Genomic DNA, 72,089 nt, shown 5'->3' with positions numbered 1-72,089 from the left:
TGAGGACAGTGGGAGTGATAAGGTAAGGAAAATATCTTTTGAGGAATGCATTGGCAATCCTCCTATGGTCACTACTAGGGCGATCAGTAGTGGCGTTGTTACCATACCACACATTATGGGCATTACACATCCTGTGAGCATAGTGAACCATGATATTTCGATGACATCTTCAATACAATTAGAGGAGTCTACCACTGAAATTGAAGTATTGCCTAACATTGATGAGCAAGTACCTCAACCACCTCAAACACAAGTGCCTTTAAGGCGATCCACAAGGGAGCGGAGAACCATGAATTCTCGTGATTATGTTTATCTCCAATAGCATGACTTTGACATAGGGTTGGAAAGTGATCCTACATCTTTCCAAGAAGTCAAACAATGTTCTAATCCAGAAAGGTGGATTAACGCCATGCAAGAAGAGTTGAAGTCTATAGCAGATAATGACGTTTGGGAACTTGTCGAATTGTCTAAAGGAAAGAAGCTCATTGGTTGTAAATGGATATTTAAAATCAAGCGAGATTCAAGGGGCAATGTCGAAAAGTATAAGGTTTATTTTGTTGCCAAGGGATTCACTTAGAAAGAAAATATTGATTACAAGGAGACTTTCTCGTGTCAACGAAAGACTCCCTTAGGGTAGTCATTGCACTTGTAGCTCATTATGATTTAGAGCTATATCAAATGGATGTAAAGACTTCATTCCTCAATGGAGACATAGAGGAGTCTATATATATGGTGCAACCAGAGAACTTTGAGTCTAAAGACTCAAAGCACCTAGTATGTAGATTATAGAAGTCTATTTAGGGTTTAAAGAAGATGTCCCGTCAGTGGTATCGGAAATTTGATCAAGTGGTTACCTCATTTGGATTTAAAGAGAACCCCATTGATCAATCCATATATGTCAAGTTCAGTAGGAGCAAGTTTGTTTTACTTATTGTGTATGTGGACGATATAATGCTTGCGAGCAATAATAATGGTATGTTGCATAAAACTAAGTCATTTCTATCTGGTAATTTTGAAATGAAAGATCTTAGTGAAGCATCCTTTATTTTAGGCATACAGATCTATCGTGATCGTTCAAGAAACATTATTGGGCTTTCACAACAGGTCTATATTGAAAAGGTCCTTATAAGGTATAGTATGTAGAACTATACACCTGGTGACACACCTATGTCAAAAGGTGACAAGTTTAGCCTGTAGTAGTGTCCACGACTTGAACTTGAAATAAAGGAGATGTAACAATTCTCATATTCATCCAGTAGTGGGAAATCTCATGTATGCACAAGTATGTACTCGACCAGATATAACATTTATAGTGGGGATGTTAGACAGATATGTCAGTAACCTAGGACCATCGCAATGGAAAGCGGTAAAGAGAGTGATGAAGTATTTGCAAAGAACTAAAGGATATATGCTCAGTATCGGAGATCAGATCATTTGGAGTTGATTGGATATTCAGACTCTGATTTTTCTAGATGCTTGGATAGCAGGAGATCTACTTCCGGCTATATCTCATGCTTGCTGGAGGGGCTATATCTTGGAAGAGCGTCAAACAGACGCTAGTCGCCACTTCTATTATGGAGGCAGAATTGGTAGCATACTACGAAGCATCCGATTAGGGGATTTGACTATGGAACTTCATCACAACATTATAAATCATCGATGACATTGACAGACCATTGAGGATCTACTGTGATAATAAAGTCACATAACTTTATGCCAAGAATAATCGTAGCTCATCGAACTCCAAGCACATCGACATCAAGTTTCTAGCGGTTAAAAAAAGAGTTCAGAGTAGTCAGATTATGGTAGAGCACATCAGCACAGATTCCATATTGGTCAATCCACTCACCAAAGGCTTAGTAACTAAGGTGTTTCATGCGCATGTTGTGGATATAGGAGTCCTTCTTATGGAAGAAGAACTCATCTAGTAGGCTTTGTATTTATCTTATTTCTCTATATTTGATAATAAATACAAATATTTTGTTTTGATTATTGTACATATTTAAAGTTCAAAACATTAATGAAAATTTATATGTTTATTTGACACTCTGATTGTCATATCATCATTTACTACTACTGTTTAGCATTTGATATTTGTAAATATGATACAGATTCCTTTTGGAATCATAAAGTTGATCATGATTTGCTATTGCAGTTTAGCATAAAATATTTCGCAAATATGATTTGACCTCTTTTGAGGTCATCTTAAGACCAGTTGAAAATTGACATGTACTGATCACATTTCATGTAATTTTCACTCTACACATCTACATCTTGATCTATGTTATTAATGACATTGATATTATGATTATTGTTGGAGTTTGTTAAAATCATATACAGTATTTGTGACCTCTTTAGTCCTATACCAATGAAGTTAATGAACCAGATTGTTTACAGGGGTATTCTATACCCATAAATTTTGATATCAATTAAAGTTTTAATTGTATTTTATATAAAACTCACAAATAGCCAAAGTGGGAGATTGCTGTTTATTATCTCTAATTGGTGGGTTTAATTATAAATTGTGCATATGAGTACAAACTGAACCCATTAAAGTGATCTAACTTAGGTTTATTGGGTTTCGATTGTTAGATGTAAACCTTATATGTATAGAATCTATAGTCTCACATATATTATTATCTATATGTTGATAATAGCTATTCAGTATATATATAGATTTATAGTCTCATATCTATTATTATCTATAAGCTGATAATAGATGTTCACTATATATAAGGTTGATCCCCAAGGGTTTAATGTAGAATCTTGACAGAGCTTTTGGTTTTCTATTGACCTAAAGTTTTTTTGACGCTGTCATCCCTAAGCCCTTTGGAAGACCTTCCTTTTCTTTTCGCTGTATCTTCCTCCATAAGGATTATTTTTTCAATGAAACGAAGATTCATGCTTACATGTTCTTATTTTTCCTATTCAAATTCTTATTTTAATTGTCTAGAATTCATATAGCTTAGGTTTGACAATAACTATCATAAAAATATCAACTAGACATTCAAATTCAAAAGGATGACTAAAGAGGGTATCCCTAGTGAAAATCTTGTGAACCCAATTAGGGCCAATAGGTTTTAGATCCCAAAGAAAGAATGCGTAACATATTATCGGGTTCTGGGGTATGTCAATTAATTTGGAAATGACAAGCTCAAATCCTAAATAATTGGCACATCGAGATAATTTCATGCACTGGAATATCGGGTTCTGGGGTTTTTTAAAAGTGTATTGGTGATTAAATAAATTAATGTATAGAAATAATTCAGTATGTATTTAACATGAATAATGGGGCGGGTCAAAATTAGGACTATTGGATTAAGGTTGAACTTTTTAACTTATTCTGAGAATTTTATCAGGCTTGGAAAATGTGATAATTTTTGGAGGAATCTAATTCTTGTAGTTAAATATAGGTGAAATACACCTCTCAAAATTTAAAAGTTTTTAAAGGTTTGTAAAATTTCTTGTAAATTTTAAAAATTGGTACAATTGTGTTGTTTAGGAGTAGAGTGAACTAGTATTGGATTTCTCCTCAGGATAATGGGGCAATTGTTAGGATTTTCGGGTCGCAAAAATTACTTTTTGCATTGCGGAACCCCCGAAACCCCGCCATCGTATCCGTGCGAGAAATAAAATTTCGTAAAACCTTTCGCGTACGAGTTTTCTAAGCCTAGATCTACTTTAGATCTACAAGATAAGAATTTACCCTTGATGCGAAGCCCTTCTCTTAATCCCACTCGTCCAAGGTTCGCCGGATCTCGAGAGTATCAAAGTAGATACTCCTCTATGTGTATCCACACAAGCAAGAGATGGAGAAACCAAACAAAAAGATGTGCTAGCACCTTTGAATGGTTCGGCCAAGGTGGAGGAGAGGGAGAGAAGAGAGAGCTTGAGGAAGAAGATGAGAGTTACTCTAAGCACACAAACACATTCAACATCCTTGAATGTGGCCGGCCACTAAAGGAGGAGTTTTTATACTCCATGGGATATCAAGAGTCACAACTCTTGATCTCCCTCATGAGGTGGCACACACATAAGAAACCATGATGATATGGAGCATCATCATTGGTCCACTCTTTGCCAACTCACCAATGACGTGGCAAATGGTCAAGTCAAACTTGACCCTTCATCTTCCTCTCAAGTCAAGTCAAACTTGACCACTTCTCTCCCATGGTTGATCAAATCTAACCATTGGTTTAAGTCAATTTTAATTTAATGAATCTCTATTCATTGAATTAAATTGATTCAATGAGTCTAAGTCCAAATTAAACTCATCTAACACATGAACCAAATTGAGTCCAACTTAGCCTAATTTGGATTACTCTTAATCCAATTTGGTTCATCACATGAACCTAATCCTTTAGGTTCATCAAATGAACCTAATCTCTATCTAATTGCCCTTTGTGTGTGACCCTATAGATTCTTATAACGTTGGCAATGCTCCTAAACTCATTTAGAAGCATAAGTAATGAGCGGTATCTAGCAACACATCATTACTACCCACGTTATAAGAATGTTGAGATCCAACATCACCTTGTGACTACTAATTGTGACTTTTCACAATATATGACAAGTGTCCTTCTATACTTGACATCTAGATTGATCAATGTGAGGCATAGACCGTGTCATCCTCTAATCAATCTAAATCTTGAATCCCAAGTAGACTCACTCAATCAAATGAGCTCAACATCTCATATTGACTCATTTGGGCATGGCCATGCACTTAGTGGTCTCACTCTATCAAGAATATTGATGTCTCTCCCGTCATATAGGAGGGATAGATCCCATCTACATCACTCACATCCCTCCGTATAATTTGTTACATACCCAGTAATCGCCTTTATAGTCCACCCAGTTACGGGTGACGTTTGACGAAGCCAAAGTATGTAACTCCTTATGTAGGGAACCATGGTGACTTCAGGTCCAAGGATTAATAGTCATACTAATAGCCACATGAGAAAGTATATGACACTCATATAACGACCCATCATACTTTCTCATGACGGGTCATTCAGTATACATTCTCCAATGCATACCCATGTGTCAACTTGATATCTCCATATCCATGACTTGTGAGATCAAGTCATCGAGTTGACCTACATGCTAGTCTCGTCGCATTAACATTGTCCCTGAATGTTAATACTTGACTAGGAATGATTAAGAGTAGTGTTCCCTATATCATCTCACTATCGATTCAACCAATCGATTGATATAGGTAAGAACTTTCTACTCAAGGACGCTATTATACTTAGTTATTTGGCACCAATACAAGTAAGTATAATAACCAAAACAAATGTCTTTATTTATATACAAGAATATGATACAACGAGTCCATACAACAATCATCAAATGATTGGCTCTAGGGCTCTAACTAACAATCTCCCACTAGCATTAGTGTCAATCAGTGTAGGCTCTAAGGCCTAATGACCTAGTGTGACCATCATTCTTTCTCTGTGCCAAAGCCTTGGTCAAGGGATCTGCGATGTTAGCCTCTGTGGGTACTCTTCAAATCTTCACATCTCCTCTCTCGATAATCTCTCGAATGAGATGGAAGCGCCGTAGTATGTGTTTGGTCCACTGGTGTGAGCGAGGTTCCTTAGCCTGTGCTATTGCTCCATTGTTGTCACAATAGAGCTCTATGGGGTCAGCGATGCTAGGAACCACCCCAAGTTCAGTGATGAACTTGCGGATCCAAACTACCTCCTTTGCTGCTTCTGATGCAGCAATATACTCGGCCTCTGTTGTAGAATCAGCAACTGTGTCCTGCTTCGAACTCTTCCAGCTCACAGCACCACCATTTATGCAAAACACGAATCCCGACTGGGATCGATAATCATCCTGATCAATTTGGAAGCTACCATCACTGTAACCCTTTACAGCTAGCTCGTCATCGCCTCCATATATCAAGAAATATTCTTTAGTCCTTCTCAAGTACTTAAGAATATTCTTGACCGCTATCCAGTGACTTTCACCTGGATTTGACTGGTATCTGCTCGTCATGCTCAAAGCATACGAGACATCAGGACGAGTACATAGCATGGCGTACATGATAGATCCTATGGCTGAAGCATAAGGGATCTGATCCATGCGGTCTCTCTCCTCTCTAGAAGAGGGACTTTGAGTCTTCAAAAGACTCACACCATGTGACATCGACAGAAAACCCTTCTTGGAGTTCTGCATGGCAAACCGAAGTAATACATTGTCAATGTATGTACTCTGACTTAGGCCAAGCAATCTCGTAGATCTATCTCTATAGATTTGTATGCCTAGAATGCGGGATGTTTCACCTAAGTCCTTCATTGAGAAACAAGTCCCTAGCCAAGTCTTGACAGACTACAGTAAAAGGATGTCTTTCCCAATGAGTAGTATGTCATCCACATACAATATAAGGAAGACAACTGTGTTCCCTACAACTTTCTTGTAGACACAAGGTTTATCTTCATTCTTGATGAAACCAAACTGTTTGATCGTATTATCGAATCAAAGATTCCAGCTCCGAGAAGCTTGCTTTAGTCCATAAATGGACCTATGCAGCTTGCATACTCTGCCAGTATGCTGTGGATCTACAAAACTCTCAGGTTGTGTCATGTACACATCCTCGAGCATGTTTCCATTCAAAAACGCAGTTTTGACATCCATATGTCAGATCTCATAATCGTGGTACGATGCAATAGCAAGCATGATCCGAATGGATTTAAACATCGCTACTGGAGAAAAAGTTTCATCATAGTCAATACCATGAATTTGCTTGAAAACTTTAGCTACCAAGCGACCCTTATAAATAAGTTCATCCATGTCAGTCTTTCTCTTAAAGACTCACTTACACCCAATGGGTTTGACCCCTTCAGGTGGATCAACCAAAGTCCATACTTGGTTAGTGTACATGGATTCCATCTCGGATCTCATGGCCTCTAGCCATTTCTCGGAATCTGGTCTCATCACAGCTTCCTGATAGGAGGCAGGCTCATCCTCAATGAGCACAACGTCATCACGGTCAGACAAGAGAAATGAATATCTCTCAGGCTGACGACGCACCCTATCAGCCCTGTGAAGAGGTAGGTCTACTTGAACTGGTTGTTGTTCCTCAACTCCTTATGGAACAACATCATCCACAATACTTTGAACGTACTCCATCATCCACAATACTTTCAACTTCCATCAAGGCTTCAGTGCTATGGTCCACATCTTGAACTTCTTCAAGATCGAACGTACTCCCACTAGTCTTTCTAGAAACAAAATCCCTTTCTAGAAATACCCCAGTCTTAGCCACAACTATCTTGTGTTGACTGGGAATGTAGAAGTAATATCCCTTTGTTTCCTTGGGATATCCAATAAAATAGCACTTATCGGATTTGGGTCCCAATTTGTCCGAGACTTGACGTCGAACGTAAGCCTCACAACACCAAATCCTCATAAAAGATACCTGGGCATCTCTCCTAGTCCATATCTTATATGGTGTCTTTATTACAACCTTAGATGGAACTCGATTGAGAATGAAGGTTACTGTGTCTAGAGCATAGCTCTAAAGATACATAGGAAGATCTGTGTGACTCATCATAGACCGTACCATATCTAATAAGGTTCGATTCCTCCTTTCGGATACACCATTCCACTGTGGTGTTCTAGGAGGCCACACCGAAGAGATAAACATGCGACTCAGGTTGATATGTGTATTTGAGTTGTGCAGGTTCGCAAGATACACATACGACTCAGGTTGATGGCTTCAGGTCCGGTGAAGGATAAAGCATCCGAGGGACGTGGACAAGGCAGCGAGGACAAGGGCCGAGGGAAGCAATTTCGAGGCATACGCGAAGGATGGCATTGGGGACGAGCCGCAGGCTTGAATGCATCCGAGGAACGAGAGCCAAAGAAAGTATGCTTGAAGGTTCTGTTAAAGCTACAAAGGAAGCGTCAAAAGAGTCGTAAGGGTGAGGGTACGAGTGCACGAGAGATTGTACTCGGAGTAAAAGCATAAATTTTAGGGGTTCACTGTAGCAGTACTGTAGCAGTACTGTAGCAGTCGACTGCATGTTTTAGCAGTCGACTGGTGCAGTCGACTGCGCAGTCGACTGGGCGCGAACAGAATGGTTCTGTTCGTTCGGTCGGTGTAGATCAGTCGACTGCAAGTTTTAGCAATCGACTGCTAGTTTTAGCAGTCGACTGGTAAATGACCGTTGGTGCTGGAAAGTAGCCGTTGGCTACCTCCAACGGTAACACCAGTCGACTGCATGTTTTAGCAGTCGACTGATGCCGAGATGAGTTGATATGATGATCAACTCTCTCCTCTTATTTATAGGAAGCTTTGGGGCTTGAAGGAGGTTACTCATGCTTATTGAATAACTCCTTGTCATTGCCCAAAAGCTTCCAAGCCTACTCTCTTCCTCCTAAACCTAAGTTCATCATTGTAAAGAGGAAGAGATCCTTTATGAGAGGTTTGCTCCACCGAGAAGGAGAAAGCTCTAGCCGGAGATTGCCGGGGACTGATCCACCGAAGGATCAAGGGCTCGTCCACCTCAAGGACATGCCGTGGAGTAGGAGCAAGCAATCTCCGAACCACGTAAAAGAATCGTGTTAGCGTTTGTGTTCTTACTCATTGCTTTCTTGTTTTAGTTTCATTTCCGCTTGCACAAGCTAACCGTGTAGAGAAGAAATCAAAGTTGGGGGTGACCTAGCTATCCAACCCCCCTTCTAGCCGGCCATCGATCCTCCAACAAGTGGTATCAGAGCAAGGACGCCCTTCAACGGACTAATCGCCAAGAAGAGCACTTCATCAAAATGGCCGGCTCAAACATTCATCCACCCAAATTCGAAGGGGACTTCTCTTGGTGGAAGAAGAGGATGGAGGTATTTTTCGAAACCGATTTTGACATAATGCTAATCATGGAAAATGGTTTCAAAGTGCCTAGGGATCAAGACAATAAGATACTTGAGAAAACAAGGTGGAGCAAGAAGCAAAGGGAAGAACATTTAGCAAATTCAAAAGCCATCCATCATCTACTAAATGTTCTTCCCCAACAAGAAGTAACAAGGGTGGGAACCTACTCAAGCGCCAAGGAGTTATGGGAAAAGCTAGTGGAGCTTCATGAAGGCATATCGGAGGCAAAATTGGCAAGAAGAGATCTTCTCCGAACTCAACTCAACAATGTAAAGCTTGAGAAGGGAGATAAGGTATCTACACTTCATGCTAAAATTAAAGAAATTTTAAGTGGACTAACAAGTGTAGGTGAGAAACTCTCCAACCGAGACATCATAATGAAAGCCATCAATGCCTTCCCAAGAAACTCGACATGGAGCTCTATTGTAGATTCATTCTACATTTCAAAGGATCTAGAGAAGAGCTCTCTAGATAAATTATTCTCAACAATGGAGCTTCACGAAACAAGGGTTGAAGGATTAGAAGGAGAAGCAAATAGATCAAGAGGAGTAGCCCTTGTGGCAAACAAGAGAAAGGGTAAGAAGAAGAAGTCTTCATCCCCACCATCCTCCGACTTCGAAGAATCAAGTGCCTCAATGGATAGTGATCAAGAGGCATATATGGTAAGGAAGATGAGAAAAGCATTTAAATCTTTTTCTTTTAACAAATCACATGCTAGGAGAAGTTCAAGGGGCAAGAGTAGAAGAAGAAAGATCATATGCTACAATTGTCAAGGAGAGGGACATATGAGAGATGATTGCCCTCTCTTGAAGAAGAAGGAAGGGAAGAAGAAGGAGGAGAAGAAGACAAAAGAAAAGGGGAAGAAGGCTCAAAACCTAAAAGCAACATGGGATGATCCTTCATAATCATCGGAGGAAGAAGAGCACCATGTAGTAAATTTTGCTTTAATGGGAATTGATGATGTAGCCTCTACCTCATCCGAGCAAGAAGAAGGAAGGAGCTCAAGTGAAGATGAAGAGGGGAGCTCAAGTGAAGGGGGAGGTTAAACTTCGGATTCGGACTTCTCGGTAAGTGAGGTACATAATCTTCCTCCCCATATTTTAATTAAAATTATTTCAAGCACAAATGATGATTTGTTCAATGCAAAAAGGAGAAATAAATCCTTGAAACATGAGATTATGTGTCTTGAAGAAAAATTAGAATCCATGTCTTCTAAGGACAATGATATGCATGCTTCTTCTTCTTCAAGTTCAAATGTATCATGTTTAGAAGAAGAAAATAAGGAATTAAGGGAAAAGGTAGAATACCTTACCAATGCCCTTAGGAAATTTGAAATTGGCTCTAAAACCCTAAATATGATCATTGGGAGCCAAAGGGTAAGTTTTAAGAAAAATGGGATAGGATACAATGAACCAAATAATGACAAGACCTATCATTGTCTACTTGCAAGGGGGCAATCAAAAACCAAGACCATAGAACGAAAATGGATCCCCAAGGAATATTTGGTTAACCCAATTAGAAAGAATTTCTATTGGGTGCCAAAATCAATCCTCAAGGGTTAGAGGATTTTGGGTTTAGTCAACCAATGAAATCATAGTTCAAATCCTTGAAAAATGGTTGACTTGAGACCTTAAGGGGGAGCACTTAGCCTTGATAGAAATTCATGATCAATAGGAGGTTACCTTTATCTCACAATGACTTGAATTATATTCTAACCATAAATGTGAGATACTAGGATGATACAAATAATTCACTTATGCTTATTGCATTTTGATGAGTTATGAAATGTATCAATTTTTAGTGATCATAAGCCAACTATGGGGAAAGCAAATGTTTAATTAATGGACATCTTGCCCATAGATCATAGTTGGACATTTCAAATGTTTTGAAAACAATTCTATGTTTTATTTACTGTGGTTTAGCTATTTTGAAACATATGATTGCAAAACAAGGTTTCAAATGGATACAAACTTGATTGATTTTTAAAGTGTTTGAGTTTTTATCAAAACTTCAAAAATATGATGAATTTTCATGGAAACATATTTTTCCTTGTTAAATAACATTATAAGAAATATGTGTTCAAAATTTCATGATTTTTCGAATTTTCTAGAATTTTTTATGCATTTCTGAAGTTGGCTTCAGAATGCTGAAATTTGGTTTTGGTATGTGCCAGTCGACTGCGACAGTTAGCAGTCGACTGGTAGCTGTTTCCCAGCACATTCAAGAGCTGGTTTTGGGTATTTTTAAGTCCACATTGATACCATAATATGTATACATGTTTGGTACAATTTTTGATGGTGTCAAGGGGGAGAAATGCAAAGGTTTAAGCTAAAAACCTAACTATGTGCAAAACTTGAAAATTATGGTTGAGAACATATGTTAAGGGGGAGCTTGGGTATTATGCTTTGCTTCTAATTTTCATGTTGATATTTATGCCTAACTTAAACATATTGCCACACATCAAAAAGGGGGAGATTGTTGGTGCAATCGACCTAGATTTTGATCGGTACGATCATAGTTTTGATGTGTGTGTCAAAGAGTTTAAGTTAGGTTCATCCTTGTATTTGATATGTGTATTTGAGTTGTGCAGGTTCGCAAGATACACATACGACTCAGGTTGATGGCTTCAGGTCCGGTGAAGGATAAAGCATCCGAGGGACGTGGACAAGGCAGCGAGGACAAGGGCCGAGGGAAGCAATTTCGAGGCATACGCGAAGGATGGCATTGGGGACGAGCCGCAGGCTTGAATGCATCCGAGGAACGAGAGCCAAAGAAAGTATGCTTGAAGGTTCTGTTAAAGCTACAAAGGAAGCGTCAAAAGAGTTGTAAGGGTGAGGGTACGAGTGCACGAGAGATTGTACTCGGATTAAAAGCATAAATTTTAGGGTTTACTGTAGCAGTACTGTAGCAGTACTGTAGCAGTCGACTGCATGTTTTAGCAGTCGACTGGTGCAGTAGACTGGCAGTGAACATAAGCGTTCTGCTCAGCAAATAGCTACCAGTCGACTGCTAGTTTTAGCAGTCGACTGGTAAATGACCGTTGGTGCTGGAAAGTAGCCGTTGGCTACCTCCAACGGTAACACCATCGACTGCATGTTTTGCAGTCGATTGGTGCCGAGATGAGTTGATATGATGATCAACTCTCTCTTATTTATAGGGAAGCTGTGGGGCTTGAAGGAGGTTACTCATGCTTATTGAATAACTCCTTGTCATTGCCCAAAAGCTTCCAAGCCTACTCTCTTCCTCCTAAACCTAAGTTCATCATTGTAAAGAGGAAGAGATCCTTTGTGAGAGGTTTGCTCCACCGAGAAGGAGAAAGCTCTAGCCGGAGATTGCCGGGGACTGATCCACCGAAGGATCAAGGGCTCGTCCACCTCAAGGACACGCCGTGGAGTAGGAGCAAGCAATCTCCGAACCACGTAAAAGAATCATGTTAGCGTTTGTGTTCTTACTCATTGCTTTCTTGTTTTAGTTTCATTTCCGCTTGCGCAAACTAACCGTGTAGAGAAGAAATCGAAGTTGGGAGTGACCTAGCTATCCAACTCCCCTTCTAGCCGGCCACCGATCCTCCAACTTCTCCATCTCGATCTGATCGAAGTATCTTAATACTCTTACCAAGCTGGTTTTGTACTTCATTCTTGAATTCTTTGAACTTTTCAAAGGATTCTGACTTATGTGTCATCAGGTACACATAACCATATCTACTGAAGGCATCAGTAAATGTAATGAAGTACCTATAACCACCTCTAGCAGTGACATTGAAAGGGCCACATACATCACTATGTATAAGACCTGATAAGTCAGTCGCTCTCTCACTGTGTCCACTAAAGGGAGTCTTGGTCATCTTGCCTAGAAGGCATGACTCGCATGTCTCATATGATTCAAAATCAAATGAGTCCAGCAAACCATCCTTATGGAGCTGGGATAAGCGTTTGTCATTTATATGACCTAAGCGACAGTGCCAAATATAGGTTTGGTTCATGTCATTTGACTTGAACCTTTTGGTACTTATGTTATAGATAGGGTTTTCAAGGTCTAGAATGTAGAGTCCGTTCATCAGAGGTGCACTACAATAGAACATATCATTTAAATAAACTGAATAACATTTGTTCTTTATTATAAATGAAAAGTCTTTCTTGTCTAATCAAGAAACTGATATAATGTTCTTAGTCAAAGCAGGCACATAACAACAATCATCCAATTCTAGTACAAGCCCAGAGGACAGAGATAGAGAATAAGTTCCTACAGCAACAGCAGCAACCCGTGCTCCATTGCCTATGCGTAGGTCCACCTCGCCCTTCGTTAATGCCCTGCTATTTCTCAGCGCATGCACATTAGTACAAATGTGAGAAGCACATCCGATATCTAATACCCATGATGAAGAAATAGATAGATTGACTTCTATAACATATATACCTGAAGTGGAAGTCTCACTTCTCTTCTTCTTAAGATCTTCCAGGTAGATTTTGCAGTTCCTCTTCCAATGTCCGGTCTGACCACAGTGGAAGCAGGTAGCATCCTTGGCAACCCCTCCTTTGGGTTTCAGTGTCTTGCCTTTGCCCTTGGCTTGGGACTTTCCCTTACCTTTAGGCTTGCCCTTGCCTTTGCCCTTTTGCACCATCAAAATGGAGTTGGGCTAAACCTTCTTAAGCTTGAGCTCAGCAGTTCTTAACATGCTAAGCAGCTCAGGCAGTGGCTTGTCAATTTCGTTCATGTTATAATTTAGAACGAATTGACTATAGCTATCTGGCAAGGATTGCAAGATTAGGTCAGTGGTCAGCTCTTGGCCAAGCGAGAATCCCAACCTCTGTAGGTTTTCTATATACCCAATCATTTTGAGTACATATTGGCCTACGGGAGTCCCATCTTGCATCTTGCACTGAAACAGTGCCTTAGAGATCTCGAATCTCTCGTGCCTCGCTTGTCCTTGATATAGTTGACAAAGATGCTCAACCATATCATAAGCGTCCATCAACTCATGTTGCTTCTGAAGCTCAGAGTTCATGGTCGCGAGCATGAGACAGGACACATCTAATGCGTCATCTTGATGCTTCTTGTAAGCATCACGATCAGCTCGTGTGGCAGTGGCAGGAGGTGCCTCGGGAATGGGCTGCTCCAGGACGTACAGTTTTCTTTCTTGAGTGAGAACTATTCTCATATTTCTGTACCAGTCCAGGAAATTAGCTCCGTTGAGCTTGTCCTTCTCAAGGACGGAACGCAGGGAGAAAGAGTTCGTATTTGAGTCATGGTTATCTACAACAGAAAATGCAGAAAAATAAATATCATATTCTATTAATCATCTAATTAGGCCTTTAATTAAATGATGCTCCCACTGAATTTTATAATTCATGTGGGACAAGATCCACATCATACTATGCCCTGAGTTAGCTTTGGCTAAAACGCCCAACACTTAGTATGATCGGTAGGTAACTAATTTACCAATTACATCTCTATGCAACTCTTGTTTATAGGATCAAAATCCGCATTTATATTAAAACTCGAGTTAGCTTTGGCTAATACGCCCAAGAGTTAATATAAACGTGATTTTGTCCTATCTACCAACAATTGAAAAATGCCTATAGTTAAACTCGATCCAATTGAGTTAACTAGTTACTCAATCTAATTGAGTTGTACTCACTCATGCGTTGATAGGCGGGACCAAGATTGTCCCTCCGCACCCTACCAAGATAGTATGCGTTGCTCTGCTTTGGCAGATTCAACAACAACATGCGATCGAGGTAGTGATGGGTATCACGGCATGGTAGGCATTTCGAGTTGACGCGATTGAGATCTAATCTAATTGACGATGCGTATCATATACTCGATTTAGATCTAATCTAATCGTGGAGGTGCATCATGTGCGCGACGTAGATCTAATCTAATCGTTAAGGCACGAATTAATTACTAATCTAACATGCATCACATATACACACAAAAGCAATTAATTAAACCTTTTGTGATTAATCATGGCCCTACTACGATCTTCTCAAGCTAATGAGAAGATCGGATGGTCAACCTAAGGTCAACAACTTCTCAAGCTCCTTCCTTTGATCACCTCGTATTGCTCGCACCCTCTTCGTAACTCCGTTTCGAGTGGACCTTCCACCGCCTCAATTTTGTACATTATAAAAGGTGAAACTCGAGTTACATTCGAGTCTAAACTATTTACAATAGGAATAAATAAATAGAAGGGCACGACGCGCAGGTCGCGAATCAAGTACAACACGCACATCACAGAAAATGGCGCGCAAACCATAATATGAATTAGAACACAATTTCCAATCAAATTGGGGTCTTTGGGCCATGACCATCATAAAATGATACATAATTCTAAATTATGTAATTTCTATAAATTTCTGTAAATTTTCTACAATTTTTTTTCAATTTTTATGAGTAAAAATTCCCAGCGGTCCCATTTAGCGTTTTTCGGGCGCAATCGCGGAACAAAGCCCCTTGCGGGGTTAGGGGAAGCACCCCTACCCGCGATATAACCATCGCGAGTGTTCCTAAGCGATCCTACAGCGCCTTAGCCTGCTGTCCCAAAATAATTTGGGACAAAACCTTGCCGTTTCGGAAAAATTTTCTCGGTAGTCGAAGCCTACAAGTGTCTAAACTCTTGTGCTTTGCTTCTACGAGAAAAATACCCATAAAAATCTATAAAAACACAAACTTACAGAAATTCACAGATCTGTAATTTTCATACAAATACAAATTAAAACTCGTACGCGCTTCACACGTGGCTCTGATACCACTGTTGGGATTTTCGGGCCGCAAAAACCGCTTTTTGCGTTGCGGAAACCCCGAAACCCCGCCACCGGATCCGTGCGAAGAAATAAAATTTCATAAAACCTTTCACGTATGAGTTTTCTAAGCCTAGATCTACTTTAGATCTACAAGATAAGAATTTACCCTTGATGCGAAGCCCTTCGCTTAATCCTGCTCGTCCAAGGTTCGCTAGATTTCAAGAGTATCAAAGTAGATACTCCTCTATGTGTATCCACACAAGAAAGAGATGGAGAAACCAAACAAAAAGGTGTGCTAGCACTTTTGAATGGTTCGGCCAAGGTGGAGGAGAGGGAGAGAAGAGAGAGCTTGAGGAAGAAGATGAGAGTTACTCTAAGCACACAAACATATTCAACACCCTTGAATGTGGTCGGCCACTAAAGGAGGAGTTTTTATACTCCATGGGATATCAAGAGTCACAACTCTTGATCTCCCTCATGAGGTGGCACACACATAAGCAACCATGATGATATGGAGCATCATCATTGGTCCACTCTTTGCCAACTCACCAATGACGTGGCAAATGGTCAAGTCAAACTTGACCCTTTATCTTCCTCTCAAGTCAAGTCAAACTTGACCACTTCTCTCCCATGGTTGATCAAATCTAACCATTGGTTCAAGTCAATTTTAATTTAATGAATCTTTATTCATTGAATTAAATTGATTCAATGAATTTAAGTCCAAATTAGACTCATCTAACACATGAACCAAATTGAGTCTAACTCAATTAGCCTAATTTGGATTACTCTTAATCCAATTTGGTTCATCACATGAACCTAATCCTTTAGGTTCATCAAATGAACCTAATCTCCATCTAATTGCCCTTTGTGTGTGACCCTATATGTTCTTATAACGTTGGCAATGCTCCTAAACCCATTTAGAAGCATAAGTAATGAGCGGTATCTAGCAACACATCATTACTACCCAAGTTATAAGAATGTTGAGATCCAACGTCACCTTGTGACTACTAATTGAGACTCTTCACAATATATGACAAGTGTCCTTCTATACTTGACATCTAGATTGATCAATGTGAGACATGGACTGTGTCATCCTCTAATCAATCTAAATCTTGAATCCCAAGTAGACTCACTCAATCAAATGAGCTCAACATCTCATATTAACTCATTTGGGCATGGCCATGCACTTAGTGGTCTCACTCTATCAAGAATATCGATGTCTCTCCCGTCATATAGGAGGGATAGATCTCATCTACATCACTCACATCCCTCCGCATAATTTGTTACATACCTAGTAATCGCCTTAATAGTCCACCCAGTTACGAGTGACGTTTGACGAAGCCAAAGTATGTAACTCCTTATATAGGGAACCATGGTGACTTCAGGTCCAAGGACTAATAGTCATACTAATAGCCACATGAGAAAGTATATGACACTCATATAATGATCCATGATACTTTCTCATGATGGGTCATTCAGTATACATTCTCCAATGCATACTCATGTGTCAACTTGATATCTCCATATCCATGACTTGTGAGATCAAGTCATCGAGTTGACCTACATGCTAGCCTCGTCGCATTAACATTGTCCCTAAATGTTAATACTTGACTAGGAATGATTAAGAGTAGTGTTCCCTATATCATCTCACTATCGATTCAACCAATCGATTGATATAGGTAAGAAATTTCTGCTCAAGGACGCTATTATACTTAGTTATTTGACACCAATACAACTAAGTATAATAACCAAAACAAATGTCTTTATTTATATATAAGAATATGATACAACGAGTCCATACAATAATCATCAAATGATTAACTTTAGGACTCTAACTAACAGTAACGACCGGATACATTCTTAGTTTTTTAAACATATAAGGATCGAGCCTTAGATTCAATGAATTAACGGATGAATTTATCATAATAAACAGTTGACCTAAAAATATTGAGTTGATGGGTCATCAACTGTTAATGGTTTCCGATTCATCCTGATGACTAGTGGAAACTTTTATGAAATCGGACCGATCATCTAAAATTAGTCAACGGCAAATAGATATTTGGTGTCAACTAAAAAAAAATTTTTAAAAAAATAATATGAGATTCAATAAGAGGGAATAAGAAAACCTTATTCTCCTATAGTGGAAATTAAAAAAAAATCTTCACTCTAAAAGGAGTTTAGGTACGGGGAGTCTAATTTAGGTTTAGGTCTCATTTATTTTATTAGTTTCCTTATAAATAGATTATCAAAAATAAATAAAAAATATTAGTGTCATCGTGTGTTAAGTGATTAGGTTCAACTTTAAATTTTGATATTTGTGTGAAGAGTTTCCGTTAAACCTTATATTTGTATTTTATATATATGCCAAATTATGCAGGGAACTTGGCAGGACAATCGTGGAGCTCGCAAAACTTGTGAATGTTATTAATGGTTTGGTGTGATCAAGGCAACATACTTGATGGTTTGGATATGTTCAATAGAGTTTGAAAAAGGTTGCATGAGAAATCCAAGGAATTGTATAATGAGAAACATTCAAGTGATGTTGGAGTAGTTCATTGTGGTAAAATATGAATATGTTCGTCTCCCGTGTTCCTGTCAATCCATCCCAATGTCAATACGGAGGAGGTAAATCACGGACGGTTACTAGCTTTTGGAATAGTGACTAGCACATAAGGGAGGTATTTACCTCGGCTTTGCCGAGATTCGAACCCCAGACCTCATTGTGACAACACCTCATGCGCTAGCCACTAGACCCATCCGAGGGGACGATGTTGGAGTAGCTCATGGAGCATGACTTGACAGTTGACACGACAAAATTGATTGGCTTTGTGGCTTGAAGTCTACTAGAGATCTGAGAAGAATTTGTAAAAAATAAGAGAAGGGAAGAACTAATCATATTATTGAATCCAAATTAAATTAAGAAATAAAGAATATAAGGCCTTATATAGTTAATTACAAGAAAAAATCTAAACCATAAACTGAAAAGGTAAAAAACTATATCTAAATCCTAAACTGAAAAGGTAAAAGACCAAATTGCCCTCAAGGCTATAACAAATAATTCTAATAGATTATATAATCTAACATCCCCCTCAAACTCACGATGCTACACCCAGAAGCATTGAGAGTTTGTCAGATAAAAATCGGAAGCGCAAAGCGGAATGAGCCTTGGTAAACATATCAGCAATCTGCAGCTTTGAAGGAACAAAAGGCAATGTGATGGTGCCAATCTGAAGATGGTGACGAGTAATGTGACAATCAATTTCAATATGTTTCGTTCACTCATGAAAAATTAAATTGCGCGTAATTTGAATAGCGCTCTGATTATCACAATATAACGGAGTAGGTTGATGAAGAGAGATACCCATATCCGCAAGCAACCAACGTAACCAAACTATCTCACAAGTAGTTGACGTCATGACACGATACTCAGCTTCTGTGGAAGATCTAGAAATAACATCTTGCTTTTTACTCTTCCAAGAAATGAGGGAATCACCAAGAAAAACGCAGAAGCCAGTGGTAGATTTGCGATCCGTAGGATCACCAGTCCAATCCGCATCAGAGTATGCACGCAGCTCAAGAGATGACGTAGAAGGAAACAAAGGCTTTGAAATTGAGTGCCCCGAAGATATCTGAGAATACGAAGAACAGCAGCCCAATGAACTGTAGTTGGTGCAGCAACAAATTGACTAACCACATGAACAACATACGCAATATCTGGACGAGTCACGGTGAGATAAACTAAGCTTCCAATAATAGTTCTGTACAAACTAGGATCCGACAAAGGTGAGCCATCAGATGGAGAATATCGAGCATTAGTCTCAATAGGAGTATCAACAACTCTATTATCAGTAAGACGAGCACGCTCAAACATGTCAGATATATACTTTGACTGAGATAAAAGATAACCTTTTGGGGAATAAGCAACCTCAATGCCCAGAAAGTAGCGTAGTATACCCAAGTCTTTCATAGCAAAACAATGAGCCAACTTAGACTTCAAGGAAGCAATTCCATCTGAATCATCACCAGTAATAATCATGTCATCAACATATAATGATAAAAGAATACGACCTGCACTCGTACATCTGATAAACAATGTTGAATCATGATTACTAGGATGAAAACCAAACGAAGTAATCACTGTAGAGAACTTTTCAAACCAAGAACGAGGTGCTTGTTTGAGACCATAAAGCGCTTTACAAAGCCTGCAAACTTCACCAGGTTTGTGTGAAATACCAAGAGGAGGTGTCATATAAGCTTCTTCATGAAGATCACCATTTAGAAATGCATTCTTGACATCCATCTAAGATATTCTTCATCGACAAACAGAAGCAACAGCAATCAGAGTACGAACAGTTGTCATTTTTGCAACGGGAGCAAATGTTTCTTCATAATCCATGCCATACTCCTGAGAATATCCTTTAGCAACAAGACAAGCTTTGTATCATTCGATAGATCCATCAGATTTAGTTTTGATCTTATATACCCAACGAGAACCAATAGTATGTTTTCCTGGTGGCAATGGAACCATATCCCATGTATGACTCTGATGCAAAGCAATTAGTTCCTCAGCCATAGCACTCTGCCAAAGTGGATTACAAACAACTTCTCTATAGGACTCAAGCTCAGAAAGACAATGAATAGATGCAACAAATGAAGCAAAAGAATGAGAATAACAAGAGTAAGCAAAATCCGGTAGTTTAGTAGACTTACGAACATAAGTGGATTGACGACGGTGGAGAGAAGGATCATCCGCAACCTCAGGAGATAATTGGGTAGTGGCAGAAGGAGGAACATGTGGAGCGGATATCTCGAGAACCAAAGTACCAGATTCAGTTGAACTACTAGTAGGATTTGTGGGTGAATCTTCCTCAGTATCAGTATTGAAAGGATCAATGTAAAGCAGATCTGACTTTGTCATATTATGCGAACTAGCCGGAATAGAAAAGAATGGAATATGCTCAAGAAACACAACATGACGAGAGACATACAATTTTTGACTACCGAGATCAAAGCAACGATATCCTTTTTGACTAACACCGTAATCCAGAAAGACACAAAGAGCAGACCGAGAGGCTAACTTATTACGCTCTGCATGTGGACGAAGGACAAAGCAAGTACAACAAAAAACACGCAAAGAAGAATAGACAGGAGCATACCCATACAATTTTTCAAAAGGTGACAAACCTGAATTGTGTGATGTTGGAATTCTATTAATGACATGAGTAGCAGTAAGGATTGCTTCCCCCCAAAAGGCACTAGGAACATTGGCAGACAATAAAAATGAACGGGTTGTTTCAACAAGATGTCTATGTTTTCGTTCAACCACGTCATTTTGTTCAGAAGTATCTGTATACAAGGTTTGATGAATAGTACCATTAGAAGCAAGTAAATGTGAAAATTGATTCGAAGTGTATTCACCCCCCAATCACAACGAAAACACTTTATGATACTAGAATGTTGAATTTTCACAAGAGCTCTAAAGTTGTTGAAAATTGTAAGATAATCAGACCTGTGTTTCATAAGATAGACCCAAGAGTAACGAGTGCAATCATCAATAAATGAAACATAATACCTTGACCCCCCCCCCCCTTTTGTAGGAATAGGAGAGGGTCCCCACACATCAGAATGGATAAGATCAAATGAAGCAGAAGAAAAAGAAAAACTTTTAGAAAATGGTAAGGCAGAAAATTTGGCCAGTTTACAACTACTACAATCAGAAATATCAGAACTTTTTAAAGGTCCTAATGCTCCTGTAGAGACTAAAAACTGCAAACGAGGCGCTGAAACATGACCTAAGCGAGAGTGCTACAAATAAAAATCAGAAGATTAATGATTTAGATGAAAAGACGATAAATCCACACTCGAAGCTACAACTTCTGGTAATTTGAGTTGATCTAAAATATAGAGTCCTCCTTGCCTATGACATGTCCCAATTAGCCTCTAAAATTGCGGGTTCTGTACATAACAATTGGATGAAGAAAAAGAGACTAGATATCCAGACTCACATAATTGACTAACAGAAACAAGATTTAAAGTAAGATTCGGAATATAATAAACATTAGTAAGAGATAAAGAAGATGTAACAATTGAACCAACACCTACTAATGACATAGGAGTACCATCAGCAGTCACAATAGATATAGATGAAGTGGGAGAAAAAGAAACAAAAGATGACAAATTGGATGACATATGATGAGAGACACCAGAATCCAAAATCCATAAGGATGAAGATATACCTGAAATACCAGACGACGACAAACCTATATGAGAGGAAGCTGATTTGGCAAAGGGCTGTGAAGCAAGGAACTGTTGAAACTGCTCAAATAAATATGAATCAGATTTCCATGAAGCATCTGCACAACCAGACATGATGACAGAGCAAATAATTCTCAGAATAACCAAACTGTAAGGATATACATTTGTATGATCTGCAAAAACTGATATCAAGACGACCCATGGTCACACAAAGAATCTGAGACAGAAAAGGATGTCAAATGTAGAAATCGGTAACATAGGACGTCGGCGCAATCGATAGAAAATAGATGTCGACGCCGAAATCAACAGCAGCAGGACAGAAAATAGATGTTGGCGCAGAAATCAATAGCAGCAATAGGAGACGGCAACGGCAACATGAAGCAATAACAGGGGGCGGCAGAAAAAATTAGATCAAAAAAAAATCGCTCTGATACCATGTAAAAAATAAGAGAAGGGAAAAACTAACCATATTATTGAATCCAAATTAAATTGAGAAATAAAGAGTACAAGACCTTATATAGTTAATTACAAGAAAAAAATCTAAACCATAAACTGAAAATGTAAAAGACTATAACTAAATTCTAAATTGAAAAGGTAAAAGATTAAATTATCCTAAGACTATAACAAATAATTTTAATAGATTATATAATCTAAATTATATAATCTAACAGAATTGTTTAAAACATCTAAGGGGTTGTAGGAGTATGAAAGAGAAACATTGATGGTAGCTAGAAGAAGAATATAAACAACGTGATCATTGAAGCGTGAAGTATGACATGTGGAGCAAGTGACCGGATCGATGCATCTGACGAATGAGCAATCTAGCAAGAGACAACTTGGTGGCAAAGTCAACCTGTGGAAGGTAAGTTCGTGCTTGAGTTGTTGGGCGTGTATCCTTGAGAGAGGATAGATCTATCATAGTTTAGGTTCTAGACAACTAGAGGTGATTCTAATAGATAGGTGATCAGTTGGGTCGGCTAAGGAGTCGACCCAAGCTGATGAGACAACAAATAAAATATTTATATTCCTGGCTAAGTTGACTAGTCAATTGATTGAACTATGGTTAGATGACTAATAGTAATTTCCAATGGTTGTGCTATTGCATTGCAACGATCTGATGACAGAGGCTTCAATGGATGAGTCAACTCAGATAGCCATTGACAGATTATAGATGAAAGTGATTAGAAATTTAGTCGACTTAAGGTGGATCATGTCAATTGGTCAATGACATAATAACAAAACAATAAGTGAAGTTGAAAGTGTTTGAATATTATAAAAAGAGAACCAAGCAAGACATTATTTGAAGGTCAGCGAAACATTGGTTATTCAGATATTTTGAGCTTTTTTTTGTTACATTCTTCAGCCTTTCTTGAGCTCTCATTGTAAAGTTCATCATGTAATAGAGATTTCTCCACCTTTCACGATTATCTATGGAAGAGAAAGATTGTGAACTTCCTGGAGTGACTCACGAATGAATCATAAGCCGTGAAGTAAGAACGAGAATTATGAACCACATTACATCATTTTGTTAGCAATTGATATGTGCAATTTGTGTATTGTTTTTATTTCCCTTGCTAGTGCTATTTGTGTGACCTTACTGAATGTTCAACAAGAATAGAAAATTTTATATTTGTAAGAACAATCACTATTCATCTCCCTCTTGCTCCCAATGATCTATACGCACTTGTCCTAATAAGTTATCCTTTCTTTCATCAATTTCTTCCCAAATTTCTATGTAATTTGAGGATTTGATTTTAGCGTTGCACAATTATTTTCACACTTAAATTTCTCATTCAATGTTGCTACCACTTCATTCAAAATCCCATCTAACTTTCCTTCCGTCCAATCACCTACAATATCCTTACACATCCACCTATCAACCAGTCACCCCTTTGTCTTTATTCCTTTCTGTTCCTTTTCCTACCTCTTCATCTTCCATCTTCTATCATTCGTTGTTCTAGTCAGTGTTACCGACTCATGATCTATGAAGCTTATCCACTTATTGTATTTGTCATTGTCCCTTTAATTGTAGAGAGCCCCCACATTGACTCTCCCGTCCTGTTGCTACTCCATGATAGCTACTTCAATGGTCCATTATTCTCAGTTGTTGCCTATCGCAATGGCCTATGCTCACGACCAATTGAACCCCTTCACTGACTGATTCTCTGCACACCCGTCTTCACAGCACTCTCTAACTCCACTTAACACTTGTTGCTCCCTACAACAACCCCCTTCTTTGCCACTCATAATATGGCCTCCGCCAAGGGCATTGTTTGCTCCAACGATTCCCATTACCTTCTTCCAACCTGCAATCGTCAGGCCTGTAATCACCCGCTCCAAACCGTTGTCATCCCTCATCAAAAACCATATTTATCGCAATTATTGAGGTAAGTCTCATCCCTTCATTAAACTCAATGCAACTATATCACTAATAATAAACTCTTATTAGAGCAATGATTTCAATATTAATTATTGATATAGATCTTCTTAAGTTCGCTAGACCTAATAAAAAGAACTTCACATGAAATTTAAGAATATACAGGTATGACATTGATATGATAGTCAAAGTCAAGGGGATACGACAGTTAAAATCAAGAGAACGCAGTCGTCAAAGTCTAGCGTGTCACTCTCAACAAAACTTTAGTTCTTCGTCCAGTGCTAAGGCTTTCATTACGAGGATGGCCGACCTAGAAGCCTGTCGAACACAAAGACCTAGTGCTTTATTCTTGTACTAAGACATCCATTATATATTCGATCATCCTATAATCGACCGAGTTTAAATGATGTCTGACCTACCATAGAACTGGTTGATCATTTTTGTGGCCGGATTAAGGGGATCATGCTTCTCACTCTCAGTACTAGTCTTTTAGCATATGACCGGTCGACCGAACTATTGGGTAACTCTATGGGCGTGTTTGGTTCGGGTTTATCGTTGATAACCTTAGTTGGTTATCAACGATAATCTTGTTTGGTTTAAGTAATTGATGATTCCTGGTAATGCAATATTCCCGCCACGTCAGCAATTAGGGAATAGATCCAAGAATCAGAAAACCCTGGAAATCTTAGGTTTTCTACGATTCCGGGGTTATCAATATATTTTTCCAAAATTACCCTTCAAAGAGCAGGAGATGAGCAGGGATGTCCATGAGATCTTCCGCCTCACCCTCCCGGAGTTTCTCGTGTGCGCTGAAGCTCCGATCGCAAGCTCTGATCACGGCAGCGGATGGCTCCTCACCTACAAGAAGAGGTTCCCTAGGGATTTCGTCGAATGAATGTGGGAGATGGCTCCTCATAGCAGTGATCATCTACAAGAAGAGGCTCTGTACCTGTTCGTTCTTCGTGGAGATGGCGCACCGGCGGCTTGCGGAGGAGGCGGCGCCGGTTGCTTGCGGAGGAGGCGGCGTCGGTTGCTTGCGGAGGAGGCGGCGCCGGCGGCTTGCAGAGGAGGCGGCGCGCGGTGTCGGTTGCTTGCGAAGGAGGCGGCGTCGGCGGCTTGCGGAGGAGGCGGCGCGGTTGCTTGCGGAGGAGGCGGCGCCGGCGGCTTGCGGAGGAGGCGGCGCCAGCGGCTTGCGGAGGAGGCAGCGTTGCTGCCAGGAGAAGCGGGGAGAAGATGCGTAAAAAAATTGAGGAGGATTAAAAGGAAAATAAAATATATTAAAATAATTAAAAAATTTAATCACATATCCAAATGTATATAAATTTAAAATATATATAATAAGTTAATTACATATCTAATTATATTTTACAAATATATAAATTTACTTTAAAATTTATAAATCAATTTTATTTATTTATTATATATATTATCAACTTATTCATTAATATTATTATAATAATAATTATTATTATTAATTTAATTTAATTTATTCTACAAAATTAATCATATAATTAAACAAGGGGTAATATAGGAAATGTCAAGTTAGATTATACCATTACCTAGTTGAACCAAACAAGATTAAGATTATATTGTATTCTCCCATAACCTTGGTTATGTGATTACTTGGTAATCACATAACCAAGGTTATACATGATAACTCGAACCAAACGTGCCTTATGGGTTTTCACATATGTTAGTCCTCCTTCATATAGTCGATCAGTAATAACTCCGGTCAGATTTACACAGCTCAGCAGACGTGTCTCTTTTTATATAAAAGATAAAAGTGTAAAGTAATTCTCCTTATAAGCCCGGCTGAAATTCCAAATCTCAAGTCCTCACTTCAAAAGCAAGTCTCTTATCATATGGGCGATCAATTAAAGTACCGATCGAATCTCTTGAAACTTAGTTCCCCATTTCTCAGAGACAAGTATCCCGGTATATGGCCAGTCGGTCATAGAACCGACTGAACCGAGGGAATTTAGCTTCATATTACTTCCAGAGCAAATCTCCAGCATCACCCAGTGCATAACCGAACAGCTTAAGAGAAAGACGGCTATATAGTCAGTCGGTCTAAAGACTCGATCGAAATACACTCAGTAGGCAACTTTGTCAGGGAATCATAACAACCTATTAGAGTAATAATCATATGTCAGAGAATATCATATTCTTTTTTCTTGTTGCTTAAGAGTATAACAGAAACATTAACTATTGTTAATAGCTATTTCGTAATCTCTTGGATAGTAATGGTCGACCATGGATGACTGACAACTATCATTAAGCCTTGGACATTTAATGACCTTTACTCGGTATTTAATGCAGATAATGGATGATGCTCCTATATAAGGAGACCATGGTCTTGAGCAAAGGAGAGACGTAAAAAAAAGCAAGAAACTTCATCGACTTCATTCCCTGTTCTTCCTCTCTACCGTGCATCGCTCGACAGATTTGCTCATGATAGTAGTTGGGGGCAATCTCAGTTTGTCATGATCCACCAACTTTTGGTGGCGATCACGGTCTTGTTAGAATGTATACTAAAAGTCTAGCTTTTTGTATAAATATTTATTTTGAAATGAGAATCACATTGGTCAAATGTCTGTATTTAGTTAAATGCAGTTGTCCATTTAATTTATATTGTAGATAACATGGTGTGTGGTGTCACACAAAAGATCATGTTTTCAGTTCCTTATAAATTATAAATAGAAGCTCACAACTAAGATGGATTGGGACAAACCATTAGAATGGTTGTAGTGTAATTTGGTATTAGTTTATCTTGACTATAAAATTACACTAGTACACTATGTGTGTATAGAGCAGGATCATTTGAGGTTGTTTCTTTTATACTGACTGCATAAAAAAATAGAACCTCTATTATTATGGATGTGCGCACTCTTAATCCCGATATAATAACAAGCACATGTATTTAGTATTTATTTTTTTAATTTATCAAAGGGTGAGATTTATTCGTTAAATCAATAGGCCTGATAAGTTAGGAAATAATATTATTTGTATGGTGTGTTGTTGATTATAGAAGGAAACTGTGTCCTATTTATTAGGATGATGATGTCTCCTTGAGGAGCTTATAAGGATTGTCATGTAAACCCTGCAGGTGGACTTAGTTCCGACATGACAATGAAGTTGAGTGGTACTACTATTGGAGCTAGATGTTAATTAAGTGAGTTGTCAGTAACTCATTTAATTAATAGACATTCGATATCTTAAACATAGGGAGATTAACACACTCATGATAAGAACGAGCCCATAATGTAATATGGGATTGGTGCGGTAGTTCAATAATAACTCTTTAGTGATATGAGTTATTATTGATGAACTTGGGTTGGGTGTTCGGGTCGAACACAGGAAGCTCAAGCTCATCAGGAGGCCAAAACCAATTCCTCCTCTAGGTCCCTGTTGTAGCCTCTATGTATAAAGCCTCGCATCTACCCAAGTCATCCTTATAGTCGGCCACATCCTTGCTTGATGCCCAAGCAAGGGGTCGGCCAAGATGGGTTTAAAAGTGGTTTTTAATTTTTAAAATTTTTTTTTTAGCCATCTACAATGTTTTAAAAGAGAGATTTTAAATTTTAAAAACTTTCCTTTTTTGAAGTCATCCACATGGTTTTAAAAGAGAGTTTTAAATTTAAAAAATCTTTCCTTTTGTAACCATCTACAATAGTTTAAAAGAGAGATTTTATTTTTGTTAAAACTTTCCTTTTTTGTAACCATGATTTAAAAGAGAAGTTTTAATTTTAAAATCTTTTCTTTTTTAGCCATCTACAATGTTTAAAAGAGGGATTTTTAATTTTAAAACTTTCCTTTTGTAGTCATTCACAATAGGAAATTTAAAAGAGAGATTTTAATTGTTGTTGAAATCTTTCCTTTTTAGCCATTACCAAGGATTATAAAAGAGGATAGATGGTGCCTTACAGAAAATAATCATCTACATAATTTCTATCCCTCTTCTATTCTCCTTGTGGTTGGCCCCCTCATATTCTTATTCTCCCCTTGCTTTCTCACCTAAGGCCAGCGGCATCAAGAGGCTTCAACCATTTTGTGGCCGGCGTGTTGCAAGGATGAAAGAAGAACAAGAGGTGGTGTTCCTAGCTTTGATCCCTTGGTGCCCGAAAGTCTTGGAAGAAAGAAGGACTTGGGTGGTTTTTGCATCTTGGTAGATCGTCACCCATACGACGCCCAAGAGGAGGAGAGGAATACAACAGAAGATCAAGAGGTCTTTAAGGTACAAAGAAAGGTATAACTAGTTAATTGTTTCCGCTGTGTACTAGTTTATTTTTCCTTTGTATGGATCCTGAAATACCAACACAAGAGGCTAGCGATCTTGTTCTTTGATTGAGGTCTCTGTAGTTTAACCTAGGGTTTACTGTAAGGAGTTTAAATATTCAATTTCTTTGAAAGGTTTTGACTAGGAAGTGGTGGATGGTCCCATACCTAAGAAGGTCGAGTGTCTCGCCAACGACCTGGAAGTCAATCCTTGAATAGATATTTAATCAACTTCTGTAATATGGTTTAACTTCTAATGAACACATGGGTTGAACTTGGATTAATAATGTTAAGTTTCATTTGCAATCCAAGTTTAACTTCTGAAAAGTACATGAGTTGCTAGGAAAAGTTCTGTGCTTGTACAAATTTTTGTACAGGGAAAACAGAACGGAATTTCAAGTAGCGCCAACAAGTCTGTTATTGTATCTTGGAAAATATACGACCCGAGACAACCTAGAAATACAGTTGGAGGTGAGGCGAATCTGCTTCAATGAAACTGCATTAAGCATAGGCCTCAATGACTCTTCCTTTCTAGACTCGGCGACTCTTCCTTTCTAGACTCGACTCAGTGACTCTTCCTTTCTAGACTCGGTGACTCTTCCTTTCTAGTCTCGACTCGCGAAACGACGACTCTTCCTTTCCTGACTTGATGACTCTGCTTCCCGACTGAGAGGAGCATTCGACTTCCTCACTTCCCAACTGAACAAACCACTTGGTGGCTTCCTTTCTTGACTCGACTGCACTCCACATCCACTCGGATGACTTGCATCTCGACTTGACTTGCAACTCAAACTCGATTGGGACTCAGACTCAGCGATACAAAATAATATAACAACCTAACAGTTCAACGTAACTTTTAAGATTGACAAACGGAGATTATTTAAACTAAAATTGATTTTATATAATTTCAATTCAATTAAAATTCCTCAATATCTCCATCAGATTGTTTAACATAAATTCTTGTAATTACAAATTCAAACAAACAAGTTATAGAAGAGCCTCACGAAGACAATACGATACGTACTAAGCTAGAAGTGTCGCAAGTCACTGAAGAGTATTATAAATATAATGCAAGTTTTGTGCCGAACTCCTGTATTTCGTTTTAAAAGTGAAAAAAGAAAATAACAAAAGTAGTGTAGCGTTTTTATTCAGTGACCAAAGAACAAGGCTTGTCAAATAACGCCAACCACAATGTTAATTTTCTGTAAATAATTTCAATAAAAATATAAAAATAAAACTAAGAAGTTACATATAGAATTGCTCAATATCAGAGCTCGTTTAACATAATTATTCTGGTGTGGAAATTTAAATCTTAGATTTGATTTAATTTTTTAATTACTTTCAATGTTTTTTATAGATTTTAAAAGTCTTAGTAAATTCAATTTAAATTTTTATAAATTTCATAAAAATTTAGTGACATCAAATTAGATTTTTATAGAGTTTTAAAAAATTACGTGGTATTAAAATATGACTTCTAAAAAATTCTATGAAAATCTTTTAACCCAATACATCTCTCTCTTTGACCACTGTTTTTTCTTTTTTCCCTTTCTCCACGGTTCTACCTCATCTTTTCTCCTAGATCGACCTCATCCACCATTGAATTCGAGCTCCATCTGCTAATCACGTGCTCTCTTTCCATTTCCTCCGCTCTTCATCGATCTCTCTCATAAATAGGTGAACATTTATTGGGATTACACCACTTGGCTTTATTATTTTGGATCATCCGGAAGAAATTGTGGCACTTTGTATTTTTTTTAATCTGCTACTGGAAACATCCACTCTTATCTGAGCATCAATTACCTTGATTATTATGTGATCATCGATTTGTATATACATATTTTGTTTGTATGTGTTATGATAAAAATTAATTTTTTCTTGTGTTTTCTTTTTTCATCAATTGGATGAATTTTTGACGTGCTATATGGGATACCCGATTTTTCTTCAAGCCATATAGTAGATATAACCACAAGTCGTTATTTAGTTGGCGTAAAAGTCCTGTAAAAGTGGTTTATTACCTTCTTGTAAAAATTACTCATTGCACTTTATTATTGGTAATGTGGTTGTTTACGTTGTTAAAGTTGACAACATATGTTTTAACTCACTGCTACACGCCTTAATAAAGGCTTTTTTAGCCTTTATATGTCCAAAATATTTGAATATGTTGATGCAGCGTTTATCCCAGTAAACTCATTTGTTTCATTAAATATGACTCATTTATATTTATTTATGTCACCAAAAAAATATTAAAATATGTGAAATAAAAAAAAAAAGACAAAAACGATGATGGAGAAATTCTACTTTTATTTTTTTTACCAAATATTGTTTTATAATTTTTAAATTAACAAAAATATGAGAATAATCTTTTTCTTTGTTGTAGTCATATTTGACGGGAATGTTAAATAATGGCTTATAATTTATTATTAAATTATGAAATTCATAAATTTCTATGAAAAAGTTTATAAGTGTCTATAAAAATCTTGTAAAAAATTTATAAAATTCCATAGAATTCTTTTCACAACTCTGTACAATTCTATAAAAATTAATAAAAATCCATCAACTGCATAAAAATCTATCATTAAAAAAAAATTTAATGAAAGTCATTAAATCTCTTGCTAGAATGCAACCCTAAAAGATAATTAGAATCAAACCAAAGTTGAAAATTAAGATTAACATAGCAATACAGCACATCTACAAGCTAAATTTACAATAAAAATCCAATTCCAAGAGTAAACTGCTTAGTAAAAGCATGCCCTACTAGTTAAGAAAGCATCTATTTTAGTTCACTAAATAAATCACTAGAGAAGTCGAGCACAGTAATTTTCCAAAATGCCCGTTAGACATATCTTTCATAACGTTTGAAATAACAGATGTAGATAAATTATGAGCATATTAGATTGCTCAACATTATATGTTTACATATGATTTAGAGAAACCTCAAATCATTCAACATTGGGAATACTTATTTCAGTAATAAATCACCTCTATCAATAACATTATAAGCTTTGAGTTGCATATTTTTTAAATAACATTGTAGCAGGATATGCATTCAATAAATCTTTTGAGCATATGTTTGTATGTCTTGAACTCGTACCAGATAGACAAATGAAAAGATTCTACAGGACCATCATTCATATACAGTCAAATATTATTCAAATCTAATCAGCTACTGATGATTCCTCCTGTTCCATGGATTATTCAAATCACTGAATTTGAAGATGGTTTGCCTCTTAGCATTGATTTAAACCCTGAATTCATAAATCAAAAGAAGTAACATGGCCACAATACCTCCAATTTTGTTCAGATGGGAAGAAGAGAGATGAGAAAATAAAACCTTGAGAAAGAAACTTCATGACCACATTATTTAGATGCATCATAAAATCTGCAAATGATCATATTAATATAAGTTATCTTACTAAGACAATTTACAACTTCTTTAGTTTTGTATAAAACTGAAACGGACCTCGTAGTGTATTCAGATACAAGCTTCGCAAATAAGGACGACTTGTTCGCCAATAAATTTTTAGGACTGCCAAGTTCAACTATAACTCCTGCTCAGCACAAATTCAACTGAAATATAGTAACTAAAGGGAGAGAGAAAATAAAAGAAAGTTCAACCTTTTTTAATCTTACTAACCATTCTCAAGTACCAAGACAAGATCACTACCAATAACAGAAGTTATCCGGTGGGCTACGGTAATAACAGTTGACTCAGAGAACTGCTGCCTCAAGGTATTCTGAATTATAATGTCTGTAGAAGTATCCACTGAGGCAGTTGCTTCATCAAGAACCAGTATCTTGCTTTTTTTCAAAATCACCCTACCTAAACACACAAGCTGGCGCTGTCCAACACTCCAGTTCTCACCATTTTCTGCCACTGCAACTCAAATAAATCAGGAAAATCCTATCACAGAAACTTTTAGTGAGGAAAACTTCTGTTTTCAGCACATTGTAAGTTATAATACCTCCAGAGTCCAGCTTCAGTTCTTTTTTTCTTATCTCTTCTCCAAGTTGACAGCAATCCAGTGTCTAAAACAGGAAGAAAAAAAAAAGTGCATACTTTGGGTAATAAGTAGACTTGCTATGTGTAAAATTTTTAAATATAAGGGAGAAAAGCTCTGAGAATTTTATATATCTCTATAATCGAGAGTTTACAAAGTATATATATAGACCTATTACAAAACAATCATCTTATGATTATAATTGATTCTATGGAAAATTAAGACTAATTGATTCCAATATAATTGATTTACATAGATACAAAGAAAGAAATCAAGGATATTATTGCATGAATCAATCAATGAAATATTCCTTTAATACTCCCCCTCAAGTTAGAAAGTGAATGTCAAGAATGCCTAACTTGCGAATAAATGTGTGAAACGTAACTTGCCACAATCCCTTGTTAAATATATCCGCAACTTGATGTTCACTTGATATGTTAGCCGTTTTGATCTCTCCTTTGTCAATATGTTCGCAGATTAAATGACAGTCAATCTCGATATGCTTTGTTCTTTCATAATTGCATGGCTGCCTGATTGCCACAGTATAGAGTCATTGGCTGAGGATGAATAATATGCAAATCTCGTAATAAATATTTTAGCCAAGTTATCTCACAAGCAACAGATGCCATAGATCTATACTCTGCTTCGGCTGAAGATCTAGATACTGTTGTTTGCTTCTTACTTTTCCAAAAAATAAGGGATTTTCCAAGAAAAACATAATAAGCAGTCATCGATCGACGTGTAGTAACGTCTCCGGCCCAATCTGCGTCACAAAAGCCAACTAAATTCAAGTCATTTTTATAAGGAAAAGATAGTCCTTGTCCATGTGAACTCTCTAAGTATCGATGAACTGCATCAAGATGGGGTCGTCTAGGTTGTTGCATAAATTGGCTAAGTGTGTTAACTGAAACATTTCTGGCCTTGTGATTGTCAAATAAATTAGCTTCCCCATGAGTCATTGATAATGCATCAGATTTTTGAGTAAATCACCCTCGATGGGGGTGAGCTTCAAGGATTGTTCCATGGGAAAGTTTGCTGGTTTTGCACCAAGTAACCCTGGATCGAAATTCCCATCTTAGAACAAGTTATTTTAACCCCAAGAAAATAATTTAGCAAACCAAGGTCTTTAAGCTTGAAACAGGACGCAAGAAAGGATTTCACATTATTGATAGTCTTTTATTGTTCCTGTTATAACCATATCATAACATAAAATAAAATGGCTATAAACGAGCCTCCATGCACCTTGGTGAAAAGTGACTGATCATCTTGTGATTGTTGGAAGCCAAAATTTGTGATGGCAGACAAAAACCTATGAAACCACGATCGTGAGGCTTGTTTTAAGCCATATAAGGATTTATGAAGTCGGCATACGAGTGACTCCCCCTGTCAACGAAAACCCGGAGGAGGATGCATGTAGACTTCCTTGGTGAGATCTCCATGTAAACAAGCAGTTTGGACAGATCCGTCTAGTGGAGTTTCCAACCATGAATCGAGGCAAGAGCGAGGAAACAACGAAATGTGGTGAGTTTTGCAACATGAGCAAAGGTTTCATTGTAATCAATACATTCTCGTTGAGTGAATCCTTCAGCAATAAGATGAGCTTTGTATTGTTTGATGGTGCCATTGGAATTATATTTGATCTTGAACACCCATTTTCATCCAATGGGATGGTGCCCTGAGGGAAGAGGGACGAGAGACTAGGTCTTGTTTGCCTCTAGTGCCCTTCATTGCTTTAATCCACTTTGGATCCTTACAAGCCTGCTCATATGTTTCTAGTTCCAATATGCGCGAAACATTATGGGTTAAAACACGATGAGCATGAGAAAGATTGGAATATGACACATACCTTGAGATTGGGTGTTTGGTGCTAGATGCAACGGGAAGAGACGAGTATGTAGCAGGAAGAGTATGATTTATCTAATAGTCCTAGAGGTGAGCTGGTGCACGACTTAGACGGGTGGATTGTCGAAGTGTTGATTCTCGGGTTGTTTTGTGTTTGATAGCTCAATAAGTTTCTGTTGCTAGCTGTGGTTGATATTGTGGTTTGAGATGGTGCATTGGGGTTGGGTTAGGTTTGAAAATAAGGGTGTTATTAGGAGGGGTATGGTTATTTTGTGTGGCTAGAGTAGTTAAGGCAGTCTCTTGGTTTATTTCTATTGATTTTGGCCAGATTAATGTGTTGTTTTGGCCGTCATTAGGTATGGTGGAGTATGGAAAGATGCTTTCATGAAAAATACCATCTCGTGAGGTGATTAATTTCCTATCTCCCAAATCATAGACAAGATACCCCTATTCCCCGATGGATACCCAAGAAAAGCACATCGTCGTGATCGAGCATCAAATTTGTGAGTAGGTTGGAGATTTGTGGCAAAACGATAGGCACCCATAGGTACGCAAATGAAAGTAAAAGGGAATCTTTTTGTATAGTTGCTCATATAGTGTTTTGTTGGATAAAAGTGGTGTAGACAAGCGATTAATGAGATAACAAGCCGTCTCTACTTGTTCTCCCCAAAATTTTAAGGGAAGGTTTGCTTGAAAGTGTAAAGCACAAGCAACAGTTAAAATATGACGGTGCTTGTGTTCAACTACCCCATTTTGTTGTGGCATATAAATACAAGATTGGTGAAAATTTGTACCACATTCATTAGAAAAGGTTTCCAAAGAGAGAAATTCTTGTCCATTGTCAGACCTTATGCCTTTAATTGAACAATTGTGTTGGAAAAGAAATTTTTGATGAGAGATTGGGTTTCAGATTTATGACACATAAGATAAACCCGAGTGTAACGAGAAAAATCAGCCACAATAGTTAAAAAATAACGTGCACCAGAATAAGAATAAATCGTATGTGGTCCTCAAATGTCATAATGTATTAAATCAAAAGGCTTACTTGTAGAAATACTACTACAAGAAAATGGTAAACATGATTGTTTTGCTAGGTGGCAAACATCACAAATATTATTGGTATCAAAGGAAATTTTTGGAATAGTTTGAGAAGGGTGCCCGAGTCATCTATGCCAAAGGTCAGTTGTGTGGTGGACTGCATTTGATAAGTGTGGGCTCCGATCTAGGGTAAGATGATAGAGGCCAGTACTCTACTTGCCCAGTCCAATTGTCTTCTTCATAGTTGAATCTTGCAACACACAAAAATCAGGATAAAATGGCATACTACAATCTAAGGATTGTGTGAGTTTGTTGATGGAAAAGCAAATTAATTTTGAAATTCGGGACATAAATCACATTGTCAATAGTTAAATTATTGCATAATTCCATAGATCCAATAGATTTGATTTGTGCATGTCCTCCATTTGGTAATTGCACAGTGGGATATTTAGTAGCCATTTCATTTGCAATTGGCCGATTCTTTGACGCATGGTCAATGGTGCCACGGTCTAGTATCCATATGCTATTGGTCAAGATGGAGTCGTTACCTGAGGTGTTGATAGTGGCTTCATTGTTACCATCTTCTTTGCGAAGAAGTGTCATGATTTGATCATACTACTTGGCAGTGAGTTGTTTGGTTTCCATGTTGGAGGTGGATGGGGAGTTGATATCTTTCTTTACCTTCGGTTCGACATCTTTGCCATGATAGCAGTGTCCGGGAGGGAACCCATGAATGTAGAAACATCGATCAATAGTGTGGCCATCCTTATCACAGTGAGAACATTGAAGTTGTTTGTTGCTAATGATCGATTGATGGGGCTCAACTTCTTTGACTTGTCAACTCCGATTATGCACCTTTTGCTAGGAAAAATTTATAATCAATTAGCGGCAACCTCATTTTGTCTCTCGTGTTGCTGTACAAGGGCATGGACCTTACGAGTGTCAGGTAGGGGATTCATCAAGAGTATTGAACCATGGATGATGGAAAAAGAATCATTTAATCCCATGAGGAATTGCATGACTCTTTCCTTCTCCTCTTCTCTTCTGGCAAGGCCCTTAACACCTTCGACTACAAGCAACTGGATCATGATAAGAAGCTAACTCATCGCATAGAGCCTTCAATTTGGTGTAGTAAATAGACACAAGTTGATGTCCTTGTCGGTGCTCCACAATTCGTGATGAATTTCAAAATACAGGCATCATTCTCTTGTGAAAATCTATCATGTAGATCATTCCAAACATCGAATGCAAATTCCGCATAAATAATACTCTCGGCAATATCGGGCTGAACAACGTTGAGGATCCATGGCAATACCATATGATTGCAACGTTCCCATGCTAGAAACTTGCTGTCTTTTGCTGTCGGTGCTTCGATTGTCCCATTGACGAATCCAGTTTTATTTTTCAATGCTATTCGCATTGCACGACTCCATTTCCCATAGTTATTCCCATTGAGTAATTTGGAGACAAGAACCAAACCAGAATGATCGGATTGTTGTAAAGTGAGTGCATCCGATTGGTTTGTTCCATTCTCCAATTTCTTGCTTTCATCTGCCATTGCAGTGGAAATAATTTCTCAGAACCTATGATGCTCTAATACCATGTAAAATTCTTAAATATAAGGGAGCTTTGAGAATTGTATATATCTCTATAATCGAGAGTTTTCAAAGTATATATATATAGACCTATTACAAAGCAATCATCCTATGATTATAATTGATTCTATCTATGGAAAATTAAGACTAATTGATTCCAATATAATTGATTTACATAGATACAAAGAAAGAAATTGAGGATATTATTGCATGAATTAATCAATGAAATATTCCTTTAATACTATGAAAAAAGTAACTGAGTCCGAGGATGGATTGGTAAGGTGAAGTACCTCCCATATCTCTTCATCGGTGTGTTCATCGAGCGGGTCTAAATTGTTGCGCAGAGTTCCTTGGAACATAATTGGTTCTTGTGGGATAATGCCTAATCGGGACCTGAGGTCATGCAGCCCAATCGTTGAAATATCAGTGCCATCAATAAAAATATGACCAACAGCAGGATCAATGATGCGAAATATAGTCTGAATAAGGGTGGATTTGCCACTTCCTGTTCTGCCAACAATTCCAGTCTTCTTTCCTCCAGGAAAAGTGCAAGTGAGTCCCCTTAAGATAAAAGGCATGGTGAGGCCATAGCGAACCTGCAAAGATATAAACATCATTCCAATTTTGGACCTTATCAGAATGATAAGTATATGCTCAGAAAAAAGTACCTGTATATTGACAATGTCTATTTCACCCTTTGATGGCCAGCTATGATCAGGTCTGTTATCTTCTACTATCAGAGGTGGCTCACTTGGAATGCTACTATACTGTAGAATTCTTTCCACAGAGATAATTTTATTCTCGAGATTACAGAGAATCCAGATAAATGAAGTTTGTATGCCATCGAACTTAAGCCCATATGTCACTGCAAGACCAGCAATACCTAGATAAAAAGGACAAACAAAGTGAGAAGTGACAGTTAAACTGACTCCTTTGGTTTCCATAAAACCAAATTAATAGGAACTTATGCAAAGAAAGTACCAGGATTTATTATGCCATATGGCATGCAGATTAGAAATATCAGAGAAAAGGCAAATGTAAGTATTGACAGAATATCAAGACGAAAAGAAAGCCATTCCATTGCCCCTGCAATATGGAACTGTATTCGAGAGAAATCATTTGACAGGTTATAGTTAGTGTTAACAAACTCTTTTTCTTGGTCAAAGCTCCGAACTGACACTGATCCTGACAGTGATTCTGCAAAATGCTGGATTACAGGAGCCCTACATACCCCAAGCAACCTTGATAGTTCTCTAGAAGTGGATATGTAGTATTGCTGAGACACAAGAATTATAGCACCAATAAGACAACAAAGTAATGAATCATTCCCAAGTGAGACCATCAAAATATTTTAAATTTGTAACTCTGATGACTTCTTAATTGATCTTCTTTTCTTGTTTTTGCCTGATCGAGATGGAAAAGATCTAGACTACCAAAGTTCAGAGCAAAAAGAGTACATTCACAAGAGTAATTTGCAATACATTTTATTCAATAATTCGTTGCTTAGACAAAGTAGCACATGTAATTACCAAAGAGATAATGGTTATTTAAACCAAAGCAACCCATGAAACTACTACGGATATCAAATCAATGGTTATTTTAACCATAGCAACCATTAGGCCTATGTATATTTTCTTAAGTAATGCCTTGTAAAATATAAAAATTTACTGAGTCCATTTGTGTTCTCTAGGATTCTTGAATGGTTTATGATGCATAGAGTGGAGTGTCCAACTAAAAAAAAGGAATTAATCAATGCAATAAAGTAAAGTTTTACTACCAAGGCGTAACTCCATTTCTTGTTTATGTCTTTTCTGTCATTATCATTATACTTTTGGTACAATCATGCCCCAATGATTGAGTCCAACCAACTTCTTTTAATGTGGTTGATAAAGTATTTAAGTTAGGATTTATTTATGATTCTGATGGATATGTCTAATGTGCAGGTGCAGAGCATAACATATAATTGCAAGTGCAATGATGAACCAAAAGGTCGAGGTTGACTAGTAGTAGGAGATTGATGACTCAATAAGTGTTGACTTGGTTGATGAAAAGAAAAATTCAAAAGGCCTTGGTGGATGGAAAAGTTCAAGAGATCTTGGTAGAAGTGAAAGGAGGCCAAGGTTACAAGATGCTAGGAAGATAGGGAAGTACAAGAGGTCTTAGTAGAAGTCTAAGGAGGCCAAACTTGATCAAATGCTTGGCAGGTTGCTGATGTGGACGCCGAGGTGGACGCCTTTGTTGAACATCGCTATAGTTGGAAGCAAATTAATTACTACCTAATTAGCTATTAGAAATAAATTAGCTATTGCCTAATTAGTAGAAAATAAATAATGGTCTAATTTAACTACTGCTATAGTAGAAAACAAATAATGGCCTAATTAGCTTTTCTATTTTTGATTCCTTATTTTCCTTTATGGTTGGTCTTTCCTAATCTTGTCATGTTTGACTCCTTATATAAGGAGTGTCATTATTAATAAAGGAGAGAAAAAATTGAGCAATTAGGACTCTGTCTAGGACGAGTCTTCCCCCTTGAGTGATTTGAACTCTGTCTAGGACGAGTTTTTTTCCTCCTCCTTTCCCCCTTTACGTGTTGCATGACCAAGTACGGATCCGGATCTCGACCTGTGGCTCGATCCTATACTAGGGACCATATCAACTTGGTATCAGAGCCGGTTATGGGTGACACAGATCCTATCACGTCCAAACTCGAGGCCTGCATAGAAAGATTGATGTCACAACAACAAGCTTTCATGGAGTAGATCACTTCCCGCCAACAAGGACTAGAGGAGCATATTGTCGAGATTTCCCGTACTGTTAAAGATGCTAGACGACGACCTTTGCACACTACAGGCATCCCTACCAGCGCAGAGTATGACCCTTCTAGAGGCTCAGAGGTCAGACCTGAACTGCCAACCAGCGGCACCATGGCTCCGCGATACTCAAAGATGGAGTTCCGCACCTATTCTGGAGAAGGGGATCCGCTGAGCTGGGTTAAAAGGTGCGACAAATTCTTTACCAACCAAAGAACTACAAAGGCTAACAAGGTTGGCCTTGCTGCCTTCCACTTGGTAGGGGAAACCCAACTTTGGTTTGATCAAGTAAAGCAAGAAGAGCTAGAGATGACTTGGAAGCAGTTCAGAGGCCACTGTCATATCCACTTTGGCCCGCCCCTAAGCAACAACCCTTTGGGAGAGCTATCAAATCTGAAGCAGACAAGCTCTATAGAAGACAACCAGCGCCAATTTCAATCTCACCTCGCTCAAACCTCGGACCTCCGACCACAACAAGAAGTTGACTTATTCATTGCAGGGCTAGTCGAAGATCTCCGTATCAACATCGAACTACAGAAGCCTGAAAACCTAGGCATTGCAATGAATATGGCGAGGGCACTAGAACGGAAGCAGTGCTTCCATCAAGGTGGGGGGCTGCTACGCACGAATTGGGACGAGACCACAACCAAGCTCAACACCAGCAGTGGAGGCCCTCCTTTGGCGAAGACCAGGACCCAGACATCAGCAAGGAGACTCCACCAATTTCATTTTTCAAGCATCTGACTCGCGCCGAGATGGCAGAACGGAGAGCCAAGGGCCTTTGTTTTAACTGTGATGAATCCTACTCCACGGGTCACAAGTGTAAACGCTTGTTTTGGATTGAAGTGTCTGATGATGACAGGGAAGGTGAGGAAGAGGGGGAAGTGAATTCAGAAATTTCCCTTCATGCTATTAGTGGCGTTATACCCCGCTTTCGAGCTTGAGGACAAGCTCAGTATCGAGGAGGGGAGTGATGATGTGGACGCCGAGGTGGACGCCTTTGTTGAACATCGCTATAGTTGGAAGCAAATTAATTACTACCTAATTAGCTATTAGAAATAAATTAGCTATTGCCTAATTAGTTGAAAATAAATAATGGCCTAATTTAACTACTGCTATAGTAGAAAACAAATAATGGCCTAACTAGCTTTTCTATTTTTGATTCCTTGTTTTCCTTTATGGTTGGTCTTTCCTAATCTTGTCATGTTTGACTCCTTATATAAGGAGTGTCATTATTAATAAAGGAGGGGAGAAAAAATTGAGCAATTAGGACTCTGTCTAGGACGAGTCTTCCCCCTTGAGTGATTTGGACTCTGTCTAGAACGAGTCTTTTTCCTCCTCCCTTCCCCCCTTACGTGTTGCATGACCAAGTACGGATCTGGATTTCGACCTGTGACTCGATCCTATACTCGGGACCATATCAGTTGCTTGTAAGGTCAAGGTTGACCAGGGGCTTGTCAAGTGTTGTGTTGTGGAGATGGAAAGCTCTTGACTCAATAGGTGTTGAGTTGTGCTCACTAAGACAAGTAAGATGTTGTTCAATAGTTTAGAGGCTCAGAGCAAGGTGGACTTGAGGGCAAGAAGCATTAATGGCATTGAAGACTCAAAGAAACAACTTTGAAGACTTGAAGAAACATAAGCATGAGAGTTTATAAGGGAATGTAATTTGGATTTATTTTTGGATGGAAGTCTACCAACGCTTGCATTCAACCAAGAAACAAGTGTATTGGATGGTACTTGACAAATCAGCTATTGATGTGTGTTTCATGCATATGTTTTCGATACTATTTTGCATGCATTTGTTCCATTGCATGACCATATTTGGTATACATTCATTACCTTTGTATTTTTTTTTTATCTTTTTTGTTTGGAGATATACTCTTTGCACGTTTTTATTGACAGGACACAAATTTAGAGCTAAAATGGGGACAATGAGCCTTGGAATGTGATTTTTTAACATGATGCACAGTCTAGCCATGTCCCCTGGTACGATCTGGCCATGTCCGTTGACACGGTCGTGCATCATTTGAAGAGTTATACATGAAAGATCAACGATAAGACTTCTGGAGGAAAACATGGCCAAGCTGTGCCGAGGGCACGACTATGTTCCTCACTGTTGCTCGCTGAGGAGACTTCTAGCAACCGACACAGCCCGACCATGTTTTTCCACACGACTGTAGTATGATGGTGGTGCCCCGATATTTTTGAAAGGCTTCAACGAATTTGGAAGGCTTTGGAGACTTTAAAAGGACCAAGGGGCTCATGTTAAAGGATCAAAGAGGTTTCCTTGTGACAAAGAACTCTAGGAGGGAGTTGTTTCTCGTCCTCCCAAGTGCTTGGAGCTTTTCCAAAGATAACTACGACATCGAAGACTAATCTTTATCTCTTTTTTCTCCTTGATTTGATTTGTAGAATGCTTTCTATTATATCTTTTGGTTGTAATTCCATCTCAATGGAGTAGTTCTCGTAATTCTAGGATGAGGGAGTATCCCGATGAATTGTTGACACTTGTTTTATATTTATTCATGTCTTTTTATTGCATGACATGTTTGATTTATGATCTGACTTTATTATGCATAATGACTACAACACTAGTGTGTGTTTTCATACCACAGGGATGTGAGGAAGAACCGAGAGGTGAACCTAATTCTTGGACCCATAAAGGCTGAGACTTGAGTGGTTCACGAAAGTAGTTCAAAACCCCAAGATGGCACCATTGGCTACCACAGAGCTTAATAGGTTTACCTCAATTTGAATTCATGAAGTAAAGGATAGCACCTAGAGGACTGTGGGACATCGTGACAGGAGCCTCCTAGAGAAAGTGGTTGCATTAGTAAGGTTACCTTGAAAGTAGAAGTCGTGTTTGGCTAGGCACACCGGTATTATTCCAAAAGAAGATATTGGGTACCTCGGGATAGATCACCTTTATAATTATCAAACATAGAGGTAAAAGAGCATTTAAGGTGTTAATGATCATCATGGCAAAGCCGAAGTCCTATGATTACTTCCTCAAATCGATTTTCCCCACGAATTCTTCTTGCTTTCTTAGTTTGATTTCTTTCTCACTCAATTTTCTCAATCTATTTAGATAGCATGCTTCGCAATTCACATTATTACTTGATTTACGGTGCCAGTGGATGATATTTTATTACTTGACGAAAATCATACACTTACGCATTTTGCACATCAAGTTTTTGGCGTCGTTGTCGAGAACGGTTTCAAATCAATATTAGTGCGATTGCGATTTGTTAATCTAGATTTCTTTCTTTATTTGCTATTTTTCCTTTTTCTCTCCTTTATTGCCTTTTCTGACCTTTCCTTTTCTAGGTGAACAGGTTTCTTTTATTCACAAGTCTAATAAGGCATAGATTCTTCTTCTAGCAGATTCCGAAATTGAAAGGACTTACCATAAAAGAATAAACCTACAAAGGTAAATAGTGGCAGAGCAAGACCAATCAACCTCAATCATAGTCAACACTAAGAATACACCTCTAAAAGACTATCGCACCGAGTGTAAAAGGACTAATATCAAGCATCGCAAAACCTTCGATTAACACTGCTGGTAACTTTGAACTTCCTCTAGACTTGTTTGAGCTTCCTTTGCTCAACATCCAATCACTTGACCCGTCAAGACTTTCTTCTAACTTGATGTTCGATCCTCGTTGTCCCATCAAGTCCATCTTGCTAGATGTCCGGTCTAACCCATCTAGACTTCCGTGCCTAGTGTTTTTGATCTGCTAAGACTTTCACTGCCTAGTATTAGGTCCACCTGACCTACTAGGACTTTCACTTGCCTAATATTCAGTCAATTTGACCTACTAGTACTTTTCTTATTAAGCTACTTGCACACTTAGCATAGCCATGAGATTACAATAACACTTAACTTTAAACTTTTGTCAACATCAAAACTCAGGTTCGATTATATGGTGCTTCCTGCACTAACAATCTTCCCATTTTGATTTATGACAATCTGATTCTAAGTTATGAAAATTCAACTTAATTTTCAAAAAACTCCATCTCAAATTAAACTCTCCCCTTGAATTTAACATCCCTAAGATTTTGAAAATACTTAAATTTTTTCAACACTTAAAAAACTTTTTAAATTTTAACCTCATTTTCTCTATCTTTGACATACATAAAAGATAATTGTGAGACTATATAGACTTAAAAAATCAATACTTTTTTAAAAATTTCAAAAATATATTCCTCATTAAATAACCAATAAAGTGTATGAAAATTTTTGAAAGAAAGATTTAAGACACATTATGCAATAGTTTTTTAAAGCAATTAATACTTAAAAGAAAACTTTGGAAACATTTAGAATATTTTTAAGGCATGAAAAGTGTTTCCAAAATGTTTTTAAATTTTCACAATTAAGTTTTAATAATTGGTATTATTCAAGTACTCAAAAGATTTTTCAAAATTCTGCTAAGTTCTTAAAGATTTTAACAAAGATGCTATTTTTCAAAACTATTTTGAAGTTTAGAAAATAAGTTTTTCAAAAAAGATTTTCAAAAATATTTTGAAGTTTTAGAAAATAAGTTTTTCAAAAATATTTGAAGTTTTAAAAATAAATTTTTCAAAAAGATTTACAAAAATATTTTGAAGTTTAGAAAATAAGTTTTTCAAAAATATTTTAAATTCCAAAACAAAATTTTTCAAATTCTAAACAATATTTTCAAAAATATTTTGAAATTCTTAACATGATTTTTCAAATAAAAAGATTTTTCAAAAAATATTTTGAAATTATAAACAATATTTTTCAAGTAAGAAGATTTTCAAAAAAAATATTTTCAAATCCAAACAAGATTTTTCAAGTAATAAGATTTTAAAAAATATTTTGAAATTCTAAACAATATTAAAGCTCATGAAACTTGAATACTTATAAAAAATATCAGTGCTTTCAAGCTAAACGTAATTGAAATTAAGCAATTAAACGAACAGAATTAAGCTAAGCAAGGTTGAGTGGGTCCTTAGAGTCCAAGTATGCATCCCATTTTGACCAAACATATTTAAAAAGATACGTGAAATGCTGATAATTTGAAATCAAACATAGGTTCTACAAGCCATGTACTAGCTTAAGTTAAGCAACACTACTAAGTAAGTTTAGATTTAATTAAGTCAAGCATGATCACAAAATAGACCTAGTCAACTAAGCTAACTCTAATCGGAAAAAGGAGGAGGTTGCTGGCTGAAATGTCAGGCTCGCATCATATCCATCATCTACTCGTGCTACTGCTGACGCTGCAGTGTGAGCAAGTGAGGGTGATCGTTGGTTGGTTCGTTGATCAATTTGTTACTTCAATGAATCAAAACCACATAGACATCCTCTCGGAAGCAAGCATATGGATCGTCGGGCTAAGGGGCCTGCATGAGTAAATGAAGGCTCTAGCTTGGTGTAGTCAGGTGGAGGCAACACTAGTAAGGAACTATCTGGCTCAACTCCTTCAAACTTGTCCTCCTCAAGCTCCTCTAGCTGTCTAGGTCGATGTCAAGGTTTATAATAGAAGGTCTCATCACTCCTTTGTCCTATGCCAGCTAGGGAGAGTTGCCTAAGTCATACTTTGTCAAAGTCTTCAGATAAATACTTGACTCTTCCTAATGCAGTGTTTACTCCTAAGGATGCTATGAGCCTAATGATGATGTGTCAAGATGCCATATGCACCCTTCTGAAGGTGCTATATCCGGAGTAATATATGATGGCTCTAAATGCATACATAAGAAACAAATGGAAGAGTCGAATCACTGACGGGTCTCTAGTGGATAATGGTAGGACATAATTTACAATAAACTTGTATAGTAAGTTGTCCTGAATGTTTAGCTTGACTGCATATACATGTTTATGATAGGAGGCATGGAAGAACTCCTGATGCATCATGTCTAACGTGATACATGAGTATGGTTCAGGTGAAGGGTTAGAGTAGTTGGGGAAACAGTGAAACATGTTGTTGTACCCTCTAAGGTTCAAAAAGTTTCTAATGGTCTCAACATCAATAAAGATGTCCTGGGTAACAACCCTAGTCCTATAGTGCAGATCATCTATAGAAGCAAGGTTGTGGTAAAACTCCACACACATCAAGGTTGATATGATGGCTATAGCAAACCAATTGTGTGAGGGCGTAATAGTTGATTATCTCATCTATGTCGAGGCAATATGCATGGAAAAAGGCACTATCTAAGTACCATGTGTTAATGACAGTATGGGTTCTAGACTCGAAGGACAACCTAAGTTCTTCAAACAGAAACTTGGGGTCTTGGCTAGGGTAAGCGGGACCTTGGTCAACTCGGCATTTTTGGCTACAATAAGATATTAAATGAAATAAATACGCTTGAACTTGGAAAGAGAAGGTATAGGGATCGTTACCAAGGTGAAAAATTCAGAAGATTCGGAAGCTTTGAGGCTTGAGGTTTTGGGTCGACAACTTAAGAAACGAGGAAAGAAAGAGTTTTTGGGATGAGGTCGACCTTAACCGACCACTATTTTTATAGGGCGGGATCGGTCTACCGATGAGAGGTTTAGTAGATCGAACGCATAAATGTTTAGTCAACTGATCAATTTCCAATGAAACTTTTTGGATTCTTGAGGTCATTAGGTCGACCGATTCGTGTAGATTGGACTACCTATGGGTGAATGGTCAAGGTCATCTTGTAGCTTTTTAGGGTACCGATGCAGTTCAGTCTACCAATTATAGGTTATTAGTTTACCGATAGGTTAAATCAAATGGTCAAATTGGCAATTTGACAGTCAACTTTTTAACTAGGTTCGGTTTACTGATAAGGGTTATCAGTCTACCGATAGGTCTTGTTTTGTCTTTTGTGACATGTGGTCTTTAGGTGGTCTTCATATGGTTAATAGGTAGCCCGAAATGACTTTTTGGTGGACCAAAAGTTAATAAATTTTAATCTAATAAAGTATTATTTCATCTAAAAGTTGTCCTAAAAAGAATGTCTAACCTCTTGTTTCTAGCTTGGCCATCCATAAGATAGAAACCTTTAATAGGTTAGTCAAGTTAAGTACTAAAATATCCATTGTGAATTTGAGGGATCACTTAACTTGATCAATTTGATATTTTTAGCCATGATTTATATTGATGCACTAACATAAGCATCTGAAATCTGGACTTGGACCTATGCATCTCACACCGATCTATATGACTTAGTACACAAACAAGCTAACCTAAGGTGTTTGGGAGATGATGATGGTTGCTTAAGTTTATAAGTTCATGATTTCTAAGGTAAGACCTCCCAAAAAAAATGAAAATAATATAACAGTATAAAATATTTCTATTCTATCTATCTAGCCAGATCCTTATTCCTAAAAATTGAGTAATCACATGCAAGTAATGAATAGTTTGTTGATTTTAACTTAACATCTCACTCATTCTAAATTATCAAACAAGTTAGTCCTATGAGTTCTATGAGATGGTTTTCAATTTTACTTGATTTAAAATTAATTTGAATTTTGAAGATTATTTGATCTTGGGTTAGATTCAAGTTTAACCTTAAGTCAATTAAGTGAACATTTTTAAAGTTGGCTTCCAGGTCGTGGCGAGTCACAGAGGTCTTCTTAATTGGATCAACGACCACTTCTTAAGACAAAGTCAGCTCCAGAATTGTACACTTAGCCAATTTAATGAAAAACTCTGGTTTAACTAGTTAAGAATGTAGTGAGGTAGCTTCAATTAGTTTCTCTTAACTGAGTGAACTAAGTTAGATGCTCCTTATCTAACCCGGACACACTTAGACTAAGTCTCCCTAATGTACTATCATCTCACTGTGACTTGATATTACGTTGTCAAAAATCAAGTAATCATTTTTCCTATCTAGTCTTCCTAGATTAAGCATTAACATGCATAGAACAGAAAAACTAATTAATTCAATCAAGCATGCAATTTATATAATAGAGAAAACAGGTTTTTCTATTGGCTAGGTTTTTCTATTGGCTCCCTTGAATCACAACTTTGATAAGGTCTATCCAAATAATGAATTTGATCCTTGAGGATTCAATATTGATTTTGGCATACTTGATTAATTAAACTATTTTGGAACTCATGATTAGACTCGTTTTCTAGCATTTCGATTAAGTAAAGGCATATATGACTTGTATAGAGTCTTAGCTTTGAATCCAAGTCCAGATATGTTGTATACGACTCTTTAAGTTCTAAGTATCATGTTCCTGTACTTGGAACCTGATGTGAATTGTTCTAACGATCCCTTAAGTTCTTCAACTTACTTTTCAAAAGGGAATTCTTTCTCAAATTTTTGAACTTGAGTTGAGGTTCCATCCTAAACTTGGTCATTTGAAGGACTAGGATTAGTCTTCTCCTCAAGGACTTTTATCTCCTTAAGGAGTGACTTGGCCCATAATTTCGACTTAGCTAATTTTCTAGTTAAACAAGAAATCATGCATGGCATACAATTTTTCATCTAAGGTAGAGTTTACCTTGTGGTTTGGTTCGTTTGGATCGGATACAGATTCATGGCTTAACTCAAACTCGGGCTAGGACTCGGATTCGCCCATTTGTTCTTTTTCCATTAGCGCCAAGAAGCTTGCTTGAGCTTGTTCCTCCTCATCCGCTTCTTCTAATGAAAACTCATCCCATGTCGCCTTTAGGGCTTTCTTCTTTCTTTGTTTTTTAACCTCCTTTGTGTTTGGGCACTCAGCCTTGTAGTGACATTTCTGATTGTACCCGTACCACCAAGTCGATTTATTTACCCGTACCACCAAGTCGATTTATTTAAGGTCATTAATCGATCGTATGTTGAGAATATCTATTACAGGGTTGATAGTTTGTTGAAGGTGGACAAAGAAACCTATGGATGACCGTTAGATGATCTTTTGAAGTTAAGCGATCATGTGAAAAAAACCAAATGATGATATGAGAAAAATGAACAAGTACATCATTCCGGCACGAGCAAGGATGAAACTTGGGCTTCTAGATGAAGATTTCCATAAGGGAGGGGCGTACACAGCCCCTCAAGCCAAAAGCTCCAAGTTAAAACTGACAAAGTTCGAGATAATGACCTAAAACAAGCGTTTCTTCAGAAGCAACCCAAGCTCTTTTTCATTTATTTCTTCATCTTATTTTTTGTTTTGATTTTTTTCAGGGTTGTGGCAACTACTACGAGCTTGGCAGGAATTCCAAAATGAAACACAGCCTAGTCGTGTGGAAAAGTACGGCTGTACCCCATAACAATCATGGCAATTCAAAGGCTTTGGCAAGAAACATAGCCTAGTCATGTGAAAAAGTACGGTCGTGTGGAAAAGCACACCCGTGTTGACTTGATGAGGTCAACTTTAAGAGGTCATAACTTTTGACTGGGGATAAACCCCAGGGCTTACAACCTATCAAATAGAAGCTCGTTTAGAGATCTACAATGTGGAACTCATAACGACCGAGTCTTATGCCTAAAAAACATCATTTAAAATTTTTTGAAGGATCATACTTTATAATCAAGGTATAATGTTTTCAAAGCAACAACGTAGAAAAGGCTCAAGCTTGTGACCGAAGGGGAAGAGTACATCATCTAGAAGGGGACACCTTTTCAGAGATCTGCACATCCCTTGACATCATTATCAACAGGAAGAAGATCAAAGCCAACAGATGAATGACTTGTACACCTAACACTCATCATTTGTAACCTCTCTAAATTCCCTCTTTTTCCATTTCCTTAACAATAGATTTTGTTATCATTGAGGGCAATGCTTTATTCAAGTCTGGGGGTTTAGTTAGTTTAGTTAGGATTAGGGTTTTGTTAGTGTGTTTTGTTTGCTTATTTCATCATGTTTTCATCTCATCATCATGTTTGTTTGTTACATTGTCACATGTACCATGCCATCATTCATTATTTGTTTGTTCTTTACAGTACAACATTAACATGATTAACTCTATGTTTTTGTGAAAAGCATGCTCGTATCTTTAGCGATTTATGTTTTTTCCTATCCATGGTAGCATGACATGAGTATTGTTGAGTCGGATAATTTTGGTGTTGGTCTACTTACTAGCATCTTATTTTCACTTATACTTGATTTTGATAGTTGTTTATCTAAAAATAGTATGAATTATACAATTGGACTAGTACCTTGGTTTCCTAAAGGACCCCACTACATTTGGCCACTGGAGAAATACTCGAGTCATGATCTCATTAAAAAACAGAGTTGATAAAAAAGAGATATTTATGCTTTTAAAGTGTGATGGAAAAAAAGAGAATATTGGTGAAAAGACTTGAGTTTGTTCATGAGTGGAAACAACATGGTACCCCTTTGAGACACAGTGATTTGGGAAAAATCAAGTTAGGTGACCCTTTAGGATCCCGAGTTAATGGAAAAATAATGGTCAGTTTCTCTCAACGTCGAGGGCTCCTTTGAGACCTTGTATAGAGAATACAAACCGTTTTTTTTTTTTGGGGGGGGGGGGGGACAGTCCTTGAGGAAGGTAACAACTTTGCACTGGAGACTTTGAGAACACAGTGACATGATGAAATGACTAGGATTAGTAGTTGATATTGTTAGACCGCGTTTAGCTGGCTAGAGGGAGGTGAATAGCCTGAAAAAAATTTAGCCAAATCTCTTTCTTTTGCTTAGCAAGGATAATCAAATTAATTAAATAATTAAAATAAATAACATAAAATAAAGAGGCACAGGAATTTTACTTGGTTTACAATCAGAAAGGTTGTTAATCCAAGGCGGTTGAAAGCTCAATAAAAATCTTCTTCATTGAAGGCGGAGAAGCCTCTTACACACTTTAAAAACTCAGGAATTACTAGAAAGATGGATACAGTGATTGTTAAATAATTCCTAGCTCCAGGGGACTTTTTATAGCCTCTTGAAAAAAGTTACCATTACTTGGAGGCGCCTCCAAAGCCATCCAGGGTGCCTCGAACATGGATAAAGTTTTATCCACGTTCCAACGATTAGCCAATGACTCTGATTGATCATAGGCGCCTTCAATGTCATTGGAGGCACCTCTGTGCCTCTGCTTGAGGCACCTCCAAGCTAGCTCGAGGCGTCTTCGCACCTTTTCATTCGAGGCGCCTACACATGAACCTAAGGCACCTTTGCAGGAGATGCCTCCATATAAGTGGGGCACCTCCAATCTTCAAGATCAACTTTAAAGTTGATCTTCTTTGATCCTTCTCACTCCAGTCATCCGTAATTGAGCTCTCTCAAACCCAACTCCGGTCTTCTCCTCGAGCAGGCTTCCTCCCCGACTTCTCGTCCCTCAAACGTCGCACACATCCTTCTCGTCCACTAGCGGATGCACCGAGCCCGTCGACTCGCTTCTCGTACCATCCTTCTTGCTAGCTACGTCTTCCGCTTAATTTCTTGTGTTCCTAAGTTCCTGCACACTCAGACACAAGGTATTAAAATCGTAGGACCTAACTTAATCCGGTTGATCACATCAAAACTAATCCAGGGTACTTATAGATATTTGAAAGTCAAGTCACATTGTGCTGCGCACATAGAACACATGTTAGGCCACATTAAAATGGTTTGTATGCTTCTGCTCATTAATGAAACTATTTGATAGGATTTGATAAATTCGCTAGGGATTTTGATGTATCATTTATACACAAGTTTAGATTGCAGGCTTTGTTTGAGGATAAACAAAAGTTTAAGTCTGGAGGTATTTGATGTGTGTGTTTTATACATATGTTTTGATACTATTTTACATGCATTTGTTCCATTGCACGAGCATATTTGACGTACATTAATTACTTTTGCATTGTTTGCATCCTTTTGTTCGAAGATCAACTCTTTACATGTTTTTATTAATAGAACGTGAATTCAAAGCTAAAATAGAGACAAAGAGCCTTAGAACATGATTTTCCAGCATGTTGCAGGGTCTGACCATGTCCCCTAACACAACTGTGCATCATTTGAAAAATTAGGCACAAAATAGATTAACGATCAGACTTCTAGAGGAAAACACAGGCATGCCATGTCAGGCTCACTATTGCTCGTCAAGGAGACTTCTCGCAGCTGACATGACTCCGTAGTGTTTTCCACATGGTCGTGGTACAGTGGCAGAACCCCGGTATTTTTAAAAGGCTTCAACAAATTTGAAAGGTTTTGGAGGCTTTAAAAGAATCCAAGGGGCTCATGTTGATGGATCAGAGGGGTTTCCTTGTGACAAGGAACCCTAGGAGAGAGTTATTTCCAAGGAGCCATTAAAATTTCATCATCCCAAGAGTTTGGAGTTTTTCCAAACAACTAAAACATCAAAAACTAAGTTTTCTATCTCTTTCTCTTTGATTTGAGTTGTATAATGCTTTCTATTATGTCTTTTGGTTGTAACTTCATCATCTCCATAGAGTAGTTTTCTTAATTAATTCTAAGAAGAGGGAGTAGCCCGATGAATCGTTGACACTTATTTTATATTTATTCATGTCTTCTTATCACATGACTTGTTTGATTTATGATCTAGCTTTATTATGTATACATGCCTACAACACTAGCGTGCATTTTCATACCAGAGGGAGGACTGAGAGATGAACCTAATTCTCCGACCCATAGAGACTGAGATTTGAGGGGTTGTTCATAAAAGTAGTTCAAAACCTCACGAGGGGATCGTTGGCTATCACATAGCATAATGAGTTTACCCTAATTCGATGTCATGAAGTAGGAGACATCACCTAAAGGACCATGGAGCATCGTGATAGAAGCCTCTTTAAGAAAGCAGTCGTTTTATTAAGATTACTTTGAAAGTAGGCATCGCGTTTGGGTAGGCACACCAATAGTATTCCAAAAGAAGATAGAGGGTACCTCGGGATAGGCCACCTTTATAATTATCAAACACAGAGGTAAAAGAGTGAATAACATTTAGGGTCTCAATGATTATCGTGGCGAAACTGAAGTTCTAAAATTACTTCCTCAAATCGATTTTCCCCACGAATTCTTCTTGCTTTCTTAGTTCGATTTATTTTTTACTCGATTTTCTCAATCTTGATTAATTTAGATAACATGTTTCGCGATTCACATAAGTACTCAATCTATAGTCTTAGTAGACGATATTTTATTACTGGACGATGGTTGTACACTTGCGGATTTCGTATATCAACTATATCTTAAGTAAAGTTGAGATACTCAAGTAGATTCAATCGATTAAAGTATGATTCTGTCTACTAAACAATTGCATCAACTAGGTACTTGGCTGCAAGCATTCCGCTAATAGATAGAAAGGTTCTATTTTAGCTTAATTTGAGAGAAAGCAATGTCAATCAACTTAAGTGACTTGTGCCGACTAGATAGTTGACTTCTAGAAAAAATTTGCTTTTATTTTATTTGAGTCAACTAAAGACGACTTGAGTTGCTTCAAAAAGTATTTGTTGGTGAATGAATTTATTGTCATAACTAACGTAGATATGTCTTATCCAATTCAATTGACTAATATGGATTTAGTCAAATGAATAACTATTGAGTTGTCTAAAAAGACTAGTCATTGGTACATTGCAAATTAGTGAAGGAAATGTTATTGGAATTAGTTATGTTGAATGGATAAATACACTTGAGGGCTGAATAGTGATTGCACCGGCAAATACAAATTCTTACTACTATTGCTAATGCTTGGGAAGGTCACACATGAGTTAGGCAATGGAATTAAAAAAAAAAACATAAATGTAATCATATCGTAATCGCTAACACGAACCTTTACATGATTCAAAACCCTTGTTCATACTCCACAACCTATGAATCATCGACGAGTCACTCTCGAAAAGTCACTATCATTTTTTTTTCATGGTGAAGTACCGGAGGTGGAGAAACCTCTTGCAACATTCAAGTTTACAAGATGAATTCCCAGAGAAAGCTTATGAGTGCATGGGAGAAGCTCTAATAGAATTTAACCAATTGTATTTTGCCAACCTTCAAGCCTCTGCTTTGGTCCCTTTTATAGCCTTCATCACCTCTTCATTTTTCGATTATTGTTAGCTGATCTATTATCGATCAATCGACTTGATCCACAATGGTACCTATGATTGCTTCAACCTAAGTCTAACAATCACTACCTGAGTCAACTAGAATCCACCATCAGTCGAATGAGCTATGTAACCCTTAGTTATCCCACTAATGTGTGTGTGTTTCGTGCATAGTTGTCGATATTATTTTGCATGCATTTTGTTTCATCACATGAGCATATTTTTCATGTTTTCATCTCTTTGGCATTGTTTTTACTCTTTTAGTTCGAAGTACTATTTTTTGTGCATTTTTATTGATAGGAAGTGAATTCAGGGCTTAATTGAAGTCAAAATAGCCTCAGAGCGTGCATTCTAGCATGGTGCAGTCATCCCCTGACATGACTGTGCACCACCTATGAAGTAAGACAAGCAAACAAAGCAGCAAAAGGACTTCCAGAATGCTTTTCTCTGTTACCCACTGAGGAGACATCCAGCATAGCACGCGGCCAGGCCATGCATCCCAACACGGTCATGGACCATGTGGCGGCAACCCCCTTTTTTTAAGGAAATTTGGTATTTTAGGAAGTACCTTTAATTTTTAAGGAAAGTTTGTTAATTCTTGGTATCTTTGGAGGCTATAAAAGAACCAAGGGTGCATCTATTGGAGGCATCTAGGGATCAAGGGGTTCTCCCCTTCCCTATCAAGGGTTTCCTTGTGACAAGGAACCCTAGGAGAGAGCCTTTTCCAAGGAGCCATCCAGATTCTGTCCATCAAGGAGCTGGAAGATCATGTCGAAGACAACCACGACTAAGTTTTCTCTCTCTTTTTTCCTTGATTTGAGTTGTAAAACACTTTTCTTCATGTTGTTTTTGTACCTCCATTTCCATGGAGTAATCTCTTAATTCTAGAATTAGGGAGTGGCTCAATGTAATGCTTGACACTTGTTTTGTTTAATTCAACTCTTTTTATCGCATAACGTATTTAATTTATGATCCGACTTTAGCATGCATATATGACTATGACACTAGAATGAATTTTCATATCCCACGGGATGCGAGGAAGGACCGAAAGGTGAATTCAATTCTTAGACCCCTAAAGTTTGAGACTTAAGGGGTTGTTCATGAAGTATTTCAAAACCTCATGAGGGCACTATTGACTATCATAGAACTTAATGGGTCTACTCCGATTTGACGTCACAAAGTACGAGATAACATCTAGGGGACCATGAGGCATCGTGACAGGAGCTTCTCTAATAAAGCAGCCGTTCTAGTAAGGTTACCCTTAAATTATGCACCGCGTTTGGATAAATACACTAATATTATTCGAAATGAGATATGAGTATCTGGGATAGACCACCTTCATACTATAGAACATAGAGGTAAAAGAATGAAAAAATAATTAGGGTGTCAACGACCATCGTAATGAAATTGAAATCTTAGAATTGCTTTCTCAAATCGATTCTCCCCACAAATTCTTTTTGCTTTCTTAGTTCATTTTCTTTCTCATACGATTTTCTCGATTTCGACTAATTTAGATAGCCTGCTTCTCAATTTGGATTAGTATTCGATTTAATAGTCCTAGTGATGGTAGTTTATTACTTGACGACAATAATGCACTTGCAATTTGCACACACCACCGACCATTTCAACTCATGTTTGTCAAATCAACAACTCCTTTCAGCTAATTTCCTATTATAGCATCAGTTGAAGAACTCTAGCTCAGTTGATTGCCCAACCATGAATAAAATCATTATGTTCATTGGTTGCTCAATCTGAGTCAATTTTTTAGTCAACTTAACTCTCCATTTGATTAAATTTAGTTCCAGTTGATTGGAACCTGATTATGATCATTCTAATGATCAAGTATCACCTAAGTTGACCCTTGCCCAAAGAATAAGTCTCTCAACACTCACAACTTAGAAAAGCTTACCATCATTTTTCCACTAGGTTGTCTCCCATCAAATTACTTGCCTCAGATACACTGAGCCTTTAGCTTGCTCCATGTACCTTCCTTCATGCTTCACCTATGTAGTGTGCCTCCACTGAGCCATCGAATGGAGGCGTACTACACACTTGGCCATGTGGAATCCCTCAAATATCCCATGTCATGCTTCTCCATTCTCTTTAGACCTTGATCTATTGGGTAACCATTGACCTTAGTTACGTCAAGTCATCTGCATGTGTATATCCACTAAGTCCAACATGATTCTATCAAATTCCAACTTAAACTCTTTATCCAAACATCAAAACTTAAACTCGTACTCACCATCCTCATCCTCACTCTCCTTCCCATAGACGACACCAAAAATGATGTCGCCCCTCCACATGGGTTTGGACCAATAGAGCCTTCACCTCCCCTTACTCGAGCTGGTCCGGAATCTGTGTGTAAACACAAGTTAGCGGGCATCGGTGATGATCAATATGACCCCTCTGATGGTCAAGTCAGCGCTAGGCTACAAGATGAGAATGAGAGAGAAAAAGCGTTTTTGTGTGCGCATCTCCGCTTACCTTCACCCACCTTCACCTACCCTTTTATACTAATGACTATCCACGTGGACCACCACATTAGCCTATGACCAGTCCATGGGATGAAGTTGTGTTAGAGGCATAGCGCTGACACTATACGTCTGACAATGTTCGGACGATCGCTGTAAGTCCCATATATTACCGTCTATCTTGTTAGTGGTAGTTACTGACAACTTTGTGTCAGAGACATAGTTATCAAGAATGGTCAAGGATCCATATCGGAGGGGTTCAACTCGACAACGATAGGTCGACATATTCCCATGATGTGAGTGAACTATAGTGGGGATATTCTCAATCGGGAATACTCCCAAAGTATAACATGTTAAGGGGGCATTCCCGATCGAGGATGCTCTCGGTGTATAACTTGTTATGGGGATCTTCTGGGTTGGGGATGCTCCTAGAGTATAACCTATTACGAGAATGTTCCCGGTTGAGAATATTCTCAAAGGGAGTGCATGGTTGGAGCCCTATAATGTTACGGGATGTTTTTGGTCGGGGATGTTCCCAAAGTGAGTGCACGTCTGGAGTCATGTATAATCTATTACGAGGATGTTCTCGGTCGAAATGTTCCCAAATTGAGTGCACAGAGTCTTATATAACCTATTATAGGGATGTTCCCGATCGAGGATGTTCTCAAAGTAGTGCACGGTCGGAGTCTTGTGTAATTGGTTATAGGGATGTTTCCAATCGGGGATATTCTCAAAGTGAGTACACGGTTGGAGTCTTGTGTAATCCTCAACGTACCTTTCTTCAAGGCATCTCACTTGTGCAAGCCATGTTCTAGGACAGATCTCACTCGGGCAGGCCAATATATCATTAAATTTATATAATTTTTCTTTATTTTAATTGTCTTATTTTTTCTGAATTTTATATATAATAATGATCAAGCGTTGAAAATCCTAATTCCAAAACTATTATCATAGAATAAGAAGTGGTCATCCATTTATTAGATATCAATCCTCTGTTGTTCATCTTCATAGTATGCAAATTTGTGTAGTTAGAAATTTTTAAAAGGGACTCAATCCTCCATTGCTCATCTTCTTATTAATAACATTTTTCTAGGTGACTTTGAGTTTTAGTTTATGATTTTATTTTAGTTTATGCAAATTTATTTAGTTAGAAATCTTTAAAAGGGCCTTCATTGTAAACTCATCTTCTTACTAAAAACATTTTTGTAGGTGATTTCGAGTTTTAGGTTACAAATTTATTCCAGTTTATGCAAATTTGTCTAGTTGGAAATCTTCAAAAGGGACTCAATCCTCTAGTGTTATCCCTCTTTTTATTAATAACATATCTTTGAATGATTTAGAGTTTTGCCGCTCTATCAAAATTAAAAGAATGAACTATATACTGCAGTGTTTACTTCAAGAATATTAAAGTTTAATAAAAAATAATTATGCCCTCTCTGTTTCTCTTCTCCTTTATCCTGTTCCTATGAACATTAACATACTAGAGCACTGCTTTCTTTTTCATTTTTTAAAATAATCAAAATAAGATAAATCATGTATGAATGATCAGAAATAAATAAGAACTTGCCGACTTCAGAATTTTCATCTCCAGATGGGAATGAACACAAATCTAAGTAATTGCGGGGCAAACTTATTGACTTATGAAATATAGCATTGTTAGAGTAGAAATGTTTAAGGACATTTACCTGATACCAAAAGCTGGTAAAAAACACAGGTATAAAGACGATGAAAACAGGCCATGCAACCTGTGACATAACTGTAATAGTCCCCAGGCATCGTATGATTAGGAATGCAAATGATGAAAATAGAAAAGGTATTTGCATATCTACTCCACCTTGTTCAGATGATACCTACAACGGAAAAAAAGGAAAATTAGACAGTACTACAAGAAAATATTTAACTAGTTAGATCAATCAATATCATGAGATCATACTCTACTCAGTATACGCCCAGTTGGGGTGGAATCAAAGAACGAGATGGGTGCACGAAAAATGCATGTATGCATGCTATTAAATAGCAGTGTTGCTGTCTTCAATCCAGCAGTCATAGTGAGCATAGTTCTCACAAGGATACAAGCAGAGCTCCCAACTGCTAATGCTACATAAACAGATATAAGTGTCGAGCCACTGACACGAGGCTCTGTGTCGTCTGATAGAGGAACTTCCAAAGCCATCCAGTAATTGCCACAAATCTCAAGGACTTGATAGAAAATTAGGGACAATATTATGAATGGAACAAGAGTTCCCTTATATGCCATCGTAATATACCTCCAATAGACCTGAAACCCGACTTTCCCTTTCTCCCTCTCTTCTTCTTGGACAAGTTGTCCCTTCTTACTATCTTCATTGGACGTACTATTGGTCTCTTCACATACTGATTCCTTCTCTTTAGGGACCATAGAATCTGAATGACCAACTTGAGTAGAGTTACTGGAAGCCTGAGGATCAAGATCAAGCAAGTCATTTGACACCAGTGCATGGTTATGAGCATTAACAAGTTGCATGAACTCTGTCCCTGAGTCAACTAACTCAGTGTATGTGCCTGCTTCTGCAACTCTTCCATCTCTTATGACCTGTTTGAGAAGTAATTTGAGACTTGATAGGATAAAGCAGGTGGGAAAAGGAGAAAATGAGGCAGTGCTCACCAAAATAAGGTCAGCTGAAGGCAAAAACTCCACCTGGTGAGTGACATAGACCACTGTTTTTGAAGATAAGAGTCCAAGCAAACATTCCTGCTTCAAAAATGATGGCATCAAGTAATGCAAAATCACCCTATCCAAAGCGTGCAAGATGACAATCAATTAATCATCACTTTGGTTTGTGATTTTTTTTATTAATTTAATTTTTTGAATAAGCTAAAATGGAGAACAAGGTTTAACCCTATTCATGTTAAGAAAGTTTAACTGTTTTGGTTAAACTTGACATTGTAACCACTATGTAAGAAAGTACCAAAATCAAGCTCAAAATCAGTTTGTATTTCTGAAGCAAATTTTTAACTGATTCCATAAAAGGATAAAGGAAATCAGTATGATCAAACTGGATTTTGAGAAAGTTTTGGGCAAAGTCAACTGGACTAGCTCGGTTTGGGTGCTCAAATTTCATGGTTTTCCTCCGAGATGGATTAGACGGGTAGAACTCATTATCAAAGTGGCAAAAAAACAATCTTATTGAATGGTACTCCAAGTGCTTGGTCCAAATATATGTGGACTGAGGCAAGAAAATCTACTCTCCCTACTGTTGTTCATTCTCCTCAGTGACCTCTTGCACAGAAACTTCACAGAAGCTAAACAAAGCTCATATTAATTTGAGGCATGTGAAAAAAGTGAGGAAATAGCACAATATGCTGAAGATACCCTAATCCTTGTAGAGGCAAGCACTTAACAGCTGCTACATGCAATGATTGGACTGGCTTGTTTTTCTCACTTGAGTTGTCTGAGAATCGACTTTACTAATTGGCTGAAGAGATAAAAATGGGGAGAAGCTTGCGGCTGAATTTGGGTGTACGTTCCAAGAACTACCACTAAAAGGCCTTGGATTCAACTTGAGAGTTGTCACGAAACCTGACCGGGAATATTGAAGGCGGTCTGTCTTCCAAATAATTGCTACAAAATGAGGACCTTGGCAAAAGAATTTCCTTTCTATTGGAGGTAAACTGACCTAAATCAATAGTGTACTAAGTCACTTAGCTTTTTTTTCTTTATAATGTAAGTGCCCGATTATTGTTATAGGTAGGCCTTCTTTTCTCTAGTTTGTCTGCCGAATAAATTTAGAGTACAACTTATGCATTTGAAATTTGAATCATGGTCCTCTTGATTACTCTCTAAATGTTTTATTACTGCATCACACCCAGAGACACTAATTTTGTTTAAGGCCAAGAATACCACCCTCCATGTTGGGTTATTCATGCAAATGTTGAGCTGAGAAGAAGCTTTTGTGGTATAGGTGAGATAAAAAAAGATTGTGTATGCATTGTTTGGCAAGATGGTATCCTAATTAACTAAATTACAACTATTAATTAATTAATAGTTTTCTTTGTTATATTGTTATTTACACCTCTATTTATGCATTTGGATGATCTGAATTGCGACCCGATGAACAGTGTGTCTTCTAATTTAATATTTAATAGTAGCGATGAGTCATCCGTAGTTTGTTTTCATAAACAAAGTGGAAGGAAGGTATTACCTTGAAGAGATGGGATGCAGTGTGAGCATCAACAGCACTGAATGGGTCATCAAACAGATATATGTCAGCATCATGGTATAATGCGCGCGCAATTTGGACCCGCTGTTTCTGTCCTCCGCTCAAATTGATGCCTCTCTCTCCTATGATGGTTTGATCACCCAAAGGCATGATTTCCAAATCCTTCTTCAGAGAACATGCTTCCAGCACTCTTTCATACTTAATGACATTATCCATTTGCTTGCCGAATAGTATGTTGTCCTGAATGCTACCACTCAGTATCCAGGGTGATTGAGAAACATAAGACGTCGTTCCATACAACTTAACATCTCCAGAAATTTTTGGTACCTCTCCTAATATGCAATGGAGTAAGCTGGTCTTACCAGAACCGACACTACCGCAAACTGCAACTTTCCTTCCTTTCAGCACTTGCAAATTTACTTCTTTGAGCGTAAGATTTTGAGAGGACGGATCCCAGGCGAAGTTTCCATTACTAACTTCGATAGAAACTTCACAGCTATCTCTTGGTAGTTTCTGCACGACGTGCTGCAAGTCCTCGAGATTGAGAAATGTTGATATTCTGTCGGCAGAAACTTTGGTCTGAACTAGCCCTGAAATGACATCTGGAAGTGAAAAAATGGGGTCTTGCAGCAATCTAAATGTTGCTAGTGCCGATAGTACTTTTCCTGTCTCCAGTGGTATTCCCATAAGCATGCAAGTCCCGAATGCCACCACTGCAACAAAAATGGATGAGCAGGAGAAGAGAAATGTTGCAGCAGCGGATGTGCACGCATATTTCCATAACCATTTAGTTTCAGTTTTCCTCAGCTCCATTACTTTGGATAAGAACTTCATTTCCCAAGCTTGAAGTTTTAGAATCCTCATATTCTTTAAGATCTCCGTAGTAGCTTTTATTCTATTATCTTTGGACTTCATAAGCTTTTCTGTGTAATTCTGTTCGCACTTAGTTAAGGGAATATTAAGTAACATTACCAAGAAGGTGGCCATTAAGGAAACTAGTGAAGCAACGCCAATTCTAGGATACAAAATTAACAATGATAGAAAAATTTGCACTGGCACTGACAACAGATGTAGAATGAACCAACTAAGATCACCGACCCTTGAAGCATCAGTACTCATGTAGGTTAAGATTTCCCCGCTAGTAACGCTCTGTCTTGAGTGACTGGAAAGCATAAGACCCTTTTGGTAGATCAAAGCTACAAGGGAGCTCCTGACCCTGATTCTCATTTGTAGTATTCTGAAATAGAAATGCCTATCACAAAGACTCTCAACGATCTTCGACATAATGAATGTCATAACCATAATGTAGCCTTGATTTGCCAATTTGTGATCACTACTAAGATATCTAACAAGGTAATCTAGTAGATAGGGACCGACGAATGAAGCCACAGAAGATAAAAGTGCATAGAATATTACCAATAAGTATTGGGCCCAAACTGTTCAGATTAATGCTTTAACCAACATGAATGAGGTAATTCTGCAATGTGCAGTGGCACGAGCATAAGACTGAAGGATGCTTTTGAAAATTGGGAAAACAGTATGGACACTGTCATTACTAGCCAATTGTGGAACGTCCTTAAGCTCTAATGTCTTCTTATGACCAACAGAAAGCAAGGGGCCAATCCAAGAGAAAGAGAGAATGCTTAGTATACTAGCATTTTCAAATAGTGAGTTGGCAGAATGGCCAGAACCAATCTCAGTGGATGATCTATTTCTATTACTTCCATCCAAAAGAGGTTCTCCATGATTGGTCCTCCAAACCCTCTGACCAAAGAATCCAGAATAATTAAGGATCAATCCAGCAATAATTGAACTAGAATCAAAAACCAATTGATAAGCCCTTATGGCTTCGTGCCTCTTCAAATAAAGCATGTCTACCACAAGACAAGAACACGACATTGGTAAGAAGAGACCCCACCAAATCCTAAGGAAGGTTGGAAAGCGTTCCTCATTTGAGATACCAAATTCAACAAGTAAGTAGGCAGTTGCAGCAAACCATGCAAGTGATCTGATTGTCAAACTCGCTTCGATGGTGAAAAGTATGTAATCATGCCGATACCATAAGTATATTAAAACACTCAAAGGCAGATGAAGCAAACCCAAGCTCATAGAAGTGAAAATGCTTAATCTATAGAACAAGAATCCACTGGCCTCCAACTGTCTCTCAGAATCTCTGCTACTCATAAAATGCCCCAAATACCACACAACAGATAGGCCAAGCAAGAAACAGAGGTGGGATAAAGCAGAGATACCATGGAAGATTAGCAGATGATTGCCTGTGAAGTTGGATGGCATACCAGTGGTTTCTTCCAGAAAGAAATCCATTTACTCAGCTTCTGATGAAAAACTTGGAAGTTTTGATTCTTTTAAGGTTTATGGGATCTCAGTCAATTGGTTTAATGTCACAGAGGAATGGAAGAAGATTGACTAGTGCTCCAATTGGATGAAGTCAAGTCAACCGTGAAGTTTCATGGCAGGCTAGAAAAAACCATAAAGAAAATGCAAGCAACACATTTGTGTCATTCGTGACATCAGGTTGGTGTACTTAATATTATACTGGATTGAACAAATAAACTAGAATTATTTCATCTCAGTTGATGTAGTCCGTGAAAAATTAATAGAAAATACCAAATGAGATTACAAAAAACAATCCATATCTTTGTTTCATAGGTCTGTTGACTTGTTCCTTTTTTAATGATAAATGACCTGTGCTTAATTGCAATTTGCAAACCAGAAGAGGTAAGAAAGCTTAAACAAACATTAAGTATCTTTCATCTATGTTTCAATGGCAGTTTAAGGTGTACATCACTCTCACTTTTATTTAGTTTGGAGTTGGGTTTTTTTAGTCCCCATGGATGCCAGTTGACTAGACAGTAGCACTTATTACAATGGGATAAGAGATCAATTTCCGATGAGCATATGCTCTCGGATAAAAAAACTCCTTCTACCTCCTAATCAACTCAAGTTGAACTCATGATTTACCGTTCTTTATATAAACTGAGAATGGACTGTGAGGGACGTCAGAAATGAATGTAACCACTTTTTAATAAAATAGAGTTGGGTTCTTTTGCTTTGAATGTTGTTGATTTTTGATTAAAATTAACAATACTTTAGTGATCCTACCCAAAAACAATGAAGACGGTTGACTGGGGATGTGACTCCTCGGTTGACCGTGTGAAGACTCTGTTCGTCAGTGCTGGGTCAGGGAAGAGGTCCCGACGTTGGTCCTCCGACACTTAAATCAGTCACCAGAATAATATGAGGACGATAGAACAACGTAGCAGCAATGAGAGCACAAGCACTTATAACATATAACACATACCTCTACCGGTGCATATACCCCCTTTATATAGTGCTCCAGTGGGCGACACGCATGCTTCACAAGGCGCGGGCACGTTTTCCCAACTGTCTTATGAAAAAATATGTCAAAAAAATATCTCTGACACCATACCTTAATAAGGCATGCAAATCTCTGACATGGCAGTAGAAGCTTCTATCGTATAATTTACCTGTTAGTCATGCCCTATTGTCAGCGGCATCATCTCCTAGAGGGGTATTACGGGATATAGGAGGGGTCTCACTATTTGGCAAAGCAGGGGAGTCGCTCGGTCGGGATTCCCCGCCCAGTCGATCTCAATTGCTCTTCTTCGCCGTCCCTCGGCTCAATAGATTATTTCTCGCACAACCGTATATGCGCTCCGATCGACATAGCATTTACTTGGTGATGTGCATAGATATTATGATCGTTTATGTATGTTTTAACGCGCATTCACTTGCTTTATTTGTATATATTCTTCGCACGATCATCTCTCCTATTGTTTATTCAGTATTAATTACTCTTTTGTCGGAGATATGCTCTTTGTTTGATTTTGTGTTGACAGGGAATAACTTTTGGAGCGAAAATGATGATTGTCGACGCATCGGAGCAAAAGCAGAAGACCACTTGACACCGGTCGTGCAACCACTTTGGAGGCACCCTCAAGACTCGAGATAGGATTTCTAGGAGCTATATAAAGACCCCTAGAGTTAGGAAATTATTAATTCAACTCTGTATTCAAATCCTACCAACATCTAAATTTTCTTAGTGTGTAAAAAGACTTCTCCGCCTACAGTGAAGGAGACGTTTCTAATAGAGTTGTTCAACCGCCTTGGATTAACAATCACCTAAGTTGTAACCAATTCAAATCCCTGAAACTTCTTTCTTTCCTTTCTATTATTTTTTTTTTTTGCTATTTTAGAGTTGAAAGTACGAGGAGGGTAGTTCTTATTTTGCAGGCAATTCACCCCTCCCTTCTTGCCGGCCCCGCTACACCAACAACGTCCTCACTTAGTCACTCTCCTCCAGGGACTTACCTTTACTTTCCACTTTATCAAACATTCGGTCAACCCGTCAACCTGTCTGGACTTCATGCCAGCTATCCAGTCGGCCCGTTGATCTAGCTGGACTTCTCACCAAATATCTAGTCAGCTTGTTGACCTATTTGGACTTCGTACCAGCTATCCGATCAATCTGTTGACCTAATCGAATTTCTTGCCAGATATTCAGTCAGTCCGTCGACCTATCTAGACTTCTCCTGTACACTTAATCAAGTGATTAGATCACAACAAAATCTAACTAAACTTACTTGTCATTCATCAAAACCTGAGTTGGACCGTTAGTACAAACTACATCAACATTAGGTTCTTGACCAAAAGTCAATTGTAAAGGGGAGAATATGTGATAACTAGTTGGCCTGATACATATAATTGTTGTTGCATGCAAAATAGCATGCCCCCAAATGGATATAAGAATTTTAATTCTTATAATCAATAGTCTAACTATTAACTGGAGGCGTTTAATAAATGATTCAGCTAAACCATTTATTGTACGAACATACGTAACAGGATGCAGCCTATCACGTCCAGAGGAGTCCTCACCAGACAAAAATCCGACAACATCTCCCCTGTACGGGTGACAATCTAAAGCATTACTACATACAAAATATACATCAGCCACACTTGGCTGAAATATATACACAATAGAAACAACATAACCACGCAATTTAATATATTAAGCCTACCCGGCTGGACAACAATGAAGTAAACACAACCACGCATTTAAATAACAGCCCACACGGCTGGAAATAAGCACAGTAGAAAAAAAAACGAAGAGAAAACCCACAATCCACAACTAAAGTTTACGAGCCAATTAGGCTTATACAACCACAAGATCACGAAAACAAAACACTACGAATCAAACTCCAAACACAGACCAATATACTAAAAATACAAGTAGAGCGGAAGTAAAACCGATATAACGCAGGACCCAAGACTGACAGTCGACATCTCTCCAAGCATCCATGAATCATCTACTGCTACCTGGCGAAAGAAAACCAGTTTGCGAGGTGATGAGTATTGGAACTCAGCGGGTAAGGAAAGATAGTGCATGAACATATATAAACAAATAGAGAATGTCAAAAAGAATACAGTCTCATAAGGGAAGTAGCAGATACAAAATAAAATCATAATCAATGCTCATACCTGAAACCATATCCTAGGCTAGGTAATAAAAGGTCGGGAGTAGAACTAATCTGCTACAGTACTGCTCATAACTAATGCGTAAGATATATAAACATTTCCAATAAATAACCCAAGGTCTAACCACCTACAATGAGTATACCTCAACATAAGGCAGCATATTAGCATAAGTGAACAACAGCAAGAAGCAACGGCAACATAAGTAAGCAATAACAGCATATGTAAACAACAGCAGCCAAAGCAAATATAATAACAGCATATGCACGGATGGTCACCCCGCCCACCTCACTGCACCAGGACCCCTGTATGGTCGAGAGGTCGGATCGATGACAACTGTACCACTCAAAGGTCGTCACTCCTATCAAGTGACCGAGTGGGCAGGTGCTAAGTAGTTAACTAGCTACACAGCGAAGGGGGTCCCTGCTGCTCGCAACTCCAGCTACCACCAACTACAAGTGGCCGAGTGTGGCACGACAGGACAAGCGGCATCAACTCCAGCTACCACTCTATCGAGTGGCCGAGGATGCGACCCTGGTCAACGACTCTCTCGACCGCAAGGGAGAATTGGTCGTTGACATGTCTGCCATGATATGATGCACCAAATGCAACAGTCATCATATATATCTATATAAACAAGAATCAGGTATGCTACAGGAAGCCAGCATGCTCAATACAAAACATAACTAACAACAATCAAAATATGCAAACATGGTATCTAGTATATGCTAAATATCATAGATGACAACAAAAAACTGTATGGATATAAAAACGAATAACTCAAAGGTTAGAGTGGAAGTATCAAGCGTAAGTAAATAAGAGTGGAGTCAAGGTAAAACAGTTCTTATCCAAAAATAGCTCATGCACTAAGTCCAGAGAATTAAAGAGACAAAGTAAGAAGTACCCGCCTTTAATAGAAGATCATGTCAAATAATCTGACGTGCTCTTCTCGAAATAACGTCCTGCAAGTCATATACTGTACAATTTAGCTAATTTCATAAACAACAACTAGCTAAACTCAACCCAACCTAATTAGGGAAAAACCCTAATCCAACTATGAACCTCGATTCACCCAAATCCTTCCATGATCACCTGGAACAAAGCAACCTAAACATCCCAAAAAAATTTTAGATTACATTTTCACCCTTAAACCTCCACTATGGCAATTCTGCCCAGGATTTACAAGAAGAACAGGGAGAATAGCAAAAAAATGACACCATTCAAATCCACCAAAAATTTTACCAATGTTTCAACGACAATCTTCATGAAACAAACCATAGCAGGAACATCTCCCGAGGTTAACTCACAACCTATTCAACCCTAGCCAATTTTATCCACCGTCCACAAACATAATATGTAGCCAAATGAATCCTTAACTCAAACAACAGCTACTGTCTGTCCAAAAACCCAGAAGCTTAAATGTAGAGTATGGCTGTTCAAACCCAAAACTATCCCCAATCGATCTCAAGCTTCCGAAATCAATTGAAAGAATCAAGCATCGTCAACCACAACTAAATCCCCAAAACTGAAATGCCTTACCAAGATTTTGTCTACCGCTTCCTCTCCGGCTGGAACCCACTTCAACGAAATTAGGGCACGGCAGGAAGTCTCTGGTGCTCGCGTGAGGAGAAGAGACGGCACGGCTGTGACTCAGCGGAGAAGGGAAGGAAGATCATCGGTTGCGACGCTCGCGTGAGGGAGGAGAGGCCAGCGGCTAGGGTTCGTCGTGACCGGCGGTGGCGTGGCGTCTCTGGTGCTGGCGTGAGGAGGAGGGGTCGGCAGCATCCGAGGATGCTCGTGCGAGGAAGAGAGATCGCCGCTGTGGTAAGGGAAGGAGGCAAGGCCGGCGGCTGGGGCTCGTCGTGACCGACGGAGGTGCGGCGTCGCGAGGTGAGGGCGAAGACCAGTGGCTAGGGTGCGGCGGTGGCGAACGATAGCGACTGGTGGCACGGCGCCAATGTCTCGGGGTCGAAGATTTGCAGCGATCGGGCGAGAGGGGAGAGGGCAGCGGCGCGAGATGGAAAGTTCGGGAGGGTTGAGGAAGTTGGCGTGATTGGGAAAAACAGCTACACTTTAATTAACTAACTTTAGCGTAATTTAATCAATCAACTCCTAATTTTGAGAAATCTAAACAACTATTTATCAAACTTATAGATTTATCCTCTTAAATTTATCATACGAACTCCAATTAATTTTCAAAAAAAATTTAAAATTTTCTAAAAGTTCCATTAAGGTTTTTCGCCTATTAAACTTTATTATTTAATTATTATTTAGGTGCGGTATTTTACACTGCCCTGGAGCAAGGTTGAGTTGGCTAGTGCAAGGTAGAGTTGCTATAATAGGGCAAGGGTTCGAATCTTGGTAAAATTGAGGAAAAAGTCCTCCCCCACACTAGTCAACTACAACTTCCCGATTTACCTCCTCACAGATGGTCGTGAGGTCAACTGTGTGGGGCTGTTGGGATGGCGGATTCCACCTTTTACTACAATGAGTAATAGGATGCTAAACAGTTATCTCAATAGACATACAATAGTCGTTAAATACCTGAGATGTAAATTCGCCAACATTATCAAGATGTATTTTCTTGATAGAATATTCTGGAAATTGTGCTCTCAATCAAATTATTTGGGTGAGCAATCTTACAAATGCCAAGTTGTGAGTTGATAATAAATATACATGTGACCATCTTATAGATGCATTAATTAGAACCATAAAATATTTAAATGGTCCACATGATGGGTGAATAAACCCACATATATTGTCTTGTATATGTTCTAAAAAGGCATTGGATTCAATTACAACTTTAAATAGTGAAGGTTGCATAATAAGTTTTCCTTGAGAACAAGCAACACATGAGAATTCATTAAATTTAAGAATCTTCTAGCTTTTTAATGGATGTTCATGTGAATTCTTGATAAGCTTTTAAAATATTATGGAACCAAGATATCCCAACTAGTTATGTCAAAGTATAAAATCATTTGAGTCAGTAAACTTAGAATTTACTATTGCATTTGTTTCTACTACATAAATTATTGTGTAATACAAACCAAATGAGAAAGTGGGTAATCTTTTATATACGTGTTTCTTGTAGGACCGTGATCGTTCGATAGAGGGGGGGTGAATATCGATTCGAAAACTCGAGTGTAAAAGTACGCAGCGGAAAAGTAAATGAACACAATTGATTTTACTTCGTTCGGAGCCTGTGACGACTCCTACTCGAAGGCCCGTGGTGCTTGACCACTTTCGTTGGGAAATCACAAGCAATTCGAATGTGATTACAAAAAGAGTACAAGAAATGCTAATGAAACAAAACACAAAGCTATACCGACAGAAGAGAAAGCTTAAAGAGCAAGGGCGCGTTGTCGGAGCTTTGTTAGCGTCGCTGGAGCACAGAGCAGCAAAGCAATCTGGGAATTCTGAGATGATATTGAAGCTCCACCCCTGGGGCTTCTTTTATATGCTGCTCCGGCCACGTGGCGACGACTCGGCCTGGATAAAATTCACCTCCGGGCGCCCGGATACCTTCCGGGCGCCCGGACCACCTTTTTCCGAGATTCCTTCTCCTGCAAAACAAGGTTAGTCCGAGGCAAAATATATCCTGCAACACAGATTGTTAGCACAATGAATTAACAGAAAAAGTATGACTTAGATTCCGTCTTTCCAAGACCGGAATCTAGTCACGATCTCGACTTAGATATCCGAAATGGATCTAAGCTGGATCGACGCCTAATGTTCCCTTCCTGGGAACGCGTCCTCATAGTCACTCCCCTCCAGTGACTTACCTCACTTACCTGCCAGACGTCCGGTCAGCCCTTCGACCCGTCTGGACTTCTCGCCAGCTATCCAGTCAGCCCATCGACCTAGCTGGACTTCTCGCCAAGCATCCGGTCAGCCAGTCGACCCGCTTGGACTTCTCGCCAGCTATCCGGTCAGCCCGTCGACCTAGCTGGGCTTCGTGCCAGACATCCGGTCAGCCCGTCGACCTGTCTGGACTTATCCTACACACTCGATCAGAGTGTTAGATCAACAATAAACCTAACTTAACCTATTTGTCATTCATCAAAACCTAGGTTAGACCGTTAGTGCTACCCGCACCAACAATCTCCCCCTTTTTGATAGAATGACAACCTGGTTAAGTTAGTGAAAAGACGCAAAAATAATTAAAACAGGTACATGGTTTTTAAAGTTAGTTTTTAGTGTTTTCAATTTGGTTTAGCTAACTTTAACCACCTAACCCTCCCCCTTTGGCATTCATCAAAAATAAGCAAGGGTAAACAAGCATAGTGTAGAGTTACTGTAAAAATTCATTAAGAAACAGCTAATTTTGGAAAATATCTAAGTGTGATTCAAAATTCAAAGATACTGATAAAAGTACAATTTTTAAAAAGATAGTCAAGTTGACTTGGGGGAGTCAAGTTGAAAAAAGTATAAGTTTAAAGTGAATCAAGTTTAACTTTTCAAACGTGTAAAAATTTTCAAATCAGGTTTTTCAACTTTAGATTTTAAGTAACATTTACTTTTCAAAAGGTAAATTCTAATTTTCAAATTCCAATTTTCAAACACTAAGTTGAATCCAGTTTTTAAATTTGATTTTTCAAAACAAAGCAAATTTTTAAATTTTTCAAAAAACAAGTAAAATTTTAGCCAAAGTAAATTTGTTAAGGCTAATTTTATAAAAGCTAAGTTTGGAAAGTTTAATTTTCAAGCATATGTTACAAAACTGAATAAGTTTAAATTTGTAATAATTTTCAACTTTAAAATCAAGTTTAGAAATTAGGTGGGATTTTTAAACTTCCAATTTTTTAAACACTCAGTTAAATTTAATGTTTTGAAGACTGGTGTTCAAAAATGAGTTAGTTTTAAAATAGATGTACAAAAACATACAAAATTTTAATTAATTTCTCCCCCTGAACTTGACACTTAAAATTAAACAGCTGTCTAACCAATTAGGTACTAACTAACTATCAGAAGATAATAGCTTTCACTTGGTTAGTCAGAGTAAGTTGATTATAAGCAGTCAGTGTTTGACTTGACTGATGAACTTAATCTGATTAATGTCTGATTTGTATTTAACGTCTAGACTTATGCTGATGCACTGAAATAAGCATCTTAAGTCCAGACAGGTGGCCTATGCATCTCACCCTTTCTATGTTTGTCAAACACAAGCAAGGTAAACCTAAGGTGTGGTGAGATGCTCAAAAACTAGTCCTATGGGTACATGCTTTCTAAGGATTCAAAACTAGTCTAAGGCCAAAACTGTTTTTGAAAATCTAAAAATGGAAAGTTTTGAAAACAAACAAGTTTAACTTATAATTTGAGAGAACCATTTTTGAAAATATTTTTGAACTATGAAACCCCTAGTCTATTAAGATTGAACATGATCAATTCATAACAGAAGGAACACTAGGTAGATCAATAAGTATACTACAAGTGATGTAAATGTCTGAAATGTCACAACTAGAGCTACTGAGATGAGGAAGGGGGTGGTCTAGATCCCCAGGAATGGAGTAGTGTCATCAGCTCCGTGTGTCGAGTCTGTCCGGCAGCTCGTAACTCGGCAACCTCTCGTCGTATGTCCTGATGAAAATCAGAGTTCTCCTGCTGGAGACTCGTCATAGCTCTCTCTAGTCCGGTCATACGGTCGGCTAGAGTGCGGGGAGCGTGACGTGGTGCTCGAGCTGGGGGCGGTGGTGGCGCCGGTGCGGCTTCCTCTGGAAACAGTGCAAGCATGAACATGTCCCCCTCTACGTCTGGATCGGGCTGGTGCTGTGCCCCCCTCCGCCAAGACATAGTCCCGTCATCCCTATCTACTTGGATACCAGCTAAGGAGAAGTTCCTAGCTGCTATAACATCAAACTCGGTCATATAGGCAATGTCTCCTCTAGTGACATCAATGTGCAACGAGGACATATATGCTGTCAGAATGTGACAGAATGGCATGTGGACTCGTCTATCAGTCACGTATCCAGCCGAGTAGATAATGGTGGAGAAGATATGTAGGCTGATGTCAATATCTAACCGATGACTCAGGGCATAGAGTAAAAATGAATGGAATGGGCACATCACAGCGATGTCCCGAGTAGTCAGTGGTAAAATGCAACAGACTAAGACCCTATAAAGAGCGTAGTCCTGGACTCGAAGTTCTACCGACCTAAACTGGGTTACAGTGGGATCTCG

At 38.2% G+C, this 72,089-nt stretch overlaps 1 pseudogene; it reads right to left on the bottom strand.

The window, feature by feature from the left end:
- Positions 1-31,470: 31,470 nt before the first annotated feature.
- LOC121967159 lies at positions 31,471-63,016 on the bottom strand (annotated as a pseudogene).
- Positions 63,017-72,089: the final 9,073 nt, after the last annotated feature.

The sequence above is a fragment of the Zingiber officinale genome, chromosome 3B, assembly GCF_018446385.1.
Source record: "Zingiber officinale cultivar Zhangliang chromosome 3B, Zo_v1.1, whole genome shotgun sequence".
Classification (NCBI taxonomy): domain Eukaryota; kingdom Viridiplantae; phylum Streptophyta; class Magnoliopsida; order Zingiberales; family Zingiberaceae; genus Zingiber; species Zingiber officinale.
This window is presented reverse-complemented; position numbering and strand designations above follow the sequence as displayed.